Source organism: Panthera onca, chromosome X (genome assembly GCF_046562875.1).
Source record: "Panthera onca isolate mPanOnc1 chromosome X, mPanOnc1 haplotype 2, whole genome shotgun sequence".
NCBI classification, from domain to species: Eukaryota; Metazoa; Chordata; class Mammalia; order Carnivora; family Felidae; genus Panthera; species Panthera onca.
Window position 1 is genome coordinate 128,208,005 of NC_138357.1, and position 72,089 is coordinate 128,280,093.

The 72,089-nt window shown below is 48.1% G+C and overlaps 1 protein-coding gene across 1 annotated transcript; it reads left to right on the top strand.

Annotated features, from left to right (window-relative positions):
• The first annotated feature begins 4,453 nt into the window (after positions 1 to 4,453).
• On the top strand, positions 4,454 to 36,209 carry LOC145714292 (matrix-remodeling-associated protein 5-like). Its single transcript, XM_081793638.1, has 7 exons — positions 4,454 to 4,565; positions 6,860 to 7,078; positions 13,060 to 13,189; positions 13,418 to 13,808; positions 16,076 to 21,055; positions 26,682 to 27,582; positions 31,928 to 36,209. The coding sequence occupies exons 2-7, from the start codon at positions 6,888 to 6,890 to the stop codon at positions 33,834 to 33,836; spliced, it is 8,502 nt and encodes a 2,833-aa protein (XP_081649764.1). The 5' UTR covers positions 4,454 to 4,565; positions 6,860 to 6,887; the 3' UTR covers positions 33,837 to 36,209.
• The last annotated feature ends 35,880 nt before the right edge of the window (positions 36,210 to 72,089 follow it).

Consider the following 72,089-nt stretch of genomic DNA (forward strand, 5'->3'; position numbering starts at 1 on the left):
TCATGTATTTCCCCCAGTTTATTCATAAATGACTTGTATTTACATCTTTTAACACCACATTCCAAGGCATGTGGATAATTTCTTTGGATTTCACTTGGGTGTTTTGTTTTGCTTGGGTTTTGCTTTGTTTTGTTTCATTTCGTTGTTTCCGGATGTTTAAGACAAACACACACCTGCCTTTATACCAATGGGGAAAATCAGCACATTTCTATTCCCTGACGTGCAGGGTAGGGCCACTGTGCACAAGGATTCCTTCCTACTTGTAGGATTCAGAATGGCCTAAACTGTGTCCAGAAGGCATCTTGTGTCCATCAATGAGGTTACGCAACCTACTTTGCAAAAGGAATCCCCAGAGAAATGTCCTTAGGGGACCCGCTGAAGGGCTGGGTCTCAGCAGCCTTCAGCCTCAGAAGGAGCTTTTTAATGACATTCCTTCATTCTGGCGTCTGGGCCAGCTTCCCCCGGAAATACCCTAGAAGCTACTGGGTTTGCATTCCTAGAGACAGCTCGCATGGCCAAAATGGGTCGTCCAAAAAAAAAAAAATTCTTTTTTTAAAAAGTCTTTACAACACTTTGTAGAACTTTGAATATTCATCGTCTGTAGGACCCCTTTCTCCAGTGAATATTTTCACGTTGAGGTCGAGACCTTGCGCGGTTTTCATTTTGCAAAGGGACAAAGGGCTTGGTGTTTACCAAAGTGCCATCCAGCGCAGAGGCCTTGGAGGCCATGCTCTGGAATGCGCAGACGCCCCCTCGCCTGCCCCCCCCCCCCCCCCCCGTCTGCCTGTCACTGGCCTGCGTGGTGGGGACGGAGGACAGGCTGATAATTCCCTGACCTCATCCCCCTGCGGTGGTTTTCCACCCGGCAGCATTTGGGGACCCAGCGTGAAGGACCATGTGCCCATGACCTTCGTTGTTCAAGGGGCTTCTGCTCACCTAACGGGCGGCGAGGGGTCAACACCCTTCCTGTTGCCCAGAATCCCTTCTAGACACGCGTCATGGGGAGCGGAGTCCCCACCACGGGCCCGACTGACTTCCCAGCTGCACACGATGCATTTTCTGCATGTCGCTGCCCTACTGGCTGAGCAGAGTCTTCCCCAGCCTCGTGGGCAGAGACACTAACTCGACTGTGCTCGGGAGATCTGCCCTGAGCCTCTGATGTCTTTTCCCCTTTAAATTATGCTGCCGAGAAAATCTGGAAGCATTTTCGTCCAGGCAATGGAACAGGAGAGTTCCGAGCGCGCGGTGTGTGAACAAACAAAGGAAACAAGCCTCCTCACTCCCAGCTACGCGAGGAGACGTTTCCTGTGTAGGCTCTTTTCTCTGTCTCCTGGTCATGGGACAGGATTCAGGGTCAGTCCTTCCCGGGGTGATGGAGCCTGACAGCAGCCGGCCAGGGCAGTCATGTGACTCAGAAGTGAGGTTGAAAATCCCTGTCAAGCAAAGAGCCACGTCACTCCTTGCTCATGCACGGCCCCGCTTGGAATATTAAACTTTCCCATTCAAAAGCCACAGCCCGTCTGTCCCTGCAGCCAGAAACAGCCCATCCGTCCCTGCAGGGATCCTGCCTTGATTAGGGGGAAGGGCTGGGGGAAGGGACACAAAAGACACAAGAACGCAGTAAAAATAAATGACGGTCGGTTCACCGGATCATCCGCATTAAGGACAGATACCCTACTGCCTCGCACAGCACTGACAAGGGGGCATCACTGTCCTTATTTCACATGTGGAAAAGCTGATGTTAGGAAGGCCGAATAGCATATTCCAGGCCACCCAGCCAGGAAACCAGGAGGAGGGAGTGGCTTCAGCCCTGCTGTGTGACTCAGTTACCGACCGCTGGGACATCTGTACCCTTCTAACAAGACGGGTCCTAAGGTTCTCACAATAATTCAGATGACACACACTGATGGTGGGTCCCCCACAGGAGAGGACTGTAGGGAGCCTCTGAGCCATGAGCTTGTCTTATCCCCGTGTCCTTAAAAGAACAGTTAGGACAAGGGCAGGAGTTGGAGGCTGGGGACTGAGCCGGCAAAGCCATTAGATCAAAGATCACGATGCCTGTGGCTCTGGCTTCCAGAACGAGCCCTCTCCGTGGCTCACAGATGGCTACCTTCTTGCCGAGACCTCCCATGGTCGACAGAGACATCGCGACGTCTGATCTCTACGCACAAGGGCACGAGTCCCTTCCTCATCACCTCCCAGAGGCCTCACCTCCTGATACAAACCCCATGGAGGGGACTGGCTTCTGCGTAGGGCATTCGAGGGGACACCACCCAGTCCACAGCATAGCTATTGTCAAAATTCTGGTTGAAATGGGGACAAGGAAAACACTAGCTGGCGAAATCACTAGGTACACCATGCATCCATCCAGACACATGCCGTTTGGACAGTAGCACGAATCCCATGGACCCCTGGCAATATGGACGTCAATATCACTCCTTTGCCCCAAGCACATTCGAAGGAGCTAGCGTTCTCTTTCCTCCCCACCCTCCACGTGGTAGAACAGCGATCAAACACGTGACTTTAACTCAACCGACATGCGTTTCTACCTCTGGTGGATTCAAGGAACTTTGCTGGCACTGGTGGTGATTCCACAATGCCTAAAACACGGTTCCAACCCATGGACTCAACCCCCGGCGAAGCAAACCAAAGCTGCCAAAGTGAGCGTCCACACAAAAGGATTGAACACATCAAAGCACTGATTTCTTTTTTTCGTGGCACAGTCATTGAGAACCGTAATGCCATATGCAAGGATTTGTTGTGTGAGTTGCAGACTGACCTTTTCGATCTACACGTTCCTTGGCAGAATTGAACCTCGTTCGCTCATTCATTCAGTTCACCCGTCACTGGCAAGAGAAGAAGGCACGATCTCTACCATTTCTTCAGAACAGCAGCTGCAAGGGGGTGGGGACAGTCTGGGAAGAGCTTGGCACGTCGAATGTCACCTCCGGGCACCTTGGCAACCTTCCCAGCTTGGGTGACCCACTGGGCATTGAGAAAACAAGGGACTGGTGCAGGAAGAGGCTGGCAGGAGGCCCAGAAGGCTGGAAATGAGCGTCCCTCCCAAGGCAGCTAGAGAGGTGGGTATAAAGCCCCATCCACTGGGCCCAACCAATCTTAGGAGCCAGGATCCACCAGACTGGGCTACCGGGTGACTGTGAGGTCCCCCCAGACAGGCACACGGGCAGAATGATGTGAGTTTCCAGTTCGGCTCAGTAGACGATGGCAATGCCATTAACAAACATGAGAAGATGTTGTGGGGACAAGATTTTTACAAATTCATAGAACAAGTCCCACCAAATAGGTCTGCACTTACTACTGAAAAGTAAAGCTATAGAGGAAGTGAATCAAGCCACTTGTGAACCAGCGTCTACTGATGACCTACCTTGTGGATACCACCGTGGACAAGGGACGCGGAGGAACCCACGGACACTGTGTTTCTTGGGAGAAACCGAGGCAGCCCGGACTCCAGGCATCAGAAGCAACCGAGCGCCGGGCTCCTTTGCGGCCGCGTCCCAAGACTCCCCGTCTCATGGCCGGCCTTGCAAAGGCTCTATCAGGACCTCTGGAATGTTCTTTTCCTGAATCTTGGCCTTTGGACACCTAGTTTTTTTTCTCTCTTCACAGAAGCTCTGTCCTTTCTTCCAGGGGCTGGGGGGCGGGGGGGGGGTGTCTCTGCGCGGAATGTCCTCACCTGATCCCTTCCTAACTTTCTAGGGCCCTCATTCCTTCTGGAAGCTGGGTGCCCTTCTCCTGCGTCCCCATCTGGCTCCTGGACACACGGCGCTCTCCAGCTGTGCTGTCGCGCCCCCTCCCCAGGTGGCCCCCAGCTTCCCGCAGCCGGCACCGAGGCTCCCCGCGGCTCCCCGCCCCCGCCCTGCCCCCGCAGGCCGCTCGTGGGGGCGGGAGGAGCGCGCTCCCACCTTCCGGGCAGGCCGAGTCTGGCGGCCGGGAGAGGCGGGCGTCCAGGAGCCACCGGAGAGGCGGGAGGGCGTGGCTGCGGGTCTCACGTTGCAGCCGGGCCTGCCGGAGGGGGCTCCCGCCCGCACACGGGTTCGGGGGAAGCCGCCAGAGCAAACTCCGGCCCGCGCGGAGGGGTGCAAAGCGCGCGCCTTGTCCCTTCCCCGGAAGGAAAGGCGGCCGTTTTGCAGCCCGGCTCGGCACCCCGGCGCGCCCCCGGCCCCTAGTCCCCGGCCTGGCTCCGGGATCGGCGGGACTCGGTCCCAAAGCCGCTGCGCGCTGGGCCCCGGCCGCTCCCGCAGCCGCAGCGGGCGAGGCGCGATGAAGAGGCGCGAGGAGGGCTGAGCGCAGCGCGCGCGGCCAGGGTCCCTGGGCTCGGGCCCGCGCCCCGTCTCCCCGGGGTGGGGCAGGGCAGGGTGGGGGTGGGCCGAGGCGTGGACTCGGGGAAGCCTCTCGGCGACGCGAATAAAAGGGCGCCGGCTCGCCGCGCCGAGCTGGGAAGCCTCGCCGCCTCGCCCCCGGCCCGGGAAGGGCATGGCCCCGGCGGACCCCCGGCGGTGAGTCAGGGCGCCCCGCTCCCGTGTGTCGCGGCCTCCGGAGGACAGGTGAGGACCGAGGGCGGCCTGGGCGCCCGCGGGGAAGGGGGCGCGGTGTCTGCTGCGCGGGGGCAGTTGGGGGTCGGCCAAGGGTGGGGGCGAGGACGAGGGCGCACAGGCCACTAGGCCGGGGGTTTGCGGGGCCTTTTTGGGAAGGACAGACAGGCTGAATCTGGCGGGAAGATCCCCGTCGCCTTAACCTCTCCGCTCCCTTCCCGGGCCACCTCGCGCCTACCCATCCCTGCTCTCCAGGGAGGCGCCCGTGGGACCCCCGAGGGAACCCGAGCCCTCCTGGCGTGGGAGGGGACAGCAGAGCCGCGGGGCCTCCCCGGAGGGCGCTAAAGTCCCCCCGCCTCCTGCTCGAACTCTGGAATGTGGGTGACCCTCGGCCCGCTGGCGGCTGAGCCGCACGGAAGCCGGACAAGTCTTCCCCCCGGGAGGGACGGCGCCTGTTGCGCGGGTCCCCGCAAGGCCACCCGAGCCGCGTTCCGGGAAACCCCGTATTTTCCTTGGAGCGGCGCTGGAAGCTGGCCAGCTGGTCCGGCGGGGGCCAGCCTCCCCCGCCCCCCCCCCCCCTTCCCCGGGGCGGCCCCGGCGGTTCCGGCGGCTCGGGCGGCTCGGGCGGCTCGGGCGGCTCCGGCGACTCCGGCTCAGGGCACCTCCCCGCGCGCGCGGCGCCGGGCCCGGGCTTCCCTGGGGCGCGCGCTCTCGGTCTCCGGGGACGACCCGGCCAGAGCCGAGGCTTTACAGAAGGCGTCGGCGCGCGGGGGCCCGGGTGGCCCGCGGGCACAGCGCGCGTTCCGGGCGCGGTCGGCGGGGGAGGCTGCAGGAGGCTGAGCCCCTCCTCTGGAAAGGCTGCAAGAGAGGACGCGCTCAGGCCGAAGAAGGTGTCTATCTCGAGGTTGTTTAAAGGACCAACAGCTCCGGATTCCTAGCCTGAGGGAGCGGATCAGAGCGTGTTGCCCGCGGTTATCACCTTCCCAGAGCACGCGCGTGTCTTTTGCGCACTTTACACGTGTATTATTATTTTTAAATAAAGTCGTTGCAAGAAGTGAGAAACACATAACATGATTAACGGATGCGCAAAGCATGGACCTAATAATAATAATAATAATAATAATAATAATAAATAACCACGCATATTCTAAACTGTTGCTTGAAATATCCGCGCATTTCCATGTTTGCGCGCATGGCCTCACTGATCGCGTTTCTTTGCACATGTTTTGTGGGTCAATTCCTTTCCTCTTTATCTGATGTCGGATTTCACCAACTTCTTCCCCTATAGCGCACGCACCCACATGTAGTGGAATACATTTTGCTTCAGTGAGCGCGCACTCCTTAAACACTGTAAGAGGACATATGCGACACCTCAAGGAATGTCATTCAAAGAAGGGTATACTCTTAATAACGACCTTGTTGAGAAGTTTATTTTCAGTCAAATATGTACAATATATAATGGCTCGGAATGAACATTGGGGGCGGAGACTTTAATCAGTTACTTTATTATTATAGAAACATTATAGTAATATATGTTATATTGTTATATATATAAAGTATATATTATAGTTACTTTAATCAGTTCCTTTATTATTATGGAAACATAATATATATATTGCTGTATATGTAACTATGTATTATAGTTACTTTAATCAGATACTTTATTATTATAGGAATATTATGGTATATATTATATTACTATATATATATAAGTATATATTATAGTTACTTTAATCAGTTACTTTATTATTATAGAAACATAATATATATATATTACTATATATAACTATATATTATAGTTACTTTAATCAGATACTTTATTATTATAAGAATATTATAATATATATTATGTTACTATATACATAAAACTATATATTATAGTTACTTTAATAAGTTACTCTATTATTATAGAAACGCCAGTATCTCTCTCCTCTCTCTATATGGATGAGCAAATGTATACACGAATATCTGTACATTTGTATACATGAACACACATGTACGTATATTTTTGTGTGTCTGGTCTCCATCCATTCCATACCGTCGCTCGTCACAGCGTCAGATTTCCAAATGGGAGCGTCAAAGTCAGGAATTGAGATGACCTCCGAAATAATGGTTCCAGATCGCGGGGAAAGATCAGGAAAAGAAGTTTCGAGTCTCTTGGCCCGAATATCTTGTGTCAGTGAAGGACACCACGCGGTGGTGTCTTGGGAAGCCCCCCAACCATCTTGCCCAATTGGAAGAACGTTCGCTGCACGTGCGCGCGCTACCCGACAATAAACGGCTCTCCTTCTGTGGTCCCACGACAGGTGTCCAGGGATAACGAATCAGGACAAGATGCCATCATCCCGGGCGCGGTGGCCAGCCCTGTCCGTGGTGCTGATTCTGCTCTGGGGCCATCCACCAGCCGCGCTCGCCTGCCCTCACCCGTGCGCCTGCTACGTCCCCAGCGAGGTCCACTGCGCATTTCGGTCCCTGGCGTCTGTGCCCGCCGGCATCTCTAAACATGTGGAAAGAATCAATCTGGGGTTTGTACCACATTCTTACTGAACAATTTCAGCCTCTTCCGTTGCGTGTTTGGTTTTGTGTTTGTTTTTTCACACATGTACGTGCATTTACGAAACTGTCCATGCGTGTACGACTTTCTGTAAATGCAGTCCTTTGGGGGCGATTATCTGAATTGCTCCGTCAACTGGAACCACAGTCGTATGATTTAATAACCAGGCATCCTGGATAACTTCAACGTATCTACAGATTTCCCTTGAAAACAATTGCCTACCGTAGAGTAGATACAAATGTATCTGATACACACATAAATATATAAACATTACTTCAATAGACTTCAGAAACTACTAAAAATAACTTAAAAATCAGTTGGACTTCTCCGACATTCTGTAAGTTATCTGGATGATGCACTTGTGCTCTTGGGGGAATAAGAAGGCCTTGTAGTTTTTACCTATTTAAAATATGAATATTTTGGGGCGCCTGGGTGGCTCAGTTGGTTAAGCATCCGACTTCGGCTCAGCTCACGATCTCACGGTCTGTGAGTTCGAGCCCCGCGTCGGGCTCTGTGTTGACAGCTCAGAGCCTGGAGCACGTTTCGGATTCTGTGTCTCCCTCTCTCTCTGCCCCTCCCCTGCTCATGCTCTGTCTCTCTCTGTCTCAAAAATAAATAAAAACAGTTAAAAAAATAAAATAAAATATGAATATTTTTTATGAGAGGTTTTATGCAGCATTTCAGGTAGATTTATATTCATATAGATTTATATTTATATAGATTTATGTAGAGACATATGTTTTTGTATTTTAAGATATCGTTTCATGTGCATAAATGCTTTGTATACATAAATATTAGTTGCCTTAAATTGCAGGTACTCATGTGAAAATTAAATAATAAACAATTATTTGGACTTACCCAACAAAATATGTAAGCTATTTTCTACCACCTACAAAACAACAAAAATAACTTAGGCTTTGGTGACTAGCCACAGACGGGATGTTTTAAGTGAAACGCAATGGCCAATGAACAAAATAATTGTAAATGCGCTTGGCATCTTCTAGCAGAAGCTTAAAAAAAATCTTGTATTTGTAAAGTCCTGTAGCAGAAAAAGAGAATGAAAAGTTAAGACAGTAAGATAGAAAGTTCCCTAATCGAAGGCAGTAGACCATTGAGTAATTTTCTCAGTAAGATCTTGAGAGACCTTATGATATGAGTATCTGAAAATCCAACCAGAATCATGATAACTCAGTAGGGGAAATAGTTTGACTTTGCCAGAAGAGGGGGTTAAATTTTTTTTTTTAATTTTGTTTTAAAATTTATTCTTGAGAGACAGAGCACGAGTCGGGGAGAAGGGCAGGGAGAGAAGGAGACACAGATTCCAAAGTAGGTTCCAGGCTCTGAGCTGTCAGCACAGAGCCCCCACGCGGGGCTTGATCCCACGAACCATGAGATCATGACCTGAGCCCAAGTCTCCTGTCTCCGCACCGTTGCTGTCTTTCTCAGCCTATGGTCCCACCAGCTGTGATTAGCCCCCTGGTCCCTCCAGCCCGACCCCTGGCAGTGCACACAGTAGGACGTGGCGTCCCACAGGGCATCGTGCAGCCCCCTAGAAAGCGTGACAGTGACGAGCAGGACGACAGGTTTCTGCTGTGCTCCTGCCTACAAGGCATGCGTGTACCGCCTGCTGTATACTGGGGCTCTGGACTGTGGGGTGGGAAAACAGGGCAGGGGAGATGTACACGGTGGCTTTGTACAGACAACAGCACTGGGCTACGACCTGTCAGGCTGCGTTTATCGCAGTTACGATTTCCGTGGCTTTTGTCCCCTACTCCTCTTTACAGTGAAGTATTTTGTACATGTGAAACCTAGCTTCTCAGCTGGAGCATAGTTTCTGGTGGCTTCATTTTAACCAACTTTATTTGTTTAGCTTTCTTTATTCTGAAAGAGAGAGAGAGAGAGAAAGAGAGAGAGACAGAATCCCAAGCAGGCTCCACACTGTCAGCACAGAGACTGACGTGGGGCTCAAACTCATGAACCGTGAGATCACCACCTGAGCCCAGAATCAAGACCCAGATGCTTAATGGACTGAGCCACCCAGGTGCCCCATTTTAAGCTGACTTTATATGGTAAAGACTATAAATGACTGGGTCCCAAAAGCTTTGCCACTGGAGCGGTACATAGATACTGAGGTCCTTCCTTTCCCTGTTGATGGCAATAATATTTTCGGGTGTTTTCTGTAATATTAAAGAAAAAAACAAAACAGCTAAGGTATGGCTTCACTGCACACAAGTGTATAAGATCCAGCCGGCTAACTTGGTCATAGGAATCTACATGCCACTTTTCAAATCACTCTTTTTAAAAAATGTTTATGTATTTCTTTTGAGAGAGTGCACACATGATCAGGGAGGGGCAGAGAGAGAGAGAGAGAGAATTCCAAGCAGGCTCCATGGTGTCAGCGTGGAGCTCAGTGCCAGGGCTCGAACCCATGAAATAGGAGATCATGAACCTGAGCCAAAATCAAGAATGAGACACTTAACTGCCTGAGCCAGCCCGGTGCCCACTAGATCAGTCTTATATCCCAGCACTGTCTCGGGAAATCAGTCTGCAAGGAGATGATGTTAGTGTCATTGTGTGTTTTTGTGTGTTTTGTTGGGGGGGGGAGGGAGGAAGAACCAAGGGCGATGTCTAATACAGACAGGACTCAGGGTCTGATTTGTGTTTTCGCCATCTGGAAGGAGCAGCATGCTCTCAAGGAATGAGGGATTGTTGGCAAAGCGCTACTGAACTCTCCCATTCCCGCACAGATGTTTTTGCAGGGTGTTTAGTCGGCATTGAAACAGAGATCTGCTGTTTCCTGTTTGGACACAGCCCCAGAGCTTTTTCAAAAATTACTTTCCAAGTATATTTTAAATGTTTGTATTTATTTATTTATTTTAGAGAGAGAGAGAGAGAGAGAGAGACAGAGAGACAGAGAGACAGAGCATGAGCAGGGGAAGGGCAGAGAGAGAGAGGGAGACCCAGAATCCAAAGCAGGCTCCAGGCTCTTGAGCGGTCAGCACAGAGCCCTACGCGGGGCTTGAACAACTACCATAGATAGATAGATTATATATATATAGATGGATAGATAGATAGATAGATAGATAGATAATACATGGATACATGGATGGATGAATGGATAGATGGATAGGTATATAGATATATACGATAATAGATAGATAATAGACACATGATCCATGGATCAATAGATGGATGGATTGCTGGATCAGTAGACAGGTATATAGATAAATGATGCATGGATAGATGGATAGATAGATGATAGATGGATGGATCTGTGGATTGATGGATTGGTAGATAGAAGATGAATGGATGGATGGATGGATAGATGGATCAATAATCAACGGATAGCTGGATGATGGATGGACAGATGGATGGATGGATGGATGGACGGATGGATAAATAGATGATGGGTGGATGGATCAATGGATAGGTAGATGATGGATGGACAGATGGATGGATGGATGGATAGATAGATAGATGATGGGTGGATGGATCAATGGATAGGTAGATGATGGATGGACAGATGGATGGATGGATAGATAGATAGATGATGGGTGGATGGATCAATGGATAGGTAGATGATGGATGGACAGATGGATGGATGGATGGATAGATAGATACATAGATGATGGGTGGATGGATCAATGGATAGGTAGATGATGGATGGACAGATGGATGGATGGATGGATAGATAGATAGATGATGGATGGATGGATCAATGGATAGGTAGATGATGCATGGACAGATGGATGGATGGATGGATAGATAGATGGATGATGGATGGATGGATCAATGGATAGGTATATGATGGATGAACAGATGAATTGGTTAATGGATGGATGAATAGATAGATAGATAGATGATAGATAGATAGATGATGGATGGATAGGTAGAAGATGGATGGATTGATGGAATGATGGATAGGTAGATAGATGATGGATGGATGGATGGATGCATGGGTGAATAGATAGGTAGGTAGATAGATAGATACATACATACATACATAGATAATGGGTGGATGGATAGATAGACCAACAGTCAGCATCTCTTCCGCTTGGGCAGTTTCCAAATCTCAACACTCTTGATATCAAGGGCTGAGCCATTCTTTGTGGGCGGCCATCCTGTGCATTGTGGGATGTTCATCAGCACCCGTGGTCTCTACCCACTGGATGCCACTAACACATCCCCACTCAGCTGTGATGCCCAAACGGTTCTCTGGGCACTGTCCAATATCCATGCTGTCTAATCCAGAAGGGGGAGCCTTTCTATGTAATTGTCCGTTGACTCTGTGAGTTAAATGCAAACAGCAGCCATGATTACTTTTTACTGTATTTTACCCGTGCATCACTTCAAAGCCCTATTGCGTTTTCCTAACGAGACAGGATACATTTCATTGCATCGAGTGTTTCCTTTGCCTAAGTTGGTCTTATAAAACAATGCAGTGTTTAAAGTCGTTCTTTGTAGACGTCCAAGCGATCAAGCTGAGTGGTTTTGCTGTTGGAGGTTATTCTTCCTGGAATTTATAGCTGAAAAGTGATGCTTCCTCAGGCTGGCTCTTAGAGGAGTCATTAACCAGATCTTGACTTCGAAATCAGGGTTTGGGCACATATGTGTTTATAAGAATGGGGCACCTGGGTGGCTCAGTCAGTTAAGCGTCTGACTCTTGATTTTGACTCCGGTCATGATCTCACGGTTCGTGAGTTCAAGCCCCGAGTCGGGCCCTGTGTTGGCTGTGCGGAGCCTGCTTGAGGATTCTTTCTCTCTCTCTCTCTCTCTCTCTCTGCCCCCTGCCCCGCTCGCATGCTCTCTCTCTCTCCCAAATTAAATAATCATTAAAAACTTATTTTTAAAAAGGAAAGAAATTGGCGTTGTCTGTTGTATTTAGCTATGAGCATTCACCTTCACTGTCTTACAACATCTATTTCCTTTTATTTAGGTGCTATGGGGAAGTCATAAATAATGTCAGGCTACATGTGTTGTATTTCAGCAGAAGCAGTGGCACAAAGCAACTGCCCTCCAATACAGAATTCTTCACTCATTTTAGAATGCCTTCTCTAGGCATTGACTCTGGGGATTCCCTTGTGCCATCAGTAAGGTAGCAATGAGGAATTTTCTTTTTAAAAAATTTTTTTCATGTTTATTTACTGTTGAGAGAGAGACAGGCAAAGCGTGAGCAGGGGAGGGGCAGAAAGAGAGGAAGACACAGAATCCAAAGCCGGCTCCAGGCTCTGAGCTCGAACCCACACGTTGCGAGATCATGACCTGAGCCGAAATCAGACGCTCAACTGACTGAGTCACCCAGGCGTCCCGGAGATGAAGAATTTTCAAACTGGCCAAGAAAACATCTTTACCAATGTTGACGCGACACGAAAACCAAAAGACACCAAAATGTTTACAACTAATTTGGAGAATCCATCAGAAATGGCCACTGGTCCTGGTGAAACAGAGAGCTGGTGTTAGTGTTCGTTCTTTAATTTGGTCTTTCCTAGCCTGGAGTACCTCCTCCTGTCATTACATGATGCAAAGCTCCTTTCCAAGCTGCCTGTTCCCTGGCATCGATGCTCATTCTTTGCATTCAATGACCCATGTGTCATCCATCATTATGCACACTTTCCATTGGACGTTTCCAACAAGGGGCCATTGGACCAGCTTCCTTTCGACTCCAGATCCTACTTGTGTCCCTGAAATCACCTCTAGCTGCATTAGCACATTCTTAGTCAAAATATCCAGCGAATATTCCTGAACCGAGTGAAGGCCAGTAAGAGTAGGTCATTTTCCTTTCGACCCTAGAAACGGACAAGGATACAAAGCAAGAAATGGCACCAGTACACCTCAGACTCAACATTGGGTAAATGGTTCCTGGGCAGACTGCTGAATCTTTCCCAGATGGGGCTTCAGTATTCACTGTTTCTTATTCCAACTCTTCTTCTTCTTTTTTTTTTTTTTTTTTAGATTTAATAGTATACAGGCTTTGTCAGAAACGTCATTTGCGGGACTGAGCAAGTTGGAGCTGCTTATGATTCATGGCAACGACATCCCCAGCATCCCCGACGGGGCTTTAAGAGACCTCAGCTCTCTCCAGGTAAACCCGGGCTTTTACAAGCATCGGGAATTGCAGCTTCTACGACCGTTAATGAGCAAGGGGAAACGACATCCTGCTCCCCAACGATTAATAACATTGCCGATTTTTTCTTCCCGTTAAAAACCAGCTTCACGTCATTCCCTCTCTGCCCTTTGTTCTGGTTTCTGTCCCTGCTTGTGGCTTTGTCTGTTATAAACAGGCTTTTCCGCTCCGCCCCTGCCTTTGTAGGTTTTCAAGTTCAGCTACAATAAGCTGCGTGTGATCACGGCTCAGACCCTGCAGGGGCTGCGGAGCTTGACGAGGGTGCACATTGACCACAACAAGATCGAGTTCATCCACCCACAAGCTTTCAATGGCCTAACCTCCCTAAGGCTGCTCCACTTAGAAGGAAACAAGTTGCAGCAGCTACACCCTGGCACGTTCTCCACGTTCACGTTTCTGGATTATTTCAGAGTCTCCACCATCAGACACCTCTACCTAGCGGACAACATGATTACGACTCTCCCCACGGGGATGCTTCAGAACATGCCTCTTCTGGAGAATCTTTACCTGCATGGGAACCCGTGGTCGTGTGACTGCAACATGAAGGGGTTTCTGGAATGGGACGCCAGATCCAAAGGTAAGAGGAGAGCACGGCGAACATGGCTCCCACCTGCACGGTGCCCACCCTTCTGGAGAGCTGATGTCGTCCAGCGTGGTGCCATGGCTTTGTCTTGTGGAGAGAACATCACCAAATCAGCACGGCAGGAAGCTTCCCGTGGAAAGGGTTGCAGCGTAGATGCTGAGGCACCTCGGTTCTATAATTCTCACGGCTGTCTCCGTCAGGCAATTGTGAGGCCATGATCATTCAGTTTTATATGGTTGACTATGGTTGTCCTAAACTGAATATCCGGAGTGTTCCATGCAGCCCTGGGTTACGGCGACATGTGGGACTTTCTCTGCATTCCTGTTATATGAGGAGGTGTTCAAAGATGCTTGGAAAAGGGAAGGCTGCCAGTGGCTGTGACACGTCTCTCTTGAGAATGGGTGACAGGGATGTTCTGCACTGATCCAGAGAACAAAAAACAGGAGGGCTGTGCAGAAGTTGCAAGAAAGTAGATTTTTTTAAGTTTATTTATTTATTTTGACGGGAGGGAGGGGGAGGAAGAAAGAGAGGATGAGCAGAGGAGGGGCAGAGAGAGAGGGAGACACAGAACTGGAAGCAGGCTCCAGGCTCCGAGCCGTCAGCACAGAGCCCGACACGGGGCTCGAACCCACGAACCGCGAGATCATGACCTGGGCCGAAGTCAGACGCTCCACAAACGGAGCCACCCAGGCACCCCTTGCTTCTTAATACTCTTAACTAGAAAAGACACCCGTCACCTCCATTCATATTTCATTGCTGGGAGATAGTCCCCAAACCCCACTGGGTACGTGGCAGGGGGTTGAAAATCAGTTTGGGTAGACCTTTACCAGCAAAACATTGGATCAGGGAAGTGAAAATATGATGTTTTCCTGCACAGACGGCCGTCTTGGCCATTCTGGAGATACATGTGTGTGTGTGTTATGTGTGCACGCACATACACGTATGTCTGTGGATATTTGGTGTGTGCATGTGTTTACATGTGTGTCTGTGTATCTTTTGTGTGTGCGTATGTGTCTCTATGTGTCTGCATGCACTGTATCTATATATTTGTATCTGTGCGTGTTGGGTGAAGGAGCGACACAATTATATCTGCATGTTGAGGTGTTTACTCTGAAAGTCACGTGGAAAACTGCATTCAGAGAGGCAGAACCAGATCTCGTGAAACCAGTTAGGAGGTTTATCGTGCTCTGAGTCATATGATAGCCCTTTGACTGGTTTATTCCCAGCGGGGATGGAAAGAAGTGAGCAGATATCAAGCTAGTTCGGTCTCATAAATGTCACCTGGGGGAGACTCTGGGACTTGGAAACAGGCACGTCAAGTAGAAAACGGGTGTGGAGTTTGTACGATGTGTGTTGACTGGACAAGCGCATATGCCAGCCGTCATCGGAAAATGGATGGTGACGAAAACCATACATGTAGGTGAGGCCACCTAGGCCAAGTCCTGGAGCACTCATCATGAATGAGTCCATGGGCAGAGAAGGCTGAAGGCCGTGAAAGAGGCAGATACAGACAACATTCTGGAACACTTGGTGTCCAGGAAGACAAGAGTAGAATGGGAATCCAAAACATAAACGTGGCCTGAAATGCAAAATTACCGGGGCCCCTGGGTGGCTCAGTTGGTTAAGTGTCTGACTCTTGATTTCAGCTCAGGTCATGATCTCGTGGCTTGCGATCTTGAGCCCCGAGGCAGGCTGTGCACTGACAGCATGGAGCCTGCTTCGGATTCTCTCTCTCTCTCTCTCTCTCTCTCTCTCTCTCTCTGTCTCTCTGCCCTTCCCCCACTCACTCTCTCTCTCAAAATAAATTAACATTAAAAAAGAAGAAAAATTATGGCAACCAAAAAAATCATGAAAGACAGATACGATGTGATTCATGGCAAAAGTGGGACCTTTCACCTCGAACTCTTTTCATGGGTTGGTTGCATTTGTTTATGTAGATTCTCCTGGACCTTCAGAGAAGGTAAGTTGTATCGGGTGTGTGAACAGAGTCACTTTTTTAAAAAAATAACTTGGAAATACTTTTGGAAAAAAAAGCATTCATTACTCCTTGTCAGGGAGTTCAAACACCGGGGTTCCGTACCACATTCTGTGCTAAATGGATTTCAAGTCATTGGTGAAGTCACAGAAGTGGGTGAGTGTTGAATCATTATGTACATGCACTGAGGAGATAAAGGTACACTGAAAGCCTTCATCCTCTGCATGTGCAAGGCATGCTGCTCTTGGGTTCCCTGACTTACTGCACGCTTGTTGATTCCTTTTAGGGACTCTGAAGTGCAAAAAGGACAAAGCCTATGAAGGTGGTCAGCTATGTGCCACGTGCTCCAGTCCCCGAAGATTGTACAAGCAAGAGATTCACAAGTTGAAGGACATTACTTGTCTCAAGCCTTCCATAGAGTCCCCTCTGAGACAGAACATGACCAGGAACAGTGAGGAAGACCAGGAACAAGAAGAAGACGGTGACGGCCAGCTGTCCCTGGAGAGGTTCCAATTCCCCCCGTGGAACATCTCTTTGAATATGACTGACGAACACGGGAACACAGTGAACTTGGTCTGTGACATCAAGAAGCCAACGGACGTGTACAAAATCCACCTGAACCAGACAGATCCCCAAGAGATTGATATAAATGCAACGGTTGCTTTGGACTTTGAGTGTCCCATGACTCGGGAAAACTATGAGAAGCTGTGGAAACTGATCGCGTATTACAGTGAGGTCCCTGTGAGGCTAAACCGAGAGCTCATGCTCGGCAAAGACCCCAAGGTCAGCTACCAGTACAGGCAAGACGCCGATGACGATGCCCTTTACTACACGGGCGTCAGAGCCCACGTTCTCGCAGAACCAGAATGGGTCATGCAGCCGTCCATAGATATCCAACTCAACCGACGTCAGAGTACGGCCAAAAAGGTGCTGCTCTCCTATCATTCCCACTATTCGTTAACAATGCCCGCCAAAGAGGCCAGGCAGTCTCGGAGCAGAAGCTGGGTCATGATCGAACCCAGCCGAGCAGTGCACACAGCCCAGATCGTCTTGGAAGGGGATCCGTGCCAGCTAAGCTGTAACGTGAAGGCTTCTGAGAGTCCATCCATCTCCTGGGTGCTCCCGAATGGCTCCGTGCTGAAAGCACCCATGGAGGACCAGCATGGCAAGTTCTCCATCGTCACCAGCGGCTGGCTGAGGATCAGATCAACAGAGCAGTCAGACTCGGGTTTGTACCAGTGCATCGCCCAGGTGAGGGATGAAATGGACCAGATGGTGTACAGGGTCTTTGTGCAACCACCTGCCACTCAGCCTCCCGACGGACATACACTGACAATTCCAAAGAACGTAGGGGAGCCTGTGATGCTGCCTTGCAGTGCGCTGGCCATACCCGAAGCCCAGCTCAGTTGGATCCTTCCAAACAAAAGGATAGTAAATAATCTGGCTAACACGTCCCATGCATCCGTGTTGGCCAACGGAACTCTCTCCATCCCAAAGGTCCAAGTCAGTGATGGCGGTTACTACAGATGTGTGGCTGTCAACCGGCAAGGGGCTGATCATTTTACTGTGGGGGTCACTGTGAGTAGGAAAGGATCTGGCCGGTCATCCAAAAAAGGCAGACACCCAGCTGCGAAGACTCTTTCCAGAGTGCCAGGAGATGTCGTAGAGGACGAAGGTGGCTCAGGCGTAGGAGACGGAGAGAGCACTTCAAGGAGATTTCTACATGCAAAGGACCAAGAGGAGCTCCTCAAAACAAAGGACGATGCCGTCGCTGGAGGTCAGAAAACCAAGAAAGGGCGAAGAAAACTCAAACCCTGGAAGAATTCTGAAAAAGAACCAGAGACGAACATCGCAGAAGGTCGCAGAGCGTTTGAGTCCAGACGAAGGATAAATATGGCAAACAAACAGATTAATCCAGAGCACTGGGCAGACATTTTAGCCAGAGTACGTGGGAAAAATCTCCCTAAGGGAACCGAAATGCCCCGGGTCATTAAAACCACCACTCCCCCATCCGTGGGTCCGGAGGTGACGCCCCTCCTGCCTGCCGTCCCTCCCCCCTCGGTAGGGGAGGAGGGTCCTGCACGGACCACAACCAGCGCTGAAGAAACCTCGGCAGATGCATTTCCATTTGGTGAGGACGATCAGGTTTCCGGCACTGTGTCCTCAACCAGGATGGGACCGGACAGTGGACATGATGGAGTGATTGTCACTGAACCCAAAGTGACAAGCACGCATCTGGAAGAATTTACTGACCATGACTTTTCTAAGACTGAGGATACAACTCCCACTCAAGTTGACCCAAAGTGGGCTACCGCCAATGTACTGATATCCATCCCTTATGAATCTTCTCCTACTCTCCAGACCCTGCACATGGTCTACGAAGAGCCCACCGATGAAAACACAGGCACAGAGAGCTGGCCTGCAGGAGATGTTGGGTCCGTGCCAGAGCCTACGTCAAATGGGTATGAGTCTCCACTGGGTGCCATCGCCTTGGCTGAGTCTGAGACTGTGTCCTACGTTGACCCAGATGTGGAGGCTGACTCACAGCCAGATGAAGAGAACAGGAAAGAATTGACTTTCGATCACTTTACGCCAACCCCCATCGTGTGGGTTGATGACTCCAGGACATCTGAGCCATTAGATAGTGTCGCATTAGGGGAGCCAGCTGTCCAACGACAAGGACATCCACGGAGACAAACAGACAACACCCAGCTTGTGAAAGGTGCTTCAAGCACTCAGGGAAACCCGCTGATTGAAAAGGGCACAGAGGAGAATTCTCAGACACCGCAGGAAGGAGATATGCCCGAGAGAGACCCCACAAACTCCGGAGATCCTAATAGTATGGGAAAGCGAGTCAAATCTACCCCTCCGCTGGACTCTGCCCCCGGAGTGATGAATGGCATCACTCCCTCGGAACATCCCAGCGACACCACACTGGGTGCTCTCTTTGACAAGGACCCCACCACGGTAACAGCAGCGATGCCAACCAAAAAGGCCACTTCGGCTTGGGGGCCGGCCACTCACCCTTCTCGAAAGAGACCCAACGGGAGGAAGAGATTACGCGCCCACAGATTCCGACACAGGCATAAACAAACCCCGCCCACGACTTTTGCCCCGACGGAGACTTTTTCTACTCCACCTACTCAAGTACCTGAGGCGAAGGTTCCAGAGCACGTGGAGAGTTCACCGGTGCCGACATCTTGGATTGGCCGCACAGTTGGGGTCCCCAAGCAGGCGCAAACGGAGAAGCAGGCAGAACCAGTACCCAAAGGAACCCCAAGAAGGAAACACGGGAAGAGGCCAAATAAACATTGGCATTCCACTTCTACAGCGAGCTTTCCCACGTCTGCCTCGACACCCAGCCCTTCCCCAGAAAGCAAACATGAAAATGTCATTGTCCCCAGTCCAGAAACTCCACTCTTATCTACAACCATTTCTCTGACAACTGGGGACCCACGTGAGAGGACTACCATGGAAGATTCTGTGACAACCACCACAAAAAGACACTTGTCACCCAATAAACTCCAGGAGACCATTCCAGTCACCTATAAACCTATATCGGACGGAAAGGAAATGACGAATTATGGTGTCACAAACATCAGTGAGCATAAAACGGACAGCCCAGTCCCTGATGACCCCTCGAGTAATGCTGCATCACCTTCCGGCTCTGAGGTCTCCACTGTGGGAGACTTTCAGGAGGAATCTGCTCCGTCTAGCTTTCCCGGAACCTCACCCTGGAATCCCCCAGGGACAGCCCGGCCTGGGAAGCCACAGACAGACACACCTGTTACCAGCTCTGTGGAAACCCTTACAAACTCACCCTTTCTTAAACGGTCGGAGGATATGGGTTTTCCTTCCGAGTTTCCTCCGTCAGTCACAGCATCTACACTGTTTCAACCAGAAGAAGGGGGTGTCTCAACCCCTCTCTTGAGCATAAAAGTAGAGCCATCTTCAACTGAGGCAGAAACCACCACTGGTGCTCATGATCATCGGGAAACGACTCCAGCTGCAATCACACCTTGGAATCCTGCCTCGACTCCTGCCCCTGCGGAGGGGACTGCATCCCCTCTCCTGGCCACCACTCTTGTGTCCTGGGCACAGACCTTCACGGAGCCCACCTCTCTTTCTTCAAAGACACCACCGTTAACAGATTCCAAGGAAAACGTTTTCTTGAATTACGTGGGGATCCCAGAAACCAAAGCAGCCCCTGTGAATAACGGGGGAACACAGCATGTATTGAGGCCACATGATTTATCCACCCCTTCTTCCAACCAGAATAAATTTAACTTAACTCCAAAGCAAGAGTTGGGAAAGGAAGCATTTGATGGAAAGGCCCAAAACAGTCTTCCACGTGGCCCCGACGGTAAGGCTGGGCGAGTCCAACTTTTCCACCAGCCAGCCAGAGTTCCTGCCCAACCAATCCCACCGAGGGGAACGGTGAGGCCACCACATGTGGCCACAGAAGGCTCCTTTAGGTACTTTGTAACTCTCCAGCCCCCTCGTCACTTGACCAACAAACCGGAAATAACGGCATACCCTTCAAGGGCTTTGCCAGAAAATAAGCACTTTACGACTCTGAGATTACCAAGTACGACCAGTCCCATGGTTTCAGCGCAGAAGCCCAAACCTCGCCTTCCTAGTAAGTTCACTGACCAAGGAATGGACCGGTTCAGTGTCAACCCCAAAGTGTTTGGGAATAACAACATCCCAGATCTAAGAGAACCTGGTGGCAAGCTTCCAAGCTCAAGCGTACCCCATTATCCCAATGGAAGATTCCCTTTCTTTTTCAACAGGACTCTCTCTTTCCCACAGTTGGGAGTTACTCTCAAGCCCCAGACGCCTACATCCCCTGCCCCCAGTGTAAGAGAGAAAAAAGTCAACCCAGGTCCCTACAATAGGCTACATTCCCAGAGCATCATCCACATGGACTTTGGTCCCCCCGCACCTCCATTATTGCACCCTCCCCGGGCCACGGGGCCGCCCTCAACAAATGCACAGAACATCCCTGTGGTCTACTCCACCCGGAGCTCCGTCCCCAACGTGGTATCATCTGGCCAGCCTTCCAGAAGCTTCCATCAGACCAGCTCCAAGCTGTTCTCTGCTGGAGGACCGCCCGCATCCAAATTCTGGACGCATGGGGAAAAGCCCCAAATCATCACCAAATCCCCTCAGACTGTGTCTGTCACCGCGGAGACAGATGCTATGTTCCCATGTGAGGCAACGGGGAAACCCACACCTTTCATTACCTGGACAAAGGTTTCCACAGGTAAGGCGTTCAAGTGTCTGCGTTTTAACTGGGGCTTGTGTAGGAAGGGGTTACTTGGGCGTGTGACCCTCGTCGAAACTGCAGACTCTGGGCAAAGGGCAGATGGTTGGGACAGGAGGGGACCTCTGAGAACCTAGATACAAGGATATTCCTTTAGAGGGAACGGAAGTAAGGAACCAGAACCCCTACTCGGGCTCTAACGTATGTGAGATTTTAGTGGGTCCATGGAAACATGTAGTAGGTTCTTTGGATAAGGAATGACTGAGGCTCAGGGACATTTCAGAAAGGAGCCACTTGCCGTTTCCCTGAGAGACTCAGCACACAAGTCCTCCACCACTTGTGGGGTGCCGTGAGGGTGAGGACAGGAGTGAGCAGACTCCCCTGCCCTTCCATTGGCCGGCAGGTGTAAGCACAGCCCGTCTGGGGTGCATGAGGCATTCCTTTGACTGGTACCTACACATAGGGTTCTATTCATTTCTTTGGGTTGCCATTAACAGCGGACCACATGCAGGGTGCCTTAGAGACAGGCGTTTATTCTCTCCACGTCTGGGAGGCTAGGAGACTGAGATCCAGGCAGGGCTGAGGCTGGGGGTCTGAAATGCAGGCAGGGCTGAGGCAGGGGCTCTGAGATCCACGCAGGGCCAAGCATGGGGGTCTGGGATCCAGGCAGGGCTGAGGCTGGGAGTCTGAAGTCCAGGCAGGGCTGAGGCTGGGGGTCTGAAGTCCAGGCAGGACCGAGGCTGAGGGTCTGAGGTCCAGGCAGGGCTGAGGCTGGGAGTCTGAGATCCAGGCAGGACTTGAGTTTAGGAGTCTGAGGTCCACGCGGGGCTGAGGCTGGGAGTGTGAGATCCAGGCAGGGCCGAGGCTTGGAGGCTGAGGTCCACGTGGGGTTGAGGCTGGGAGTCAAAGATCCAGGCAGGGCGGAGGCTGGGAGTCTGAGGTCCAGGCAGGGCTGAGGCTGGGGGTCTGAGATCCAGGCAGGGCGGAGGCTGAGAGTCTAAGATCCAGGCAGGGTGGAGGCTGGGACTCTGTGGTCCAGGCAGGGCTGAATATGGGAGTCTGAGGTCCAGGCAGGGCTGAGGCTGGGAGTCTGAGATCCAGGCAGGGCCGAGGCTGGGGCTCTGTGGTCCAGGCAAGGCCGAGGCTGGGCGTCTGTGGTCCAGGCAAGGCTGAGGATGGGAGGCTGAGGTCCAGGCAGGGCTGAGGCTAGGAGTCTGAGATCTAGGTAGGGCTGAGGCTGGGGGTCTGATATCCAGGCAGGGCTGAGGCTGGGGGTCTGATATCCAGGCAGGGCTGAGGCTGAGGGTCTGAGGTCCAGGCAGTGCTGAGGCTGGGCGTCTGAGATCCAGGCAGGGCTGAGGTTGGAGGTCTGAGATCCAGGCAGGGCCCAGGCAGGGAGTCTGACATCCAGGCAGGGCTGAGGCTGGGGGTCTGAGTTCCAGGCAGGGCTGAGGCTGAGAGTCTAAGATCCAAGCAGGGTGGAGGCTGGGAGTTTGAGGTCCAGTCAGGGCTGAGGCTGGGGGTCTGAGGCCCAAGCAGGGCTGAGGCTGGGAGTCTGAGATCCAGGCAGGGCCGAGGCTGGGAGTCTGAGATCTAGGCAGGGCTGAGGCTGGGAGGCTGAGTTCCAGGCAGGGCTAGAGGCTGGGACTCTGACGTCCAGGCAGGGCTGAGGCCAGGGGCCTGAGATCCAGGCGGCGCCGAGGCTGGGAGCCTGTGGTCCAGGCAGGGCCGAGGCTGGGAGTCTGAGATCCAGGCAGGGCTGAGGCCAGGGCGCTGAGATCCAGGCAGGGCTGAGGCTGGGAGCGTGAGTTCCAGGCTGGGCTAGAGGCTGGGACTCTGACGTTCAGGCAGGGCTGTGGCTGGGAGTCTGAGATCCAGGCAGGGGCGAGGCTGGGAGTCTGAGATCCAGGCTGCGCTGAGGCCAAGAGTCTGAGATCCAGGCAGGGTGGAGACGAGGAGGCTGACATCCAGGCAGGGCTGAGGCTGGGGTCTGAGATCCAGGCAGGGCTGTGGTTAGGGGTCTCAGGTCCAGGCAGGGCTGAGGCTGGGAGTCTGAGATCCAGGCAGGGGCGAGGCTGGGGGTCTGAGATCCAGGCAGGGCTGAGGCTGGGAGTCTGAGATCCAGGCAGGGCTGTGGCTGAGAGTCTGAGATCCAGGTGGGGTGAGGCTGGGGGTCTGAGATCCAGGCAGGGTGGAGTCGAGGAGGCTGACATCCAGGCAGAGCTGAGGCTGGGGTCTGAGATCAGGCAGGGCTGAGGCTGGGGGGCTGAGATCCAGGCGGGGCTGAGGCTAGTTCCTCCTCTGTCCTGTCTGCTTGGCTTGTAGACCCCGTCTTCTCCCTGTGTCCTCACGTCGTCATCCCTCTGTGTGGGTCTGTGTCCTCATCATCCCCTGTCCCTGTTCGGACACACGCCCTCCCCGAATACAATGCACCCCAACGACCTCATGTTGCCATAATTATCTCCTGAAAGACCCCATCGCCAGACAGTCCTGTCCTGAGATCCTAGGGATGCTTCTTCAACGTACAAGTTGGGGAGGGGACGCAATTCAGCCCAGCACAAGGGTGCATGCTGGGAGTGCTGGGATGCCCAAAGAGCTCTCGGCTTTGCAAGGGTGAGCATCCACTTCATCTGGACGGCAAAACAGTTTCCAGGTGACGGAGGAAAGGAACATCTGACGAGACACCACGAACGGCCCACTGCTTCCCCTTCCCTGTCTTTCTCTCTCAACGCGGCTGTGTCCTTCAGGCCTGGATTCTGATCAGAGGGGTTTTTTCCTTCCTCTGTCCATTTGGATGATACAGGAATGATTTATGCTGATGGCAATCGCACTGGAGGGAGCTATTCATTCCTCGCTTAGGTTTATCTCACCAGCGTTTTGGAAACCTTCTGAAGTTCAGCAGAGGCTCCGCGCACAGGGGAATTAAGGACCTCTTTGATCCGCTCAACACTGATGTCATATGTTTGCGTAATGATCTAAGGAGGGATGTTGCTCGAAGTAGAGGGCTTTTCATCCCGAAAGCATTGTGCCTGCGTTTCTCTCCCGGCAAAACGTATTTGTATTAACCCGTAGAATCTTCATGCCTCACGTGAGAGCAGATCACCCCCCGGACCGGGCCCCCCTCACTAGACACACATGCGCACAGGGAGCCGTGGGTGCAGGCGGGATCCAGGAGCCCAGCTGTGTGGGAGGCGAGGAGAATGCCAGAACTCAGGGCTCGCCAGGACTTTTCGTTTTGTATACATGGGATTTGGTATTCTTCAGAAATCGTGAGGCCACGACCTCAGGGAAGGACGACCGTTGAAGAAAGACAGTGTGTTTTGCAATAAGAGGGGACCACGCAGGGAGGGGCCAGGGTCCGTCAGCAGGCAGAAGGGGTCAGGGAAACATGGACGGGAGCCTTGACTGGAGTTTGTGCAAGGAGGCTTAGGGCTGGCTGGCTTGAATCTCACCATTGGGCTCTGGGGCCTAGGGGCTTCCCGAATGTGTGGTCCCGCCCTGGGAAGCTTCCAGCAGGTGAGTGGTGGCCTGGGAACGGGAGAGCCCCATACACAAGGGGGTCGGGGTATGGGCTCTGGATTGGGTGGTTTATTTTTATTTATTTGTAATTTTTTAATGTTCATTTATTTTTGAGAGAGACAGGGAGAGAGAGAGAGGTGAGTGGGAGGGGGTAGAGAGGGAGACAGACACAGAATCTGAAACAGGCTCCAGGCTCTGAGCTGTCAGCACAGAGCCAGACGCGGGGCTCGAACCCACGAACCGTGAGATCATGACCTGAGCCAAAGTCAGACGTTTAACCGACTGAGCCACCCAGGCATCCCTGCATTTATTTATTTACTGTTTATTTATTTATTTTTGAGAGTGGTGATCTACTTCTAATGCATACTTCTTTTTTAAAAATATTTATTTTATTTTTCAGACAGGCAGAGAGAGAGAGAGAGAGAGAGAGAGAGCGTGTGAGCAGGGGAGGGGCAAAGAGAGAGGGAGACACGGAATCCGAAGCGGGCTCCAGGCACAGAGCCTGAGGCTGGGCTCAAACTGATGAACCCTGAGGTCGTGACCTGAGCTGAAATCAACATTTCCATCACTTGAGGGACTCAGTCACCCAGGCACCCCTATTAGTTTGCATTTAAAAGGTGAATTGCTTGCTAACTCTGGGACTGGCTAGTTCTGGGAGGGGCCTGGGGTCCCTCCAGGGTCAGCAAAACCCAGATGTGAAAGCATCAGAAAAGCCTAGTTGCTAACACATCCTGAGCGTGGTGACAGCTCAGAGCCTGGAGCCTGCTTCACGTTCTGTGTCTCCCTCTCTCTGCCCCTCCCCTGCTTGTGCTCTGTCACTCTGTGTCAAAAATAAATAAATGTTAAAAAAAGAGAAGAAAGAAAGAAAGAGGAAGGAAGGAAGGAGGAAGGTAGGAAGGATGGAAAAGAACGAAAGAAAGAAAGAAAGAAAGAAAGAAAAGAAAGAAAGAGGAAGGAAGGAAGGAAGGAAGGAAAAGAAAGAAAGAAGAAAGAAAGAGGAAGGAAGGAAGGAAGGAAAAAAAGAAACAAAGAGAAAGAGGAAGGAAGGAAGGAAGGAAGGAAGGAAGGAAGGAAGGAGAAAGAAAGAAAGAAAGAAGAAAGGAAGGAAGGAAGGAAGGAAAAGAGAAAGAAAGAAAGAAAGAAAGAAGGGAAAGAAAGAAAGAAAGAGAGAAAGAGAAAGAGGAAGGACGGAAGGAAGGAAGGAAAAGAGAAAGAAAGAAAGAGAAAGAAAGAAAGAAAGAAAGAAAGAAAGAAAGGGAAAGAAAGCAAAATTTAAAGTTTACAAACTTCCTCGTAGAGATTTTACCATTTGGTTGGGGCACCTGGGTAGGTAGTTGGGGCCGTTAAGCGTCTGTCCGACTCCTGATTTCAGCTCAGGTCGTGATCTCACGGTCTGTGAGTTCCAGCCCCGCGTCAGGCTCTGTGCTGACACCTCGGAGTCTGGACCCCGCTTCCGATTCTGTGTCTCCCTCTCTCTCTGCCCCTCCCCCGCTCGCACTCTGTCTCTCTCTCAAAAAATAAATCAACATTAAAAAATATTTTAAAAAACCATGGGGAGGAGAGGGTGAGGAGAGAGAGAAGCACGCCCCCAGACTGCAGTGCAGGGAGGGCTCTCGACTCCGTGTGGAAGCAGGAGTGAGCACCCAAGTCGGTCAGACATGGCAGAGAGGGACCAGCTCAATGTCGCTCACGTTGGACTCGGGAGCCTGGCCACACGCAGGCCGGGCGGGGGGGGGGGGGGGTCAGCCTCCGCACCTGTGTGTCTAGTAGCAGAAGTGACAAGGAAATCCCCCGGTGCCAGGGGTGGGGTGTGGGGGGGGGGGGTGGATCTCATAGAAGCTTCCAGAAAGCCCTCCAAACCCATGCTGGCTGCTCTTCGCCGGAAGGTGGCATATCCCTCGATTCTGGGGTCGGCATACGAGCCAGAAATGGTGACCCTGAACGTTCTGTCGTCTCCGTGGTGGAGCTGGGGGCTGGTCTTCGCTTCTGCGGGTCCGGACATGAAGAGAAGGATTGATTCAGCTCCTTAACGAGGAATCGTCCTCCCTGGCTTGTGCGGAGAGGGTGCGTTTGCCTGGAACCTGATTGTACCTGTTTTGACTCCCAGGTGCCCTGATGACCCCCAACACCAGGCTCCAGCGGTTCGAGGTCTTGCAGAACGGCACCTTTGTCATCCGGAAGGTACAGGTGCAGGACCGTGGCCAGTACATGTGCACGGCCAAGAACCTACACGGGGCGGACAGGATGGTGGTCCTGCTGTCTGTCACCGTGCAGCAGCCCCAAATCCTAGCCTCCCACTACCAAGACGTCACCGTGTACCTGGGAGACACCATTGCCATGGAGTGTCTGGCCAAGGGAACCCCGGCGCCCCAGATCTCCTGGATTTTCCCGGACAGGAGGGTGTGGCAGACCGTGTCCCCCGTGGAGGGCAGGGTCACGCTGCACGAAAACAGGACCCTGTCCATCAAAGAGGCCTCTTTCTCGGACAGAGGCGTCTACAAGTGCGTGGCCAGCAACGCGGCGGGCGCGGACAGCCTGGCCATCCGGCTGCACGTGGCGGCCCTGCCACCCGTCATCCACCAGGAGAAGCTGGAGAACATCTCGCTGCCCCCGGGGCTCAGCATCCACATCCACTGCACGGCCAAGGCCGCGCCCCTGCCCAGCGTGCGCTGGGTGCTGTGGGACGGGACCCAGATCCGGCCGTCGCAGTTCATCAACGGGAACCTGTTCGTCTTCCCCAACGGCACGCTCTACATCCGCAACCTGGCGCCCAAGGACAGCGGCCGCTACGAGTGCGTGGCCGCCAACGTGGTGGGATCTGCGCGCAGGGTCGTGCAGCTGACGGTGCAGCGCGCGGCGGCCAACGCGCGCATCACCGGGACTTCCCCGCAGAGCACCGACGTGCGCTACGGCGCGACCCTCCGCCTGGACTGCAGCGCGTCCGGGGACCCCTGGCCTCGCATCCTCTGGCGCCTGCCGTCCAAGCGCATGATGGACTCGCTGTTCAGGTACGTGCTCGCTCCTGCCTCCCGCTGCGCTCCGGGGCCCTGCCTCCCCTCTGGGCGCTGGGGTCCCCTCCTGCATCCGCCCTGGAGCCATCGCGGGAGCCCTCTCCTTGGGGTCAGATGGGGAGGGAAGTGACTCCGTGTCGGGACAAAGATGCTCGCACCTGGATCCCTGCGTGTGCTCCGCGCAGGGAGCGGGCAATTCTTTCTTTGCACAGTGAGTTTTTGTCTTTGGAAAGTGGGATGTGGGAGAAACATCTGCCTTTCTCCTTCTCCTTTCCTGTTCCCCCCTCCCAAGGGAAAAAAAAATGAACCAATAACTTCTGTTTTAATGATTATATATGGACTGTATTTACAGGGATAATATTGCCTGTAGTCCCCTAGGTTGTACGATTTTGACCCAACACACACAAGAAGCTTCAGGTCTTACGAGAAAGTGGCCTTAGCGGAAGAGAAAGGCGGTGAACACAGAAGAAGTTAAAGACATGAATAGGGCACCATGTTGGAATATTCCAAACATTTCTTTTGGCTGCAAAGAGAGTCACGGTCTCATCCAGTGCCTTAAGTTCCCAGATGTACCTAGATCACTGGTTCTCCCCTGTAGGTGGCTTTGGCCCCAGGGAACATTTGACAATATTGACAGACTTTTTGATTGACAGGAATCAGGAAGTGACGATCCCACTGGTAATCACCCTACACTGCCCAGGACACCCCATTCCAGGCAGTCATCCAGCCACAGGTCTCAGTAGTGCCCAGGCTGAGACACTAACCTAGCATGAAAGACCATTCTTCTATCATCTATGTGTCCGTCTATCTATCTATCTATCTATCTATCTATCTATCTATCCATCCTATCTATCTATCTATCTATCTATCTATCTATCTATCCATCCATCTATCTATCTATCTATCTATCCATCCATCATATCTATCTATCTATCTATCTATCTATCTATCTATCTATCCATCCATCATATCTATCTATCTATCTATCTATCTATCTATCTATCTATCTATCCATCCATCCTATCTATCTATCTATCTATCTATCTATCTATCCATCCATCCATCCTATCTATCTATCTATCTATCTATCTATCTATCTATCTATCCATCTATCTATCTATCTATCTATCTATCTATCTATCTATCTATCATCTATCTGTCTATCCATCATATCTATCTATCTATCTATCTATCTATCTATCTATCCATCCATCTATCTATCTATCTATCTATCTATCCATCCATCATATCTATCTATCTATCTATCTATCTATCTATCTATCTATCTATCCATCCATCATATCTATCTATCTATCTATCTATCTATCTATCCATCCATCTATCTATCTATCTATCTATCTATCTATCCATCCATCTATCTATCTATCTATCCATCCATCATATCTATCTATCTATCTATCTATCTATCTATCCATCCATCATATCTATCTATCTATCTATCCATCCATCATATCTATCTATCTATCTATCTATCTATCTATCTATCTATCTATCCATCCATCCATCTATCATCTATCAATGATGTATCCATCCATCACCTATCTATCTATCCATCATCTATTTATCGATCTCTCTATCTATCATCAGTGTATCCATCCATCCATCAGCTATCTATCGATTAGGTATGTATGCATGTATGTCTCTATCATCTATATCTATCATCTGTATCTATCCATCCATCTGTCCATCTATCAGCTATCTATCTATCCATCAACTATCTATCTATCGTCTATATATCTATCCATCCATCCATCTCTCCATCCATCCATCAGCTATCTGTCTATCCATCAGCTATGTAAGCATGTATGTACATATCTATCTGTCATCTATATCTATCATATCTGTCTATCTATCTTTGATCCATCCATCCATCTGTCAGCTATCTATCTATCCATCACTTATATATGTATCTATCATCTATATCCATGTATCTATCTGTCTATCCATCCATCCATCTGTCCACTCATCTATCTATCTATCTATCTATCTATCTATTATTGGTCTATCTATCCATCTATCCATCCATCTATCCATCAGCTATCTATCTATCCATCAGCTATGTATGTATGTATCTATCATCTATATCCATGTATCTATCTATCTATCCATCCATCCATCTATCCATCAGCTATGTATGTATGTATCTATCTATCATCTATATCCATGTATCTATCCATCCATCCATCCATCTATCCATCAGCTATGTATGTATGTATGTATGTATCTATTTATCTATCTATCATCTATATCTATCTATCTGTCTATCATCTATGTACTTATCTATCTATCCATCCATCCATCCATCCATCCATCCATCCATCCACGAGCTATCTGTTGTGGTTTTCAGCTAGACAGATTATTCCCCCAGGGAACACCCATAAATGCCTGGGGACATATTTGGTTGTCACACTAGAGGGGAGGCTGCTAGTGGCATTGGGTGGGTGAAGACCAGGGACACAGCTCAACACCCTACAGTGCTCAGGACACCCCACCCCAGAAAGCCACCCCTCCCAGATGTCAGCCGTGCTGAGTCTGAGATACCATGGGCTACATCCAGAAGAGCCAATGTCTCTTCAGGAAGCATCTCAAGATACAGAGCAAAGAGACAATGGTTGCCAAAATGAAACCAAGGAAACATCAGTGGTGCCGTGGTTTAGAAACCCTGGCTCACGGCGCGTCCTCAGCATCCACAGCCCAGCAGCTCAGGCAGGAATGCATGTGGACGTGGGTCCCACCGCAGCACGTGAGGAGGGAAGCCAGCACCCGGGGCCTCGGGGCAGCTGTGCCTGGCCTCTGCAGTTTCTTTCCAATGCAGGGAAAGGGCGAACACGCTTTCTTGAAGCCTGAATGTGAACTTTAGATGGCGGGGTGGTGCCTGGTGAACCTTGCACTCTCCTTCCAGAATACCATGCACCCAGTTTTCCCTGAACTATCTCTCAGCTGGGCAGATGTACTGAATGAACGTGCAGTTAAAGAATGTGGTCCCAGGACGAATATGAGCCACTCTGCTAGTATGTCCCTATAAATCATAAATCACTGTCTTGGCATCTTCATTAGTACGAAACTCTGACTAATTGCATTCTTAGTAGAGTGTAATTAAACTACCCATGTGAGTTTTATCAAAGAGCAGGCTCTTTGGCTCGCATACACATTGGGACTATTTAAAAATACAGATATCACAGCTTTTCTTGACTCCCGATCCCCTGTGATGCGTAGGCATGTATATGTTTCTGGGTTGCCCAGATGATTGTGGTTATGACCAAGGCTAGGAATCACCACTCCGAAGTTTCGAAAAGCTGGCAGACATAAGGTACTGCACAGAGTTTTGGATTCTAAACTCTTAAGGCACACTGAGATATGTTTGTCTCCTCCTCTCTACTGACTCACATTGGCCTGATTCACACTTGCGGCCAACCAAACGGTGTATTTGCTCATTGTTAGTTGTTGTTTGTATTTTATTAACAATAGTCAGGTTGACTCAACCGTAGGCAGACTCTGTTTGGTTTTGTGTTTTCTCTTCTTTTCTTTTCTCTTCTTTTCTTTTCTCTTCTCTTCTTTTCTTCTCTTTTCTTTTTTCTTCTTTCCCATTCTTCTCTTTTCTTGGTAACTGTACAACACAGTTCCAGACACGCTGTCCGAATAATGCAAAATTTAGGATATATTTATGGGTTCAAACTCAACCCCTCCTCTCCTGATACCACCATGGTAAATTATGTGTAATTGCAAATTTTCAATCTGGACACTTTTTGAGGGAGAATCTCCCAGATCTTTCCACTTGTTACTGTGGGAATACCTCCAATTACTCAATGCATAGACTGGCCAATTTGCAGCTCCTTGCCTCATAATGGGATATAGTATAATATAGAATAGTCAAGAGTAGAAATTACGTCCGAAGCATTTTATTCGGGAAGAACTCTGCCTCTTTATTTGGGTTAACACAGATTCATTCTCTCCATGGCTGTAGCTTCTTTTATCACTACCATAAGCTCTGCCCTGAGCTCCCTGCAAATACGCAGTGAATACCCACCCAGCCTAACTGGGCACAAGTCCTTGACTGCATTGCACATCCTGGGATCAGTGGCCAGGCCAGCCAAAGGTCAGGCTCTACCGAGTCAGAGTTCTTATTTGTGGCAAATCAATCATCTCCGCCTGTGAACGCAGTCCCCTGCCGGCTGCAAAAACCACGTGACATTTTGCAGCCGCGGCCGTGTGCCCAGAAAGTTCCCCAGACCACATGTTTTCCTTTCATTCTGGTGACCTAAAGCCAGGATAGAGCATATGGGAGACTGACATCCCTGTCCTTTTTGTCCCCCTCGGCCAGCTTTGACACCAGAATCAAGGTGTTTGCCAACGGGACCCTGGTGGTGAAGTCTGTCACGGACAAGGATGCGGGGGATTACCTGTGTGTTGCCCGGAATAAGGTTGGCGACGACTTTGTCGTGCTCAAGGTGAATGTGGTCATGAGACCGGCCAAGATCGAGCACAAGGAGGAGAATGACCACAAGGTCTTCTACGGGGGTGACCTGAAAGTAGACTGTGTGGCTACCGGGCTTCCCAACCCCGAGATCTCCTGGAGCCTCCCGGATGGCAGCCTGGTCAACTCCTTCATGCAGTCTGACGACGGCGGTGGCCGCACCAAGCGCTACGTGGTTTTCAACAACGGGACCCTCTACTTCAACGAAGTCGGCATGCGGGAGGAAGGGGATTACACCTGCTTTGCCGAAAACCAGGTTGGGAAGGATGAGATGACGGTGCGAGTGAAGGTGGTGACCGAGCCCGCCGCCATCCGGAACAAGACGTACGCCGTGGTTCAGGTGCCCTATGGCGACGTGGTCACCGTGGCGTGCGAGGCCAAAGGGGAGCCCACGCCCAGGGTGACGTGGCTCTCTCCAGCCAACAGGCTGATCCCCGCCTCCTCCGATAAGTACCACATATACCAGGATGGCACTCTTCTCATCCAGAAAGCCCAGCGCTCAGACAGCGGCAATTACACCTGCGTGGTCAGGAACAGCGCCGGGGAGGACCGGAAGACGGTCTGGATCCACGTCAACGTCCGGTCGCCCACCATCAACGGGAACCCCAACGCCATCACCACGGTGCGGGAGATCGCGGCCGGGGGGAGTCGCAAACTCATTGACTGCCAGGCGGAAGGCATCCCCACTCCGAGGGTCTTGTGGGCCTTTCCCGAGGGCGTGGTTCTGCCGGCCCCTTACTATGGGAACCGGATCACCATCCATCGCAACGGCACGCTGGACATCAGGAGTCTCAGGAAGAGCGACTCCGTGCAGCTGGCGTGCATCGGCCGCAACGAGGGAGGGGAAGCCAGGTTGATTGTCCAGCTCACGGTCTTGGACCCCGTGGAGAAGCCCATCTTCCACGACCCGGTCAGCGAGAAGATCACGGCCATGGCTGGCCACACCATCAGTCTCAACTGCTCGGCCGCAGGGACCCCGACGCCCACCCTGCTGTGGGTCCTTCCCAATGGGACAGAGCTCCAGAGCGGCCAACAGCTGCAGAGATTCTACCATAAGGGTGACGGCATGTTGCACATCAGTGGCCTCTCCTCCGTGGACGCGGGGGCCTACCGCTGCGTGGCCCGCAACTCAGCCGGCTACACGGAGAGGCTGGTCTCTCTGAAGGTGGGACTGAAACCCGAGATCAGCAACCAGTATCACAATCTGGTGAGCATCATCAACGGGGAGACCTTGCAGCTGCACTGCACCCCTCCGGGGGGCCGGTCAGCTCGCCTCTCTTGGACGCTCCCCAACACCATGCTGTTGGAGGGCCCCCAAACACGGGGGCGCTTTTCCCTCTGGGAAAATGGCACCCTCACGGTGCGCGACGCCTCCGTCTTCGACAGGGGAACCTACGTGTGCAAGGTGGATACGGAGTATGGCCCTTCGGTCATGAACTTTCCAGTTATCGTGATCGCTTACCCGCCCCGCATCACCAGTGAGCCAACCCCCGTCATCTACACGCGGCCCGGGAACACCATCAAGATAAACTGTATGGCCATGGGGATTCCCAAGGCCGAGATCACCTGGGACCTGCCGGACAAGTCGCACCTGACCGCCGGGGCGCAGGCCCGTCTGTATGGGAACAGATTCCTTCACCCCCAGGGCTCACTAACCATCCAGCAGGCCACACACAGAGACGCGGGTTTCTACAAGTGCACTGCAAAAAACATCCTAGGCACTGACTCGAAAACTACTTATATCCACATCTACTGAAATGCCTCCCCCAGAATGTGGACTCCACACAGCCACTGCTTGGCAAGTTAGAACAAAGCCTCATTTGTAAGGAAAGCCGCCTCAGTCAGATGGTCAGGACTCTTAACGGATCTGTCACGGTGCATGGGAGCCCCCGTCTGGGTTTCAGGTTCATGTTGACTTTGACCTACGCTTGTCGGCAAAAGGAAGCAGGGCAAACACGAGAACCATGGTTTGGCTTCTCCAGGGACTTTCATTCATGTTTATGGGATGTCGTGTGCTCGCAGGAGCTGACTTGCACACACCACGCCAATGCCTTACTGGGCGTCTGTAGCAGACGTAAGGAGAACTCCCTGAAAATAAACCATAGAGATTGCCGGTGCCTTGCTACCCCGTTGAAGATGCATCCCCTAGTTAACCTGCTGCAGTCTTAACATGATAGAATGTTCTACGATGACTACCCATCTTTCACTTATGTCCTGTCACTTTAGAACTCCAGCTTGCCCAAGAAGGGCTTAGAAGCACAGTGACTGATGTCTTTGTAATGTACAAGTTTCATGCAATATGGCTACCATTTTATATGGGACTCACTTTTTATATATTGGACTCACTTTCTCCCTGGAACTCACTTTTTATATAAGGTCTTACCTAAAGACTTTTTTTATATTTTCTTTCCAATCAGACGATGAGGCTAGAAAGAAAGGAACACTTTCTGTCTCATTAAAAATAATAAATTATTGGTCTTTACAAGACTTGGATACATGAGAGCAGGCATGGAAATACAATCGAAAAAAAATAGCCTCCAACCCTCCTTGAGCAAATTCAGTAACCATGATTATATTACCTTCCCCAGCAATCCTACAGTGTGGGACGCTGGGAGATTGGATTTCCTCGTTTGTGGATTTATCTTGAGAGCTGAAGTCGGGGAGGGGGAAGGAGAGGGTAGGAGAGAGCTAAGCCGTGTCCCTGAACAATGAATCCAGAGCCTCCTGGAAAAGCCCGGAAGGGTGTCTCCCTCATGCAACGCCCCGTCGGTGTGTGCTCATGGAAAATAGGAGACATGTTATCCCCATGACTGCTTTACTGTATTTTTAAGGTCAATATAATGTACATTTGATAATAAAATAATATTTTCCAAATAACTAGGCAATGATAATAGTCCTATTTTCCAGGGCAAGAGCATTTCACATGAATTTGGGCATAAAGCAGTGTTTAAAGAGCTGCCTTTATCCAGCACATTGGAATTATTTTATTATCTGCAAGGGTTTAACAGGCAAGGAAACTGAGTGGCTCTAAGCATGTATTTTACAGGAAGGTATGGTGGGACCCTTCCATTCCAGGGGGTGCTGGTTCAGTAAAAAGCAAGACAATCAGGGGCACCTGGTTGGTTCAGTCGGTTGACCATCTATCCGACTTTGGCTGAGGTCATGATCTCTTGGTTCATGAGTTTGAGCTCCACATCTGGCTCTGTGCTGACAGCTCAGGGCCTGGAGCCTGCTTCAGATTCTGTGTCTCCCTCTGTCTCTCTGCCCCTCCCCTGCTCACACTCCCTCTCTTTCTGTCTCTCAGAAATGAATAAAGGTTAAAGAAATAAAAAAAAAAAAAAAAAGAAGCAAGACAATGGCGGGGGGGTGGGGACGTGGTGCCTTTGCAATCGCTCAGGAAATTCTCTTTGGGAAAGACACATTTGGGGCACATGTCCCAGCCTTCCTCGAATATGCCAAACTGTCATTCTTCTGTTTCCCCTAAGAGGAAAAACAAAACTCGAGATAAGTATTTGGGAAGAACATGACTCTCAGCGTTGACACCAAGTGAAATGCTGCCAATCTTTAATGAATGGCAGTCACTGATGCAAAACAGTGCTTGGCTCTCCATGACCTGTGGGATGCACAGAGGGTCTCTCGTCTGTCCCTCATTAATCCATTTATTTGCTTACACATATTCGCAGTGCCCTTACCATGTGCGGGATACGAGGGCAGGCCCTGAGAGAACCACATGTGCAGGAAACACGTCTTGCCTCAAGAGTTCATGCTCCGTAGACAAGTCTTCAGCCAAAGGAGGGCTTCTCGACCTCTGCACCCATTTGGGTTAATGAGGGACAGACGAGAGACCCTCTGTGCACCACTCTCTGGCGTGGGGTGTCCTGTGCACTGTAGGGTGTTGAGCAGTGTCCCTGTTCTCCACCCACTAGATGCTGGTAGCACGTGCCAGTCCAGGCGTGACAACCAAAAGATGGCTCCAGACATTGGCAAACGTGCCCGCTAAGATTGCCCCTGCTTGAGAACCACTGCCATGGATGCCAGATATATGGTGGAGGACAAAGATGAAAACGATACATAGGTAAATAGATGGACAGATGATGAAGAGGAAGATGATGATGATGATGATGATGATGATGATGGTGATAAATAAATAGATTGGTGACACACGGGTGGGCTCCACACGCATCCTTAAGGACTTGCCCTGTCCTGCCGGAGGCAAGATAGCACGGCACAAAGACGCCTTTGGTGGTCTCCACGCACAGTCTTCTCAAAGGATGGAAAACAGTTGCCCAGGTCAGCTTGACACAAGCCTGAGACATTCAGAACCATTACACGTGGTTCAAAGAGCTTTCAGAACCCAGGAGACTCAAAGGCCACATCAGACGGAAGGGTGAGTGACATTTTTATGATGGGAAGTCATAACAGGGATGGCTGGACTTATTCCCCAGGAGTAAACACATTTAAGTCCGTTTGCCCACAATACGGATGTGTGTGATTTCAGATTGTTAATTGGCACCACATATCGTTCTCTCATGACTCGTAAATACTATATTAACGACATAATACATTAACTTAAAGAAGGTCTCCCCCACCCGCCCTCCACGAACTTCTAACATTGGGTACGTGTGCTTGTAAATCTGGGTGCACGAGCAAAACTCTTAGCTAGCAGACAGGTGTCCCTCTTTGCTCCCAGGGTTCCACTGGAAAAGAGAACCCAAACCGGGCAATTTGGTTTCCAATTGCAAATAGAGCTCTCGTTCCAATGAAGCTGGACAGGACTCTAGATCTGGTGAGGCCAGCCTCTCTCCTGCTACTAAATGGAAAGTGTAGGATGCTACATCCTGCAGAGGACTTTTCTGCACTTTTTATCCCGTGAGACCAAACCACAGATGGGCAGTGTGGTGAGTTTCTGGGTTCCGGGAGGACCTGATATTTTGGGAAAGGAAACTGCATCCCACGGGTCGGCTATTCAGCCTTCCTAACAGACTTAAACTTGTTACATCATGAGAAGTCACTGGCTTTCCTTCTTGGCTTTGTGGTGTGATCACCTGGGGAGATTAAAAATTCCTCATGTCCTGGTGTGTTCATTTCCTGGGGCTGCCATAGCAAATTACCACAAATTGGGAGGGGGATGGGTAGGGCTTAAAGGAATTGAAATTTATGCTCTCCCAGTTCTGGGGAACTATTTCTGAGGTCCACGTGGGGCAGGACCACTGAAATCCAGGAGGGGCAGGGCCACGGAGACCCAGGAGGGGCAGGACCACTGAGACCCAGGAGGGGCAGGACCACAGAGATCCAGGCAGGGCAGGGCTGTGCTCCCTCCAGAGGCTCCAGGAGAAGATCCTTCCCAGCTTTTCCAGCTTCTGGGGCTCCAGGCATCCCTGGACTTTTGGCCACGTCCCTCCCATCTCTGCCTCCGTTCTCTGTGTCTGTGTCTCCCCTTTTTTGTCCCTTATAAGGACACCTCCCATTAGATTTAGGGTCTACTTGGGTAATCTAGGATGAACTCATCCAGAGATGTTTTACCTAATTATGTCTTCAAAACTTGTTTTCCTAAATAAGGTCCATTCATAGGTTTCAGGGTTTAGGACGTGGACATATCTTTTGGGGGCCATCATTCAACCTAATACACCAACCCATATGTCTAGCTAATTCAGAATCTTAGAAGAAGGCCCTGTAATTATAATCTGTGTCAAGGTAGAGGTGAACAAGTGGCTGGTGTAGTGCTGAGATCCATCAGGTGGTTTGGCAAATCTATACCATGGTCCTTTCTGCATTTCCTTATGGGTTAACGCTCTGTGGGGCAATCTAATGTGCTCTTTTCTGCCATATTGCAGGGCCCCTGCCTGTATAGACATCAGAGCCTTGGTACGTGCTATTTAACTTCCTGTGCTCTGTTTGCAGACTTGGGAGAGAGAGGAAGCTCCCTGCACACCCACCTTAGAGGGTCATTGTTCAGATAGAAAATAATGTGCTTAGAACAGAGACTTACCCATTGCATGTGTTTCCTATGCTTTGCGATTTCCATACTTAGTCCTTTTATTTCCCAAACTTTTAAAATAGCTCTGGCTTCCAATGCACGTTCACACACTGTGTTCCATTCAGTCTTCACAAAGGCACATGGAAGGCTTGAATTCTGAGGACGAGTCTTCGTGATGATATAGTCTGCTCCTACGCCATGAGTCTTTGGCTGTGACCCGCCCATCCGAAGCCACGTAACAGGACCAGAACCAGAAGCAGAAGCAACCTGTGTACTGGGCTGGGCTCTGCTCAACTATGAGGCTTATTAGAATATGGCAGAAAAAAAAAACAACAAAGCTTTGAAATCAATGAGACGCGGTCTTGAATTTAGGTTCTGCCCCTTATCAGCTATGAGAACCTAAGTATGATCTAGCTTCCATTTCCTTGTATGTCAGAGGACATTAACACTCCTCACTTTATAGGGTTACTAGGAAATCCACTGAGATAACATACAGATAGTGAGACAATGGTTAAAAGTCCAATTTAAAAAAAAAATCCTACAGCTGTACCTATCACATATTAGAGTAACATAAATCATCTGAAAGAGAAATATACATATTTTTGTTGTTTTAGAAACTCTACAACACCTTTTGATTATGTGAAAAGAAAGTCCAGCCCCAGTTTGGACTCTCAGAAACATGTTGAGGTGTGAGAGCAAAGAAGTGAGGGGCCGCAAACAGAAAAATAGAGGAAAGAGAGAGGGGTAGATAGATAGATAAGTGATAGATAGATATATAGATAGATAGATGATAGATAGATAGATAGATAGATAGATAGATAGATAGATAGATATGATGGATAGATAGAAAGATAGATGATAGATAGATAGATAGATAGATAGATAGATAGATAGAGGTAGATAGATAGGTAGATACATAGATAGATAGATATGATGGATAGATAGATGATAGATAGATAGACAGATAGATAGATGATAGATAAAAAGATAGATGATAGATAAATATGGGTGGTTAGATAGATATGATGTATAGATAGATGATAGATAGATAGATAGATAGATAGATAGATAGATATGGGTGGATAGATAGGTAGATACATAGATATGATGGATAGATGATAGATAGATAGATGATAGATAGATAGATAGATAGATAGATGATAGATAGATGATAGATAAATGATAGATAGATAGATAGATAGATAGATGGATAGATAATAGATGATAGATGGATAGACAGATAGATATGGTACACAATATATAAAATATTTACAAATCAATATAAAATTACATATGTATGAATATTGGGATTCAAGATTCAAGAAACCATAGTTGAGCCGACTATTAAATCAACGTTTACATTTCCTGCTGAATCTTTCAGTATCCAAAATGTCTACGTAAACCTCACATTGTGCACACTATGCCCTGGCTGCCCGTTTGACACACCATAAAACGATCATCCCTAGCACCTTGCAGGATCCGTTTGCCCCAGTGACTGTACATCATGTGAGCAGATAACTCTCATCGGTCTATGAAACGTCTTCCATTCATAAAGCAAAATGCCACAATCCTGAATAGTATCCAGACCTTCCCACACATCTTAACACAAGTCTTAATAATTATTTCTTATTTTAAAAGTTAGGTAAGAAGAGACAGAAAAATGAACAGGTGGGATTCCAAGGCTAAAGCTGGAGAATTGCAGAAGTCACACATAGCAGGGAAAATATAACTTGGGAAGCACTTTCAACCCTAAAAAATGAAATTTAAAAAATCTTGGTACTATTTTCTTTGGTACCTATTCCCATTTGACTACATAGAAAACACTTTTATTTTTATTTTTATTGAAGTTTATTTATTTTGAGAGAGAAAGAGAGTGGGGGAGGGGCAGAGGGAGGGAGAGACAGAATCTCCGGTAGGCTCCATGACATCAAGGGTGCCATCGACGCATGGCAGGGCTCGAACTCATCAACTGTGAGACCATGACCTGAGCCAAAATCAAGAGTCAGAGGGTTAACCGACTGAGCCACCCAGGTGCCCCTAGAAAACATTTTTAAAAGGCTACCCTACCACATACTGTAGCCTGGATGTAGATCTGGTGTCCAGTTACTAAGTCTCGGAGTTTTTTCCCCTGCTAGAATGTCGACAGCAATGCCATTTCCCTAACACCAAGGTGATTAGCTATCCTTGAAGCCTGAAGCATCTCCTGACACATTGCAGAATATTGGTGAGGTCCATCTTCCCAGGCAGGCTGAGACTACATTTCCCAGGCTCCCTTGCTTCTAGATGGCGTCATGTGATCAATTCTCACCAAACAGGTGACTTCCTTCCAGGCTAAAATGATGGATATAGAAATTATAAGGTGCTAGAGGACAGAGGGGCTGCAGATAGGAAGAGCCTGAGTTTCTGAATAGCCCCGGGGCTTTTCAGAAAGCAGGGCCTGCCATGTGGACTCTCTGTTATGCTACCGTGCTCTGAAACCCTTCCTCTTATGGCCGCCATAACTCTTGGGAAGCACACTCCCCCTGGCAAGTAGACACTCATGCTTATTGGGTTATGACTTTGCAAGTCTGAGGTTTATTCTACCCATAGGATGGTCCCATATAAGACCTTAAACCATTTATTTTGCCCATAGCATAGTCCCACGTAAGACCATGAGCCATAAGAACACTGTGATGTTTAAATAATACTTGGGAAGAGCTTTCTTTAGAAATGTGGGGGAAAACCAGTGGCTACTTCTTTTATCATTATTACAATGATCTTTGTGGATGGATTGTATAACTCAAATTTGTACACGAGTTGTGATTTTCGAAATCTCTCATATGCTGCGATTTAAAATGCATGATAAGACTTTTGGTATTAATTATTTATTCTAGAGCAAGGAACTAGGGCCCATGAGATCCCAAATTTCTCCCATCTGTGAGCCGTAGAGAACCACTGCCTGCAGTCCAGGCCAATATTTCAGCTGGATTTGTAAATATGGCATACATTAAAATTTCCTACAACGGTTTTGTCAAAACAACCAGACTCTGAGGTTTCCCCTCCTGATTGTTTAAGAAATAGAAAGAGAAAAGTATATTTTCATTTAAAAAAATACATAAAGTGGCTTGAGAGCAGGAATGCGTTGTTAGTGAAACTGAATTCAACTTTTCTGTTATGAAAAAGAGAATGTAGACACAGTGCTTTGGGAAGGAAGAAACCAGGCTCTTTTCCATTAATGTCTGGCAACGTGAATTTTAAAACAATGATAAAAAGTAAATAAGCAAAATCTTTAACGGATTTCACATATAACATGAAGAGTCACAAAGTCCCTTTTATTATTTTAGGTTGTATAGGCTTTTGTACGATATGTCAAAATAATTCAATGGTACTTTGAATGAGATAGTGGGTTTTATGCCATTCCTTACGATTTGGCTCTCAATGAGTATAAAAATAGATTATGTGTAAAAGCTTTTTTTTTTTCTATTTTTCTTTCTGGATGATGGGAGGAGGTCAAGGTCTATTTTAAATAAATAGTTAAAGAAAGATTAAAAACACAAGTTTCAGAGGACAGGATTAGTACCCACTACAGTTTCATTTTCTTCTTGTTGATCCTGGAAAATGAGACTTTTGTCAAGCCAGGATTGAAACTAATAAAAAAAAAAGTAACCGCAGAGATTTTTTTTTCCTACAGAAAATACTGGGTTTAGTACATTTCAAATGGGGGAAAATAATCTTTCTTGACAGCTTTCCGGCAGAAACCAGAAAAGTGCACCAAAGGCCACCCACCATGTGGCCAGGTTTCTGGAGGGCCAAAAGGAATTGGCCAGAAGGAAGGCAGATCCGGGGCCATCTGGGAGAGAAAGACCAAGTTCCTAGTTTCCACACATAAAGCTTATACTACAGTGAGTTTCTGTAAAGCCTTTATTTCATATTATAAATGTTATAGGTAAGATATCGCAATATAGAAGAAAAGGAATAAATAAACCTTACTCACAATTGCATTACTCAACATACACGGAACATACTCAGACTTGGCTAAGTGTATACACAAACGAAAATCAGTTATATATGTAATTTCAGTTCTGTTTGTATGACAAACCATGTGGTTTAAGGTTCATTTATTTCCCATAACAATCTATGATTTTAATACTCCAATGCCATCAGTGGGACTAATATCCCATGATTTGGATGCACCATTAAGTGTTCAACCATTTCTTGGTGGACGTCTGGATTGTTTCATACTTTGCACAGTCTCCCATGAAACTCCGAAATCCTATGGCACAGGATTGCTCCAGTAAAGAATGTGAATGTATGTGAGGTTGTTGCCAAACATTTGGAAGTACCCTCTAAAACGGGTTTCCAGGGGCGCTTGGGTGGCTCAGTCGGTTAGGCGTCCGACTTGGGCTCAGGTCATGATCTTGCGGTCTGTGGGTTCGAGCCCCGCGTCGGGCTCTGTGCTGACAGCTCAGAGCCTGGAGCCTGTTTCAGATTCTGTGTCTTCCTCTTTCTCTGACCCTCCCCTGTTCATGCTCTGTCTCTCTCTGTCTCAAAAATAAATAAACGTTAAAAGATGTTTTAAAACGGGTTTCCAATTTCTACAGCTCCCATCTAGCATATGACAGTACTATTTCCCCACACTTTATGCCCAAGATTTCCTATCATGTTAATAACTCCTAATTTGGTACTTAGAGAGAAGTGTGTGTTTTCTATCTTTCATGCATATTAACGAACAAACTGCATAACTTGGCAATTTCATAAAGGCAGCATTTATCAGCCTGTCCCCACATTTCTGTTGAGCTGTTTAGACTTGCTTTTTCAGTAACAATAATTTACATCACAAGGCATTAACACATCTTAAATATAGCAAATGCTCTATGAGGCATTAAGGTCCTAAATAGAGCAAGTGTTTTGTTACATTTTGGTAGTCATTCTTTTCCCCTCAAATTTGTTTACAGAACTGCATTTTTTCGAAGACAAGTTTTAAAATTTGTTAGTAGCTGTATTTCCCATGTTCTCCTGTTTTCACCCTTGCTTAGAAAGCCTTTCTTCATTCTGAGATTAGATATTGCCCTACCTTCTTTTATACTTTTTAGATTTTTTAAAATTGTTTTAAGTTTATTCATTTATTTTGAGAGAGAGAGAGAGAGAGAAGCAGAGACAGAGTCGAAAGCAGGCTCCATACTATCAATGAAGAGCCCAGTGTGGGGCTCGAACTCATGAACTGTGAGATCACAACGTGATCTGAGATCAGGAGTCAAATGCTCAACCAACTGCACCACCAAGGTGCCCCTACTTTCCATTTCTAAACATTAAGATCGTAAACATGTGGGACCTATTGTAGAGTGTTTTAGAACACGTTTTCATATGACAGTGCAACTTTCTTAAACTTTTTTCTGACTATCATGTGCATTCTTACCCACTTTTGTCTTGAGATACATTTCATTAGAATTTTTCATTAAAAAAAGGTCATTAGATTTCAACTGGAATGTCTTAAACAGATGAACGTTTGCAGTATGTTACAGATTTTTTTTTAGGTGTTATTATATACTGTATATTAATAAAAGATTGTGTCTTCCCATGCAAGGTCATGAGTTGTGCCCCTTTTAATAAGCATCTTTCTGATCATCCGATCAGAAATGGTCTGATCTTAGGGGCACCTGACTGGCTCAATTGGTTAAGCGTCCAACTCGTGGCTTTGGCTCAGGTCATGATCTCACGGTTCTTGGGACTGAGCCCCGCACGGGGCTCTGCACTGACAGTGTGGAGCCTGTTGGGATTCTCTCTCTCCCTCTCTCCCTCTCTCCCTGCCCCTTCCCCATTTGTGCTCTCTCTCTCTGTCTCTCTCAAAACAAACAAATAAATAAGCATTAAAGAAAGAAAGAAGTGGTGTAATCTTGTCTGCATAGACATCTTGAACCCTTTTGCTACATATCTTGTGGAGGTATTTTGTTATCTACCTAATTTTGAGCTATTTAACAGATTGTATCGTCTGTGCACACTTAGAATGTATTCCCCTCTCCACAGTGGTGCCTCTTACTTATTGTTCTTGTTATGGTGCACTGGCTACAGGTTCCGTCGCAACAGTTGGCAACGCTCCTGGCTCTTGCAGAAGGAAAAGGTCTAAGGAACAGCTTTTCCCAGGTCACCCTCAGAACTCTGCTTTGAAGTCAGGTTCTGGTTCTGCCAGATGCTCTCCAAACAAACGGGGGCTGTTCTACTCAAGCAACTGTGCACCAGGCAGCCTGAAGCAAAAGTCCACAACATCTAAGAATAATCTTTCGGACTCTGAATTACAAAGTGTGTTCTTTGGTTGAGAAGGGGTATTGAATAAACCAAAGACCTTTCTCGCATAGCTGTGCATGAGCTGCATGCTGGAGAAGCTCGCCATGGCTCTGAGGAGCCAGGGGTAGACCATCCAGGAATCCTGCGAGACATGTGTTCAACCACAGGTAGCTTGGAATCAACCGCACTGGAGTGTTTACACCACAGAAATGGGCAAATTCTACAAATCAGAGTGTGTGTGTTGGAGAGTTGGTTTGCTTAGCCTGCCACTTACTATCAAGGATATCTCATTCATGCATTCATTCAGTAAGTATTTTTGGAGCATATTCTATGTGCCCAACAAGTTGAAAAAGAAAAGATAAAAATTTTAATAGTGGGGGCAAAGATTCAGCAGCAATCAGTTGATGCACACAGTTGCCATAGGTATTATGCAGAGGAAGACGCTCTCAGAGTTTGTAACACACATAAATCGCCAGACCAGGAGCTCCCAGGTTTCCCTGAGGAAATGATGCATCGGCTTGGACCTCGTCACTTCCCAAGACTTTCTATCCACCCCACAAATATATAAGCAACTCTTTCCTGACCGGAGTATCTACATCAAAGACAGAAAGGCTCCTCCCTCTGTCTTAAAAAGCTTCAAGCACAATAAACAGAACCTCCTTCAGTAAGCATATCCAAGCCACAGAATCGAGTAATAAAGGTTTACTACTCTGAGCGAGATCTGGGATCAAAGGGACAGGGTCGAACATTTATAGCGGAATTCACAGGTGATCGTCAGTGCCCATCATCTCACCCTGAAGCCTTTTCTCGTTGAAGCTGCACACATTCACCACCTCAGAAGACCACTTACCTCCAGCTCTGGCCCTTTTGCTTTCCAGATAAATCATTCTCTTTTTGGACCAGAGTGCTCTATGGAAAAGACAATGAAGGCGTCCCAAACGGTTTGAAAAAGGAACAAAATAAAATCGTACCTTGGAATAATTCATATTCTTTCACTTCCCACTCAAATTCTGCATGTGTGTGTGCATTTAACCTCTTGGAAACATAGGTTTTTTTTTTTCCTTTCCCGGACTCTGTCTTGTGTTTGTAAGCAACTCAAGGCAGCAACCAGTTTTAGTCTATCAAGCGTTTATGTGACAAAGGTGCCGTTTTTATTCTTTTTGCTATTGTAATAGCTGGTGAAATATCAGGCTCACATGCTTGCAGAGTGAGTTTCCTTTTGAGATCAAACCTTTATTCTCAGTACAGGGTTCCAAGGTTGGCCCACCTTGCACGGAGCTCTTAAGCTAGAGAGGCAGGCTAGTTCAGTGATATATATGTGTTTTGTTCATTCACATATCCCCATATTTAGTGAACACCTGCTATTGAGAAGTCACTATTTGGTGGAGACAAAAAGTCAGATATCCCAGTGACCCCAAGGACAGTGTAGGCCACCTACTAAATGCTCATTGCTAGGATTAGGTGAGTTACATATGGGGAATAATCTTGGATGAGAAAAGGGGACTCAGGAAGACAGTCACTCAAGAGTGCTTAAGATTCAGTCAAACAGATGGAAGGGAAGGATGTGGGGTCCTGGTGCTTTGGGAATCAGGGAGAGGTTCAGTTTAGCTTGCACGTGGATTTCATCGAGTGTGGGTACCAAAGAATGCCGGAGACCTCCCCTTGTGCTGTGTTGTGAGGTCTGCTCCATATTGGGACGGACTGCATAGTCAACAAGGAACGGTTGTAAGGTTTTTTGCTTTGCTTGTTTTAAACCACCAACCATGGACGATTTGACCATTAAGCAATTAAAAAAAAAATGGAGACTTCAACGGATTCCCATTGGGGAAAATTAACTGGGCTGTCAGTACAATTAGTTAGGAAGCAATTGCCATAATTTAGATTAGGATTAATGAAGGTTTGGTTTAACACCATCTGAGCAAAAATAGAACGGACTGAAGATAATTGAGACGTATCAGAGAGAAAGATTCGCAAGGATTTGGTGATTGTATGCATGGAAAGGAAGAAATACCAATATCAAAGAAAAAAATCTTTGGATCTGAGGGACTAACAGTAATGTATCTCCTTCAATGAGAGTAAGACAGTGGAAAGTTTCCTACTTGGACGCTGCTCCATTGGAAGCTTTCTTCCAGATGGTGAACTGGAGGTATTGAGCAGATATTTAGAAATGACACGATATCCATTTAAGATCAACAGACTCAGAAAAAAATTACGTTACAATTTTTTTTTTACTGATACTTCTATTTTAAAGTAACTTTTTTGGGTAGTTAGATATTCATTAATATGCTCTGAGCCAAAGATACAAAGAGAAAGAAGGTGTAAGTATGGGGCAAGTATCTTGGGATATTGTGTATCCGCAAATACAATGTGGATACACATTGTTTTTACCAGGAGGTAAAACTGGGGGGTTTTGATTTTGATTTCAAGATCTCATCATCATAACCCCAAGCATGTGCTGATTACAGATTTCTGAACGTTTATTAGCCTCCTGTAAAACCTACAGTTGTTGGCCCACGTTAAGGCAATAAAGCACCAACCAAGAAAACCTGGCTATTGATACAAAGGCCGGTAAAGTCCACTTGGACTAACGTGGGCCAGAGGCAGAGGTCCAGCTGGCTTGCAAAGCTGTGTGCTGGAAAACCGAGCACCCGGGGTGATTTGTTGCACTTGTGGTCGCCTGGAGGGCCCTGGGGCATCAAGAGGATGCCCGGAAACCGAGCCTTCCCCGCCCAGGTGTCTGCAAGAAAGAACTGCAGAGATTCGAAGGCAACAGTGGGACCCAGACTTGCCTCTCGGCCCAGAACAGTGATTCAGACTCTCCGCGGCTACGGCTTGCAACCACAGAAACCAGCAAGAGAAAAATGGTGGGGCGGGGAAGAATCACATGTCTCCTCTGCAAAACCCGGATGCCAACAAGGGAGGGAAGACCCAGCAGGTACAGGTTCCATGATCACACAGGGTTGATGGTCAACGAGGTGAGCCCCGTTCGCATTAGCCTAAAAGTTTCATCGCTCTTCATATGGTCCTAGCCCTGGCAAGACAACCGCAAGCTGTCATCCGACTTTCCAGGATAAATAAAGCAAGCTGGGCTCGTCCGGGCTTGGGGAGCGGCTTTAGTGCTAAGGGTGGAGCCCACGAAAGCTTGCACTTGTACCAAAAGCCCACAAAAGCTCTTTTCGCATGCCTATAGAATGAGTCACGCTAGAGCCGAAATCACAATAAACGCACCGGCAAAGCTAAGGACGGGGTGAATTATGCTCGTGTGCCATGGCAGCCTCCCGGAGTTGTATTTTATTTTTTGGTGACCATGGTAGCACAGAGGAAGGGTCAGGCAGAACCAGAAGTGCTGCCACGAGTTTCGGAAAACCCTCCATTATAATTTTCTTATTTCATTATGGGGGTAAAACGATGCCACGCACACCACGGTTACTGAAACATCCAAACAAAAGTCATACGACAAAGTGCGCACAGCCTGACCCAGGATCCAGGAGACGTTTAGAGAGACGGAAGGAAATTTTGTGATTAAAAGGGTAGACCAACAAAATAAAGACCGCATAAAGGCCATTAAGACCGAAAAGAAAAATAAAAAAATAATACATATACATATTTGCATATATGTGTCTTCCTGAGATAAAGATTACAGCGTGAGTTGTTGACTTGAAGGGAATGACTGGCACACAGCTCAGGGCTACAGTAGCTTTTATAACACATCCAATGATAGGTCTATTTTTGCATAATGCAGACGTGGCTTTGGTTCTTTTGCAAGTTGCAGAAAACACTGTGCCACAAAATACATTGCTTTTGGTCAGCGGTCATTAAAAACTACGAAAATAATTAGGAAGAAGAGTGGGTCATTGACTTAAGAAAATGGAAAGGTAGCTGGAGCGTTCTGAAGCGTTGACGCTCGCTGACCACCAGGCTACAGCTTTGTCTAGATTCCCAGGAATGCCGGGACTCGCAGAAGCCAGATTATCCTGCGTGTCTGGAGTCAGACCTCTGTTCATTCCTGTCCAGGCTGCATAGCCACGAGCTGCACATCCTGAATCGGAATTGCAGGCACTGCTTTCTCCTCTGCTCTGTGATGTCCCTTGAGGGTCTGGAATGGAAGCAGGAGAATGAAGATAACTATGGCAGCCTCTTACTGCCATCCAGCCTCGACTTGTCACCATCCGGCATCGGTTTCCTCATCATCATTGCATACAGCAGGCTTCTGAACATGTCATGTATCCTCCAGATCAAATAGAATGGGTGCATTCTGGAATTTTCCTTCATACTACTAACAACAGTAACTACTCTTTACTGAGGATCTTGAGCCAAGCGCTGGGCTAGAACAATTTACACTAAAGTCTGTAATTCTCCAGATAACCCTGGAGACCCTCGTTAACCATCTGACCCCTGGCCCAAGTTGAGAGGGAGAGGAAGGAACCGACTTTAGGTCAAACACCTAGGAAGAAACATCTGGGCTTAGAACCCAAGTATGTAGGCAACTGTTCTCTACTATACTTTACACGGCAATGTGCTATGCCTGTTCTGTAGTGAATGATGGCTCTTATTGCCTTAAGAACTTCTGTGGTTATCAGCATGTGGGGCATAAGGAAGACAGCAGCAACAACATGGATGGTCCTCTAGGTGATACGCTCTGAAGGCACAATTTCACCTGGCTAGAAAAGATGGGAACCATTGCCATCCATGACAGAGAAAATTGAGGTGTATCAATCAACAGATAGTCATGGGAAACTTTCTAAACCTGAATTTTATATCTATCTGTCTCTCTCTATACCCATCCATCCATCCATCCATCCTTTCTTATCTATCCACCCCTCTCTCCATCTATTAGCTATCACCTATCCATTCTACCATCCATCCACCCATCCATCCACCCACCCACCTACCCATCCATCCATCCACCTACCCATCCATCCATCCACCTACCCATCCATCCATCCATCCATCCATCCATCCATCCACCCATCCATCCACCCACCCACCTCCCCATCCATCCATCCACCTACTTATCCAACCATCCATCTATCCACCTACCCATCCATCCATCCACCTACCTATCCAACCATCCATCCATCCATCCATCCATTCTAATCTGTCAGTCTAGTGATCTGCCAACACCACAAAACTATAAAACAAAACCAAATTTTGTTAAGTTTAGAATATTCCATTTTATTTAAAAATAGAATTTCATCTCCTTGTATCTAAACAGGAAGGATTAATCCTTTTGCAAAAAGTAAAATAAGACTCAGCTGCCCTCTCTCCAGGTCTTTGAAGCTTCTTTGTTCATTTGTTCTCACCCTTCTGCATAGGCAGAGCTCTGGGTGCCTGGCTTCTCCTATCCAAGGGCCACATGGCCATATACCCACTACCAGTTCTTTGGAGCCATGGTGGGTGGAAGAAAATTCTGGAGAGCAGATAGGTGCAGTGTTGAACGTAATATTCCTATCTGTTCATGAATGTCCTGGGGAAGCACCCTGTCTTGCCACAGACCCTAGACTCATATTATGAAGAAGGTATACTTCATGCTCATAAATTGCCAACATTGCTCCTCGTGGGGATAAACACGACAGAGGAAAAAGCTTGAGCTATTTAATACATTCATTGTCAGAGCAAAACCAAGCTATCATCTTAAAAAGCTTAAACTTTCTGTTTCAAAACAGAGAAAAAGTAAATGCAATTTTTTTTTAAACTATCCTCAGATTCCTTCTCTTTTTGTTTTGAAGTGTTCGTTTACTCATCTGCCTTAGGTCTGATTTTTTAGAGGAAGCCCACGAGAGAAAGTGCTCCCAACAAACCTATTGCGTGAGCCATATTTGGGGGGGAAATAAAGCAAGCAAGGTGGGATCTCAGGCCAAGTTGTACAAAAGGAAGCCTCCATATGAAACCGCAGGGGACTGTGGAGAGTAAGTTTGCATCAGGGTTGGTCGGTTTGTACCACCTTGGTCTGAGCCCTGAAGTAAATTCACACCTCTCTGGAGGTGAGGGAGGCAGCTCCGGGAAGCCCAGGTCAGTTTTCTGCAGAGGGTCTTGGCTGGGAGAAGTAAAGCGCATGTGTATCCAGGGAGGGTGCACAGCCCCAGCTAAAGGGACCTTTGCATATGGCCGGGGACCACTGAACGTTTCTAATATACCACCCTGTCTGTCACCCCGAGCTTCTGTCTTCAGTGGAGGTGCCAGTGTGCTTCTGTCTACACCCAACCCTGAAATCTATGGAAATGCTCCTTTGTGAGACACAAGCCATTGCTTCTGGACTAAATTGCTCCTTCTATGTCTCTTCCTTTCTTCTGACCTTTTTACCTGCCCCAGTGCTACAACCTTAATACCATGGGTTTCAACGGTTGGGGTGCCCAGGAATCCCTGCAGAACTTGTGGACATGCGGACCTTGATGGGGCAGGTCTGGCATGGAGCGCGAGTGTCTCCATTTCTGGCAGGGTGATACCAACCGTTGAAACCCATGGTCCTGGGGCATCCACCTGTTCTGGGCATTTCCTCATGGCCAATCTTCAGAGTCCTTGAAGGGAAGGTCTATTCTGCATGAATCAGTTAAGGAGACTCCAGCACGTGGGTTATTTTTATGCCTTCACACTAATTCTTAAATGTTTTTTTAACGTTTATTTATTTTTGAGACAGAGAGAGATAGAGCATGAACGGGGGAGGGTCAGAGAGAGAGGGAGACACAGAATCTGAAACAGGCTCCAGGCTCTGAGCTGTCAGCACAGAGCCCGACGGGGGGCTCGAACCCACGAACTGCGAGATCGTGACCTGAGCTGAAGTCGGACGCTCAGCCAACTGAGCCACACAGGCGCCCCAGATTTTTATGTATTTTAAACACAGGTTGACATTGTCTTCACTCAGCATTTTGGGTGTCATGCATAGCAATTTTCTGCTAATGAATGAACATGTTATCTTCACAAGCCCGCTCCCCAATAGTTAGATACATCTTGTCTCTACAGGGGAATCCATTTTTCTGTCAGGTTTTCGATGCAAGATAAAATGCCACGTTCTTTCCAATTTGTGAATATACTCCTTCCTCCCTTCCATAAAGGTATGGCTAATTGTCCTCAAGGTGAGTCCCTAGATTGGGGACTGTGAGTACATGAACAGGTACATCATATTGGTTACCTCCACAGCATATCACACGCGTGTGGTTATTTGGACCCGTGAGACTGCCTTCTGCTACTGCCCACCTAGATTCATTCTTGAACAAGGTCAAATGAGGTTGGTATTGCAGGCCCAAGGCAACCCACTTTGAGAACCATTGCGGTAGAGACTAGAACCTGACACGCTGGAAAGTCAGCCGTCAACCATCGGGCTGGAGAAGGCAGCAAACGGAAATGCCGGCTCCTTCCTGAGATCGTAAGTAAGAAACCCAAGAGCTTGCATTGCAAGCAAGAGCTTAAAAATGCTGGTTATGCCATTTGCTTTCTCGGACCCCCGTTGAGGGTGAGGACGGGGGCCATAACTCCCCCTCGTCTGACTTGCGGAAGGATGAGAAATTCTGATGCCCGCCTATCTTGCTGGCATTTCTACTTGCCGGGTGTGGATTTTACATGCACTTTAAAGAGGCCCCAGAGCCACAGACAGGAAGCTTGAAGAGACAGCTCGACAGCCCTTTGTGACTCTGTCTCTGATGCACAGCACAGGCCTGACGGGTCTTTAATGACAACCAGAGAAAAGAGGGGAATCTTCTGCACTCCAGATGGGCACAGGCTTCCTCCTTCATTTGTTTGCACGAAGCAACACGAGTAGTCCAGGGGACCCAGTGACCCGGTCTGCACACGCAGTGACACGTTGAACCAGTAGGAGCTCATCTGATACCCAAGCATTCAACACCTGGCATCACCCAGGGGTGAAAATCTTCCCCATCTTTCAAATGCATGCAAATGGGAAGGGCAGAATTTGGCCGTGTGTCAAGGAAAGAAAACCCTGCCACCATATCAATGGGACTGCGTTTTGGCACAAAACTGGGCTTTCTTTGGGTGTACAAAGTCCTCCTTCTTGGGATGGCAATTTCAGATCCTTGGTGAGTTCTCAGCTTTACCCCGTCCTTACATGGCCCTTGTTTCTAGTTTCCGCGTCTGCGGTGGCTCAGGGGGTCACAATGCAACAGCATCGACCTGCCATGAGCGGGGAAGGAATTGTTGTTTGAGAAACAGAGTCTCTATGGAAGAATTCACTCGGGACACAGGAGGACGAGGGAAAAGGCACGAATCCTTCTGTTCTGGTTTCTTCGACTATTCAGGACTCTTTTCTGAGAAGGTAGCACCTTAGCTCCTTCCCTTTCTGTCTCTCACCCCCCCCCCCCCCCCCGCCCCGCCGGCTCTCTCCACATTCATTAAAGATTTACAGTCTTAGAATGTTATTCCAACTTGTCATACCGACCCCACTTCCTGCCCACACATACAGCCATTAATTGTGGAAAATGTGTCTGTAACTGAAATATTTACTGGCAGCCCCAGAGAGCCACAGAGGCATTTCTTATAAACGCTCAAACTTCAGCTCTGTTTCTCTGGGTTGCCTTTTCTCCAAAGCAGCAGAGCGGGTGCCCGTAACTCCCTGACGGTGCAAGTCCTTGCACGCACAGCTGTTCTGTGGTATTTATTTGCTGCATCCAATGGAACCTCTTCGACGCGAAACATAAACACCAGCCGACTTCAGACAGATGGCGTAGATGACAGGCTTTGACACGCAGTGTGCTGTCCGGCCGGTTCAGAGCCTTTGCGTGGAACAGTGATCCTGAGAAGCTGCATAGATGCAGCTGGGCAGCCGAAGGCCACCTTAGGACGAAAGTCCCTTCAGGGATTCGCCGGGCGACGAAGCCATGGGAAAGAGTAAGCCAACAGTCAATCAAGCATTCGCGTGGCACAGCTGTAACGTTATGCCGACTGGCAGAACTCGGTGCTCCCCTAGCAATGCCAAAGGGAGAGCACACTAAAGGCATTGCCACGAACGTCACAGAGAGCCACGAGGAGAAACAAATCTATCCACGGTGGGGAGGTCTGGAGGCAGGACTGACGCTGTCCGCTTCCCACCTTCACCAACCAGACTTGGGCGTGAAGAGTCGTCTTGTTACTGGATCTGTCATCCATCTCAGGGTTTCGGCGTGTTACGGAAGGTGTCTCCAAGTGACAGAAGGAGTTTCCTTTTCAGCGCCAACAGTCTGATCACAAAGTGATCGCACTGGGCTTCTGCCCTAAGGGCGTGGTAGAGTCTCGGATGAACACTACTGACATGGCCCAAAGAGCTTGTGGAATGACCGTTGCCAAACAGACCCATAAAGACAGAGAACAAAGTGGTGGTTGCCACTGGGGGATGAGCATAAGGGGTGAAGGGGAGTGAGATGTTTGGATTTCCAGTTATGGAATGCACAAGTCACGGGATGGAAGGTGCAGCAGAGGGAACACAGTCAACGATACCCCAAGAGCGTTGCCTCCCAACAGGCGGTGGCTATTTGTGGCGAGCACAGCACACACTTGCTGGATCGCTATGTTCTAGACCCGAAACTAATGTAACGCTGTGTGTCAAGTATACTTCAATTAAAAGAAAAAAGTATCTCTTTGCTTACATCTCTTGTGATTCGGTAACGTAATATGACATGAAAATCTTTAGCTGGCTCCCTGTTGACTAAGGATACCTCCCCGAACCCTTACTGCTGGGAACACCTACATTTCCTGGCCCCCAGTTTATGCCTTCAAATTCACCCTGATGGGATGCCGGGGTGGCTCAGTCGGTTGAGTGTCCGACTTCGGCCCGGGTCATGATCTCACAATTCGTGAGTTCGAGCCCCGCGTCGGGCTCTGTGCCGACAGCTCAGAGCCTGGAGCCTGCCTCGGATTCTGTGTCTCCCTGTCTCTCTCTGCCCCTCCCCTGATCGTGCTCTGTCTCTCTTTGTCTCTCTCTCAAAAATAAATAAACATCAAATTCAGCTGCTCATCTGCTCCCTCCCTTCGCTCTGCACCCTAAAAGTCTCACTGTGCTCCAACAACACATGTATCCTCTCAAACGCGGAGTTCACGTATTTCTTTGCCTGGAAACTTGCGTAATTTCTCTATCACGTAAGTTCCAATTTGTTCTCTGATGTCTGGCACAAGAGTCATCTCTTCTATTAACCCTCTGTGATACCCACCCTGCTGGGTTTCGCCTTATGAAATTTCCCTCTCTATCTGAGTGAACTACTTAAAGGGTTTCTGTTTTCATTGACTTTCATGCTTCCAACACACAGTGGAATTCCTTTGCACAGCACCGTACGTATTTCATGGCAACCTTGACTCTGTGCATAGCTGTCGTCTTCTCTCCTGGGTCAGGTATGAAGGACACGTCACAGATGTGGTTGTCAAGGGTCTGACAGCCAAGAGACTACCCAGAATATGGTACAGCCAGTGGCAGACACATCTACATCCTGTTATGGGACCGCATCACTTTTTTTCACTAAAATCAAAGGAGACAAGGTTTTTGCAAAAAGTATAAAATGCTACACAGCAGGGTAAGGTGAAACCAGGAAAAAGTCGTGCATCATAAAATGTACCACATCAATTTAATGTGTAACATCTGGAGTCTAAGAGAGCCAGTAGGTCAGGGAACTGTGAATGCATCAAGTTGATTTTACGTGAGACTTTGGTCACACACGATATGAATATCCCTTACCTGGGAAACGCATGACTAAGTCAGTCATGGGATTTATTTCTGTTAGAAATGCACACAAAGCAACAGAAGCTGGCACATTTTTGGTCTGTCATTTTCAGGCTCCAAAATGACCTTATCGATGGGATTTTTGCAGGCGGCCACTATAACCAAAAATGTCCCCGCTAGCTAGCAAAGGCAGTGCTAACTAGCTAAGTAGCTCATGGCAGATCAGATTCCTTACTCACGGTTGTTTTACATCAAACACAAGCACACCATTTCAAAGGATCGAAATTTACAGCTTCCCGTGGTTCTCATGTGGAATCAGACCTCAGACTGATTTTTCACCTTCTATCCTGGGTTGTGTTTGCATTTGTCCAACATTGGTTTTCATACCAGCTCTCGAAAATTCAAGACAGACATTTAAAATCCTACCCAGTTCACCCAACTGAATTGGGCAGACACTGAAGCGGACAAAGGAAGCCTATTTATCGAATGTCATGACGTAGACTAGAGACATGGCCGTGAATTATCACCACCCCCCATTGCTGCTTTCCTGGTCCCCAGGCAGTGCACAGTCAACCTCCTTGGCTTTACCCCTCACGACGAATGTGACTTGGAATCCACCCAAGATTATAATACAGCCGGGGCCTCATTTTCAATCACTTGGCTTGTTCTAATGTGGTTGACATGGGTCTCAAAACACAAAATAGCCAAGCAGGATGAGTTAGCACGTCTCAAGGCAGTCAGTAGAATTCACCACATGAACAGAACCAGGCACGAAAATAATTTGACAACAGTCCAACATCTATTCATGCTAAAAACTCTTAGTAAACTGAGAAAAGAAAAAACTTCCTCAACTTTATAAAAGACATACACACACACACACACCCCAACAGCACACCATCACCCTTTTTATGTGACAATATACTGAAGATCCTAGCTATTAAATAGGGTTTAAAAATTGGTAAATAAGTAAATAAAGGCCACTCTGTCCAGAGGAAAGAAGTAAAACTGTCTTCATTGACTGATGATATGATCACCCATGTAGAAAATCCTAAGACAGCTACAAAAAGGTACTAGAAATAGTAACTTAGCTTAGCAAGGTTGCAGGATACTAGGTCAATATACAAAAATCTCTTGTAGATTGAATACAGGCCACTGGGATTTTTCAGTAATGCTGCTTCTCTCTCCCTAGATTATTTTAAATGTTTTGGTAAACAGAGCAACTTAAAAATATTAACATTGGATGAGATGTGCATGCATTTTTCTCCTGCTGATTTGTCTTCTGTCAGTTTCATTTACAGGGTCCCAGGGACTGAACATAAGAGGGTAGGGAGAGTTTAGTTTTCTTCCCCCAAAGCACTAAAGGGATGGCATTGCTACGTACCTGTGTGCACGTGTGCATTTGTGTGTGTTCATATACTCATACCCCTAAAACACCTTTACCATTTCTACAATCTCATGTGTGTTTTTTAATGATTTTTCTATATTTGAGACCTAATAATCAAATTTTGGAACAACTCGAGGACATTTCTCCAGGACACCGGAAACATGCTTTAACGATGTGGTGTGTTTCTTCAGTCGTATTTTACACAATTATATATTATTTTCTTAAAAAGCCTTCTTGACCTGTTATGTGCTTCCAAATTGAGAAACCTGTGCGTCTTTTATAGATTATAAAAGATTATAGATGTCTTCCCCTCCTCTGAGAGCTTGCCATACACAATGGGGCATGAGAGCTAGAACAAACATTTAAAATTGTTTTCTCACCATGAGAGCTTGGTGGAGAGAATAGTCTGGGTAAATTTGGTAGGGGAGGTCTATTCTCGGTAAATTTGGGGGAGAGGGCAGTTAGCTTCCTGAACTCCCACCAAGTTAAGGGAAAAGGATACACCAAGGTTGTCAGTTGGGAGGCCAGGAGAATGTCAGTAAAGATTTTCACACTGAAGTGTACAGACCCAGCCTGACTGAGAAAATGTGATTTATTGCTATGACCCATCCTTATACTCCTCTGTCCCCTGCCCTACCTTTCTCCTGACCACATCCCATACTCTTCCTAGAGTTTAACGAGTAGCCATGTCTGCCTCCGAGTCTACTGGCACGTACCCTCATCTCCCCGGAGAGGGGTGACCCTGCTGTCTTCAGCTTCTGCGCCCTTGTGGGACTCCACTGGTAGACCACCGCTGTGACACGGAACCATGTGGACGTGTGTGACTTTTAGACCATGGATTCATTACTGAAAAGAGCATGCTTACGTTCATACCGTGCATGAGTGGTTTACACTGGCCGTCTAAGAAGCAAACATTTCTTTCCGCAATTTATTTAAAATATTTTCACTTCTTGAGTATCGAGCCCTGAGTTGAGAGCCAATGGCCTGATAAAGAAGATGTGGTATGTATATAATGGACTATCACTCAGCCATAAAAAAAGAATGACATCTTGCCATTTGGAATGAGAAGGATGCAGTTAGAGTGTATGATGTTCGGCAAAATAAGTCAGTCAGAGAAAGACAAATACCGTATGACTTCACTCACATGTGGAAAGTACGAAACAAAACAAAGAAGCAAAGGAAAGAGAGAGAGAGACAGAGTCAAACCAAGACACAGACTCGTAACGATCGAGAGCACACTGATGGTTACCAGAAGGGACATAGGTGGAGGGACGTGTGAAATAAGGGATGGGGAGTTGCGAGGACACTTAATCATGATGAAAAAAGCAACACGAAATAAAATGATTTTAGAAAGCAAATGACCTTTACGAGCATAGAGTTTCAGTTTTGAAAGACAGAACGTGCTCAGGGCACGACTTCCACAGCGACGTGAATATACCTGGCACTGAAGACCTAGTTTTGCTTAAAATTGGCTAAGATCATACATTTTAGATTGTAGTTTACCCCAGGTTTTAAAAACATAGACCCAAAAATGTGCACATTGTGAAAAAAAGAAAAGAAAAAAGCCTTCCCTCTCGCCCCGTGCACGTATCACAGCCAAGGCAATGCCGGTCACGGCAGATTCAGATCACGGGGCAGACTGAACAGAAGGAGACACCTGGGTCTCATTTACCTGTCCCCCTGGATGTTCTGTTTAAGAGGCTCCAATGGAAAGCCATCTTTTTAAACCATTCTTGTTTCCTTTAGCCCAGCCATTGAAATCAAAGCAACTTCCTCTTTGATGAGGTGGCTTTAAAATACATGCCCCCAGGCCAGCAGCTGTTTTTAGTACGTTACTAATGGTTACCTCGGCCAATGTGGATAGAGCGCTCCTGACCCTCAGCAGCAGTGTGGGGGTGCGGTGCTTACCCGCCCTTGGGTAATTCTAGCAACATCTGCGAACAAATTGCTGCTACCTCGCAATTCAGACCCAAGTAGCTGGTCTCCAGGGCCTGTAAAAACTCTTGCCAGCCTCCTGGCATCCACGCCCATAGGTGGATCTTTGGTGTTTTCACCCACAATCACACCCTTCTCCTGCACACGTTACCTCATTTCACACCTGTGCGACCCAGTGTTAACAGCTTAGAACCCATCTCGCCCAGCTCTGTGTTTGTGCTAAGTTTCCACCAATCCAACAAGCACACGTAGTTGCAAAATACATCGTGGTGTATGTGGAGCTCCTTTACCAGTGCAGATGACAGGGCTGTTGCCTGTGTGGGCGAAATTCCGTTGGGCAAGATGGGGACAGCTGCAGAGGGATCACAGACATCAGCTAGACTGGCAAGTGCGAATACCATGCGGGAATAAAGCCATGGAAGGAGGAAGGGGAGGAAGTTTCACTGCAGTAGACGAACTTGGTTGGTTTCAGGAACAAAATGACTTTTGAGTTGGGACTTGCGATGCTACGAGTCTGGCATGGAGATATGGGGACAGAGACATGACAGGGGAACACATGGGATATACAAGTGGACAAAGGGGATGTTCAGAAGAAGGGGTCAGGCCGTTCACCTTTTCATGTGCAATAAAAACTTGGTGTGCCTCTGACCTGGCATGGATTCCCAGAGGAACCACTTTCAAGTTCGGGCACGTTTCCAAATCCCTTCAGGTGCAATCTTTTTTTTTTTTAATTTTTTTTTTAACGTTTATTTATTTTTGAGACAGCAAGAGACAGAGCATGAACAGGGGAGGGGCAGAGAGAGAGGGAGACACAGAATCGGAAACAGGCTCCAGGCTCTGAGCCATCAGCACAGAGCCCGACGCGGGGCTCGAACTCACGGACCGTGAGATCATGACCCGAGCCGAAGTCGGACGCTTAACCGACCGAGCCACCCAGGCGCCCCCAGGTGCAATCTTTAAACAGACAAACAAACAAACAAAAACAAAAGTAGAGACTATTGCACAGACCAGTTTGTTTGGTGTAAATAGAAAAAGAAAAGGCATGCAAACGCCTTCACACAGTCACCCCACATGCCCTTTGAAAAATAACCAAACACAATAGAAATCCAAAGCCGCTGAAATTGAATCATGACCCAAGAAGATAGTGGTTGTCATTATAGAACTGGGTGAATCTCAGTCTGATGATGATTCTTCCCAGGTGTATTCACCAGTACACCTGCTCACTAAAGCTGAATGGCAATCCCCCAACCAACACTCGCGTACTCTCTGTCTCTCAAAAATAAATAAAACATTAAGAAAAACGTTAAAAATGTGTCTTCTGATGCATACCATCCCAGTGAAGGTGGGACAGGATGAGGCTCTCCCTTCTCGTTTCAGATCTCAGACAGCAAATCCAGTGTCCTTCGTGGGGTCTGTTGGGTGCCATGTTTTTCTCATTTCTGTGCTTTCTGTTCATGATTTTCTGTTTAAAATGGCCCCATGTGTACTACTGAAGAGCTACCCAGTGCTCTCAAGTATAAGAAGGGTGGGGTGTGCCTTACAGAGAAAATACATGTATCAAATAAGCTTTGTTCACAGATGAGTTCTAATGCTATTTGCCGTGAGTTCAATGAGAATGAATTGGCAATTTCTAATCAATCGGATGTCTTTAAATGAAAAAGCACACAAAATGAGATTATATATGGTGGTGTGACCAGGAGTTCACAGGACCCTAATCTTGTCTTTATGGTTCAGTTTTGACAAACTCAGTGTTTGTGGTATCTTTCAATGGCATCACAACTGTGAATAACAAGAACCGACTATAATCCTATTTTAGTTTATTTATTTATTTTGAGAGAGAGGGAGTGAGCAGGAGAGGGGCAGAGAGGGAGAGAGAATCCCAAGCAGGCTCTGCACTGTCAGCATGGAAGCGAACATGGGGCTCAAACTCACAAATCATGAGATCACGACCTGAGCCGAAATCAAAGGTTGGACTCTTAACTGATTGAGCCACCTAGGTGCCCCTGCAACCCTAACCTTTATTTCTCCTGGATGGTGACCTCCATCAACCTGAAGCATGTTGGATTTGCTCACCTCTGCATTACTGGTGCCCAGACCAATGCTGGGCTCATAATAGGGATTTGATAACCATCATGGCAATAACGTGATCTACACCATCTTACAAGGAACATGAAGGTTCCATTACTTAAAACCACCCAGTCACAATGCCATTTGTTAAGGAAGTGGGATCTGGAGAAATAAATACATGAAATTTCTGTACTGAGTCATGGCTGAATATAATGTAAAATAGTTGTTATGGGAAAAAAATGGTAATTTATACCCCAGCATCATGATGAATGATGCTTTCGAAAAACAATCATTTCATTATTGTTGACTTTGACCAAATGTCTATTTCAAAGGGGAGAAGAAATGACATTCACACAATCTGAAGCATGTAAACACCCCATGCACGGGTTTCCCGTGGTTGTTGTTAACCAACGATCACAAACTGGGTGTCTTACGGCAGCAGAAACTTATGCTCTTACCACACGTCGGGAGACCACATGTCCAAAATCAAGGTGTTGGCAGAGTCCCGCACTCTCTCTGCAGACACAGAAGGAGAATTTGTTCTTTGCCTGTTCCAGATTCTGGTATCTGAAGGCATTCCTTACCTCATGGACACATCCCTTAAAATATCTGATTTTATGGCCACACTACATTTTCCTTTTTCTCCATGTTATCCTCTGTGCGTGTCATACAAGGACACCTATCCTTGGATGTAGAGCCACATGGACAATCTAGGATGACTTGTCCATCTCAAGACTGTTAACCTACTCACATCTACAGAGACCATTGGACCATAGACAGTCATATTTACAGATTGCAGGATTAAGACATAAAAATAACTTTCTGGAGCCATCATTTAACCACTCACTACAACCCATACAAAGAGAACCACAGAAAGCAGCAGATGATACTGCTTTTTTTTTTTAATTGAGACATAATTGACATATAACGTTATATTCATTGCAGGTGGAAAATATGGTGACTTTTCTGGTTCAATAAGAGAGCAAAGCGAACAGCCACACGAATGCCCGGAGAAGTGAAACAAAATAAACCCAAGGTTTTCCAGGAGCTAACTCAGGAGTATGGGATTGTAGTAACATGCCAAATTCCTATCTTAGTGCGTTCCCAGAATTTAATGAAGATGGCATTCATCCTACAAAAGCTCATTTCATGACAGTCGGTTACAAGGAAAAGAAACGGGGGAATGTAAAAATTGGCATCACGTGGAAAGTCTATGAAAAACACATCCTTATCGTCTGTGCTTCAGCATCGTGGCCGACAGACAGTGCACATAATTCACGTTGTTTTTTCAAAGACCGTAAATGGAAGAACCCAGCTAATGCAAAGTGAAGACAAGCCACGAGGTTCGAGAAAGAAAAAGGTAAAATCTGGACTTGTCGTTGGCTCTGGGAAGTACGTTTAGAAAGAGTGTGTGCTTAGCACTTTTCCCTTGCTGGCAAAGAGCAAGTGCACACGTTTGGTTCACACGAATTAAAAGTGAACGCCAGGGGCGCCTGGGGGACTCGGTCGGTTGAGCGTCCGAGTTCGGCTCAGGTCAGGATCTCATGGTTGGTGAGTTCGAGCCCCGCGTCGGGCTCTGTGCTGACGGCTCGGATCCTGGAGCCTGCTTCGGATTCTGTGTCTCCCTCCCTCTCTCTTTCTCACTCTCTCTCTTTCTGCCCCTCCCCTGGGTTCAATCATACTCCAGGCAGATGTCCATCAATAGTGAAACCTGTAGCGAAACCTTCTGGTCACTCGTCTTTTAACCATGACTTTGCAGGGGCCACAGGAGGACGATGTTGGCAAATGGAAGGGAACGTTTTCTGGATTCAGATGATTTCAGTCAAGCTTGTCTGCCGAGGCTGTTTTTGCTCCTGTGCCTGTTGTGTTTGGTCTGAAAACAAAGGAATTTGCGTAAAAAAGCAACAGTGCTAGGGTGACATAATCACCTGTGACATCGCTGGAAGTGTTCCTTGGTGAACTAACGGTATTTTAGGCTTCCCGCTGTGAGAGCGAGGGGAAGAAGCAGAAACGACGAGTCTCCATGCCGTTTAAAGATGTTTTGGAAGAACATAAAAGCAGACAGCTCAGTAAGAGCTAAACTCTGTGTGAAAGATGGAGCTTGAGACAGGAAGATGTCTTCTCATCCCGGGAAATCGACAACCCATCAAAGCCTAGGGCATCATGCATCCTCTGGGAACGCATGTGTCCTGCCCACAACAGTTAGGATGTGGGTTCCAGGGTGGCCCCAGAGATATAGGTCCACCTCCTCTCACCAGCTACCTGTAAACAGGAACTAACTGTGAAATAGAGCATTTGCAGAGGTGATTAAAATCAGGATCAAGGTCAGGTCATCCTGGATCAATGTGGCCCTAAATCCAAAGGTGGGTGTCATTATAAAAGGCAGAAGAAGAGAGACAGACAGAGAGGAGAAGCCACATGAACACAGAGGCAGATTTAGAATGTGGCCACAAGCCAAGGGATGCCTGGTGACAAAAAGAATTAAGAAGCTAAACTCTGAAAATTATTAAAATATAGGGGCATCTGGGTGGCTCAGTCGGTTAAGCGTCCGACTTCGGCTCAGGTCATGATCTCAAGGTCTGTGGGTTCGAGCCCTGCGTCGGGCTCTGTGCTGACATCTCAGAGCCTGGAGCCTGTTTCAGATTCTGTGTCTCCCTCTCCCTGACCCTCCCCCATTCATGCTCTGTCTCTCTGTCTCAAAAATAAAGAAACATATTAAAAATTTTTTAAAAATTATTAAAATATATCAAGACAGTCATATGTCTAAAGGCGTTTCTTTCAGTCTTTGAAGCATGATTGCTATGCCCTTGTTGGTTATACCCACGAAACGTGCTGGTTGCTCTTGGAAAGGGAATCCCTCTCCCCTGCATCCACCGGGAATCAGGCTAATGAAACCCCACAGAGGGGGAGAGGCAGGCATATTGTGCTACTTTAGGAAATTTGGGCTCCCTTGTGTTTTACAGGAAAAGAAGGCAGGCTTCACTGATGTGTATCTGGGACGCAGGCTAGAGTATTAACCTCCCTGGCAAAGATCATCAATGTGGGTTTGTGTTCGGAACCCGATTTTTATGACGTGACCCAGTGCCTTGCTTCTTCCTTCTGGAGAACCAGCAGTCTGCGTTCCCCCTGAACGCAGGACAGGAGGGAGAAACCTTGGGTCATGCCCAGCGCTCACATATCTTGAGCACAATGATAACATTCCCCCTCTGGGGGTCTCCCAGTGCTGGTCGACTGCCACGTAGGGAGAAATGGTTACAGAGGGAGGCAACTCCCAAAAGGCAGCCCCTTGCTGTGTTGCAAAAGTTCCCATCGCACACAGCCTTCAGGGACGTAGGTGCAGAGAGAATCTTCCCCGGGTGCTATGCAGCCACATCTAGGAGGAACCAGCCCAACGACAGGTAACACCACAGTGCACGAGCACCCACGATCATGATTTCCGTGTGCAATTTCCAATCCGAACCTGGCGAACAAACTCAGCCGAGGACAGCACTCTCACACATCCAGCCGGATGAGCCCCAGATCACATTCCCCAACAGAGAGCACATCTGGTTGACAAGACATCCTTGTGCAGTGAGGTCATCCCCGAGCCAGCAACAGCCCTTGCTGTCTCTATGATTCACTGATTCCCAAAACGCACGTTGAAACTGTTCAGTTATGTCTCTGTCTGCCCAGAGTAAAACCTTTCATGCATTTGAGTTTGCAGGCGTGTGTTTATGTGGCTACGTCCTGAACAAAACAGTTTTGAGAGGTCATCTAAATAGTTGGTACGCATGAATTAAAATGCTGTGTTTCTTCTTGAGAGCCTCGGGTTGACTGTTTGGACATGTGTCAAAGCTCCGATAGGCCCGCGTTGTGGATGATTCATGCAGTGTGCTTGGGTCTTATCAGGAATGAGTCAGGCTATTTGTTTATCCATGGATTCATTCAACAGCAACTTTCCCAAGGCTCTCCTTGTGTCCACAGCCACCCGGGGCACTGGGGAACTAAGACACGTGTGTCCCTGCCCTCATGAACTATCCAGACGGGCAAAAGACAGATGCATTTAAGGAAATGATAGAAAGCCTGTAGCACGGCCCTTTGTGGATGGCATGATGGCGTTTCCTTAATACATTTGCATAATTGACCCTTGTAGAAAGCAAATCCTTAAGCCAGTTGACATATGGATCTGGACATAATCTAGCCCAGATGTTGGCATCTCCAAGGTGCAGACAGGAACTCAAGACTTCACCTGGAGGTGCCAGAGGACCCACTTGCTATGAAAGGTAAGACAGTCCATTCCACTTGGGAGGAAATTTACTTCTCAGGCTTCTCTTTGCTGGTCTGCTTCTTCCAGTTGGCTCTGTGGTTGGCTACGATCGATTTCTACATGGACTTTAAGACAAAAAGTGGGTCATATAAATGGAATCACATGGAACCAAATGGAATCGGGGTCTCAGACTGCTGGTAGACTTCCATACAGGGAGGGATGTTTACGGATGGGGGCAACTCCCATAAGGCAATGCGTGCTTTTTTTTTTTTATTTTTTTTTAACGTTTATTTATTTTTGAGACAGAGAGAGACAGAGCATGAATGGGGAAGGGGCAGAGAGAGAGGGAGACACAGAATCGGAAGCAGGCTCCAGGCTCTGAGCCATCAGCCCACAGCCCGACGCGGGGCTCGAACTCACAGACCGCGAGATCGTGACCTGAGCCAAAGTCGGACGCTTAACCGATCAAGCCACCCAGGCGCCCCTAGGCAATGCCTGCTTTAAAAGACGTGGATTCTACGGTGTCTGCTGCTAGAATCCTTTTCTCCATCAATTAAGGGACATTGAGCAAAATGCTCCAAATCAAAGCATTCAGTTTGGGTTTTGTGGGGGAAAGATGGCCTGTGCATCTGGCTTTTCTCACCGAGCACCATGTTTTCAAGGTCCATCCACACGGTAGCAGGTGTCAGAGGTTTGGTCTTTTTCATGGCGGAGTCATATTCCATTTGTGGATGGACCACATCGCGTTCATCTATCCTTCCTTCCTTCGAAGGACACCAGGAGGCTTCCACCTTCCAGCTTTTGGGACTCGCGCTGCTATGGGTGGGGGGGGGCGATTAAAATATTCTGGGACTAGGGAGTGGGGATGATCGCACAATATTCTGAATGAACTCAATGCCCTTGGATTATGCACCTTAAGCTCGTTACAATGGTCAATTTACTGTGATGAGTATTAAAAAGGTGGGGGAATGGTGAACATTTGCATTTTAGAAGGAGACAGACACATAAGATGAACAGGAAGGTGTCTACTTACATGATGTTAGTCCCCTTAGTAATACCTTCGTTATTTAGTAAAATTAAGGGGGAAAAAAAAACAGGAGAAAAAAGGAACACTACTGCTGATCTCAGCATTCATCATCCCAACGCTGATTCTTGTAATAGCTTCTTGACATCCCTGTGTCAGTTTGTGTCTGTCTGTCTGTCTCTCTCTTCCATTATCTATCCATCATATCTATTGATCTATCGATCTATCATCTATCTACCCGCCTGCTTATCCATTAGTCTATTTATCTATGTATCTGTTTACCCATCTATGCATCCATCATCTTTCTGTCTACCCTCTCTCTTTTTTTATAGTTGATTTATGTATTTTGAGAGAGAGAGAGAGAGAGAGAGAGAGAGCGAGAGCACGGGAGGGACAGAGAGAGAGGGAGAAAGAGAATCCAAGCCAGCTCTATGCTGTCAGTGCAGAGTCCAACGTGGGACTCGATCTCATAGCTGTGAGATCGTGACCTGAGCCAAAATCAAGAGTTGTACGCTTAACTTGATGGAGACACCCAAGCATCCCTCTCTCTTCCTGCTTCTGTCTCTCTTTGCCTCTCTCTTCTCTATATCAGCTGCATTCCCTGCCTCCAGCAAAGAGATGACAGACAGCCCCACCTGACCACACCCAGTAAGCCCCTTACCTTACGGGAAGACATCCCAGTTCCGAGCAGACCTTTTACGACCGGCCGCACACGTGAATGCCATCCCCCAACCCGCCCGTTTCCCCACTCCCCCACAGCCATCACACCTGACTCTGCGTCTGGGATGTGGGACCTCACGTCTCAAGGCCTCTCTGTGCTTCTGCTCTCCTCAGTTCAGAGAATCTTTGATCTCCTCTTATCACTTGAATTTTTGTGCAACCTTAGAGCCCTCATTAGTGCAAGGTCCTCCTTGACATGTTTCATAACCTCCCCAAATCAGCACGAATCTGCCCCCACCGTCCACGCTCTCGTGTGTATATGACCTCTCCTGCTGCACACGCACACTTCGATTACTCGTCGCTTGTCGAAATGCCTCTTTTCCCAACTGCAGCCCGAGCTGCCCAAGAGTAGGGGGCCATTTCTTCTCCTCTTTGTGACCCCTGCCCTCACCATGACGTTGTAGGTTCAACTCTGTGTGATTTTACAATCCACATATCCTGGCACGCACAGTCTTTTTCTTGGGCTTGGAACATGACAATTCAATCAAAAACATTAGCAACCAAGTTGGAGAGCTCATTCCACTGAGACATTAACCAAAAATAAACGTGACTTCACTTCCATGAACAGCAAAATGAAGCAACCCAACAGCTGAATTTAGCACAGAGCAGACAGGGAAAAGGGCTGTAATTCCCCTTCAATGAGACACTCGATGCCCACACTTGCAGTGACCGTTCTATCCCCGGCTGTACGTCGGCCACATCGTATCTCACGTTCACACACCTTCTCGTTGGTCGAAAGCATATGAAGGTCAGAACGCACATCACAAAGCCAGCTTTAACACAAGCAAGGAGGTCTGAGTTTCTGCCTTGGGTAAAACCCAAGGCATGAAAACAGGCAGGTTTATGTCAAGCCAAACACCATGTCGCCCTCTGAATTATAACAATTATTTTAATTCATATACATAGATATGAAGAGACTGTAGATGATTCCCTGCATATCACAGGGATGGCCTCAAAACCAAAGGCAACCTACAATCTAGAGTGTTACACTACGATTCAGTACTGATGCTCTGTGTGTGTTCGTGTGTCTCATGCACTAGTGTATAAATATGCATATGTATTAGTACATGTATCTATTACTTATGTATTATTTGTATGTCTTTTTAAAATTTTTAAAAAATGTTTATTCATTTTTTTGAGAGAGAGGGAGACAGAGCGTGAGCAGGGGAGGGGCAGAGAGAGAGGGAGACACAGAATCCGAAGCAGGCTCCAGGCTCCGAGCCATCAGCACAGAGCCCCACGCTGGGCTCAAACCCACGAACTGTGAGATCATGACCTGAGCCGAAGTCGGATGCTCAACCAACTGAGCCACCCAGGTGCCCCATATGTTTATTTATGTTTGAGACAGAGACAGACAGAGCATGAGCAGGGGAGGGGCAGAGAGAGAAGGAGACACAGAATCCGAAGCAGGCTCCAGGCTCCGAGCTGTCAGCACAGAGCCCGACGCGGGGCTCGAACTCACAAACCACGAGATTGTGACCTGAGCCCAAGTTGGACACTCAACTGACTGAGCCCCCCCAGGCACCCCATTTGTATGTCTTTATATGTGTGTATACATCTGTATCCGTGCATACAAGTATGTTACTCTTTGTATTAATTCCAATTTTTATATGAATGTGTCTTCCCAAATAAAACTCTGGAATTCTGGTCGGGAATGGCTTGTGGCTATTAATCATGAAAATGGGGTCAGATTACGTGGAGGTAAAGCAAATGTAGGCTTGATTTGGAGGCTTGCCTGAGGCCTGGAAGACAGCCAGCCTATATGAACGCAGCGTCTTTTTCTAGATAGGGAATGAACCAAGCGGGTTTCATTATATTCTTGCAGGACTGTACCTTTGCGAACGTTCCAGTGCATGGAGCTACCTCTGTGATTATCCTACCATAGCACAGCAGGATTTAATATTAGGGGTATTTTTACTGGCTCTTATTCAAGAGGGTTTATTTATAGAAACGTCCAATTTCCCATAAGGTTATTTCAGCTGGAAAGCAAGCCCACAGCCTATAAGCATGAGACGCTACCCCAAGGCATCCTGATAGAGTTGGGCTGAGCTCCTCTCTAGGTGCGAAGGACGGTGACCCACCAGCCAAGCAGCCAAACAAGTCACCTGTCACGTGCACCCCCACGACATCATAACCGGAGAAGAGGCTCTCATGAGCATTACCTTTTGTGGTCACGTTGGTCTTTGAGGTGAGTAGGTGAGCTCTACTCTGCGTCCCATTCTGCAGGTGATGGAAAGCAGGTGCCCTTCTCCGGATTCCAACAAACGAGAGGTATAGGAGGGGGGTGGCCCCACCGCATTCACTCATTCCATTAATCATACATCCATCCCTTTTTAACCCTTGTCAAATCAACCACGAGAGCATGACCCTTTGTGTCCTCCAGAGATAAGAGAGGGCAGGGACACGTGAAATAAGTCACACATGACCTCTCTGTGCGCCTCAGGCTTCCCTACAAGTTGAGGGAAGGAGGCACAGACCAGTAACAGGCATGCACAAATGACTTAAAAGTGCATTCGAAATCGTTTCTCCTCTTACGTTCCTTTTCGCTTTCCTTGTGCAGGTGGGTTATGACTTTCACCACCTGCAGATGGCACCTGGGCACCCTATTTCCAGCGACTGTCTCTCCTTCTTCCATGCCCTCCTCCCCCAAAAGCATTTATTGAACAGATTTTCTTGACCTGAGCACAACTCATATTTTGGGCTGGAGCCTTCTGTGGGGTGGGGCATCCTTCTTTCCAGTGTGACAACCAGAACTACCCCCAGACATGGCCAAGCGTCCCCCGGTTGAGGGGGTAGAGTCACTACTCTTCCGAAACCTCATAGAGCTCTTGTCCCATCATAGACAGCATCTGCGGGGACACCTTTATTCTGTTCCTCAGAACGGCAATGTGGATTGTCTCAACCCTGCTCCTTCCTGAGGAAAGGTGAGAGCTCACCCCGGCTGCCTTGAAAATGGCAGCGAAAACTCGTGAGGACATTTACGAGCCCGAGTCAAGGAGCCACCCAGGCGTCGCTGATCGAAGGACATTTTCTGGTCTCCACATTTCTCAGAGCCCACTGACATCGCACAGCTGTGCAGCCTGATCAAAGTTCTCTGAGGTTTCCACGCTAATTATATATGTCCTCCCTTTACACGCCAGCGAGCAGCCTTCCGGCACCATCACCGACCCGGGGCCAGATGGAGCTCCCAAAGCTGACATGGAAGGAATTTCTGCCAGGCTGCCGGAAACGCACCGAATCAGCCTCGATCCTGCAGCTAAGCCCAAGTGGCCAGATCTGTGCCCGTCGCTTGGGCTCCTTTAATGATCACCAAAGTAGGGTGGTGGAACGGCGGGTTACCATTTCATGCACCCTGCATTGCCAAACTGAGTAATTCAAAGCCTGGGATCGATTCATTCTGCAATTGACCAGCCTGGGTCAATTCTCAAGCACCTGGTGATGTCCATTTTACAATGGACTCAAACTTTGAAGAGTCACGTGAAACGATGTCTGCAAAAGACCTCCAGTGCGGTGCATTGAAAATTCAGGGGCTATAGGAGAATAACAGCCCACACACTGTTATTCCTACTCCAATTCAGGATAAATGAAGAAAAGTCTGTCCAGCAACCTCCCAATCAGGGCAGAAACCCTATTTCCTCCTTGCATTATCCTCGTAGGCTGTTAAAAGTTATCAATCCTGGGGCGGTGCCTGAGTGGCTCAGTCTGACTCTTCATTTCAGCCCAGGTCATGATCTCACAGTTCGTAGGATCAAGCCCCGCGTTGGGCTCTGCACTGACAACACGGAGCCTGCTTGGGATTTTCTCTCTCTCCCTCTCTCTCTGCCCCTCCCACTGTCTGTCGTCTCTGTCTCTCCCTCTCTCAATAAATAAATAAATAAATACGAGAAAAAGTTATGGATCCTCAGACTGGAATATCATATTTTTTAAAGTCCATATTCTCACCAGATGATCATCCCATAAAATAAAAGGGCATTCCACCAAAAATCACACGGGCAAAGTGCTTTGCTATACATTTGTGTGTGTGTGTCTGTGCGTGTGTGTGTGTGTGTGTGTGTGTGTGTGTAGCCCGATGCGGGGCTTAAACTCACAGCCCTGAGATCATGACTTGAGCTGAAATCAAGAGTGAGATGCTCAACTCACTGAGCCTCCCAGGTGCTCCTTACTACACATTTTTAATGTAAGAAAATCATATATACACACATTCAACACATTGACGCACCTGCCCTCCTTCTACTTCGTCTGCTGCAACAGATGACTTTCTTTACGGTTAGGCTGGACACGGAGTGGTCCACAGTCAGTATGTGGATCACCCACAACCCACTCAAACCTAGGCCAGTAGACCAGACCCCCTGGACATGTACCCTCTGTGGCCTCAAAGTGAAAATAAGGGGATTGCCCCTAATAGTATTCTCTGCTGTGAAACCTAACGTTTGCTTTCAATGCAGATTATTTGCTTAACAACAACAAAAGACAAGCAAACAAAAAAAGCAATGGGGGTTGGCATTCTACACCATTTGGTAGTGAAGTGTGCCAGATTGAAGAGTGGGAACTACATAGACTGAATCCATTTTTATCTATGGGACATCTTAGAGACTTTACAAACTCAGCTGTGTCTGAGACAACCACCCAGGTGTGGAGTATATAGCATGCAACACAACCACGGGTGGTCAAAAATGTAAACTCTTCCGTTTGGGGAAATGTCTCTATATGGCTCCGGCACTAAGCACTGCCTTTTAGGATGCATTGCTTCTGGTCCTAGGGACACAAAACGTGCCTGATTTGGCCAAACGTCAATGAAATAGGTCTCAGGGCCTCAGGGGCAACGTGAAAAAACAGAATTCATGTAAATTGTGTTAAGTTCCTGGTGCATTTCACAGGATTGCCTTCCTCTAGGTTATATTTAGCCAGGGATATATGATTAAAGTGTCATTTCGCCTGTGTATTCCCCAACTTAATAGGTCCCTGAAGTACCTAATATATGCCCAGCATCGGGGAGAGGCCAGGAACTGTGGTGCATGCTGTCGCCAGATTAATCTCATGAAAACACCACTTGGATCACCTTCACTTGAGAGAAGCCCTTAATCACCACCCACCAGCAACAAGACAGGGAGGAATCTACCTAACGAGTCATTCAAAAGCCGCCACAGTACCATCTAATTCATCTAGGAATCACCACACTTCTTCCCAAGCGAAGGTGACCCCAGCAAAGCTTGCCTACCAGTGGCCAATGGCTTCCTCTACACCAGCTTTGGAATGAGAAAAAGCCAAGTGAGACACACTCAACCCCTCCCTCTACCTGAGCCACAGATGAGCACCAAGGCCAGCCATGCCTTGGGAGCAATGACCATCCATCGCTGTATGTCTTCAACTCCGGCATAAAGCATCCACGTCAAAGCCCAAATGTCCCTCTTTCCTGGGATAATGGCTGGCCTCTAAGTGGCATACTGTTCCATTTTGTTCAAGTTTCATTGGATGAAAGTAGCCACCCTATGATTATCTTGTCACCACACAGCAGAATTTAATATCAGAGATATTTTTCTTGGTACCTAGTCAAGAGGATTTGTTTATCGAAATGTCAGAACAGTTTCCTCAAAGGTTTTTTGAGTTGCAAGGCAGAGTCCGCAGTGCAGAATCATGCCGTTGCCTGTCTCCAGAGGTCCCACGGCCAGGAAGGGGCATGTGGTGGAAAAGTCCTGTGAAACATCGGAGAGCATCAGGACGGTTCAGAAGGATGAGCCACAGAACATGAGTGGGATGGG

What these genes read in the sequence shown, in the direction of transcription:
- LOC145714292 (XM_081793638.1), top strand. Translation starts at nt 6,888, where the DNA reads ATGCCATCATCCCGGGCGCGGTGGCCAGCCCTGTCCGTGGTGCTGATT. An exon ending in ATGGGACGCCAGATCCAAAG is followed by an intron (nt 13,809 to 16,075) that starts GTAAGAGGAGAG and finishes GATTCCTTTTAG; the next exon opens with GGACTCTGAAGTGCAAAAAG. An exon ending in ATGATGGACTCGCTGTTCAG is followed by an intron (nt 27,583 to 31,927) that starts GTACGTGCTCGC and finishes CCCCTCGGCCAG; the next exon opens with CTTTGACACCAGAATCAAGG.